The 60,948-nt window shown below is 40.5% G+C and overlaps 4 protein-coding genes across 8 annotated transcripts in view; 1 reads left to right on the forward strand and 3 right to left on the reverse strand.

Annotated features, from left to right (window-relative positions):
* il13ra2 (interleukin 13 receptor, alpha 2) overlaps positions 1-6,840 on the reverse strand; it is a 10,815-nt gene extending 3,975 nt beyond the window's left edge. For 2 of the 5 annotated variants that reach the window (XM_080041626.1, XM_080041624.1), the window contains exons 1-7: positions 6,358-6,743; positions 4,289-4,440; positions 2,489-2,645; positions 2,276-2,396; positions 1,920-2,104; positions 1,603-1,748; positions 1,208-1,355 (exon numbers count right to left, since the gene is read on the reverse strand). In XM_080041626.1, coding sequence (XP_079897752.1) covers positions 1,208-1,355; positions 1,603-1,748; positions 1,920-2,104; positions 2,276-2,396; positions 2,489-2,645; positions 4,289-4,440; positions 6,358-6,448 — 1,000 coding nt within the window. In that variant the 5' untranslated portion in view covers positions 6,449-6,743. Of the gene's footprint in view, positions 1-338; positions 412-1,207; positions 1,356-1,602; positions 1,749-1,919; positions 2,105-2,275; positions 2,397-2,488; positions 2,646-4,288; positions 4,441-6,357; positions 6,744-6,778 lie in introns of those variants that run through there. The other 3 variants (XM_080041625.1, XM_080041628.1, XM_080041627.1) reach the window with 3 other exon arrangements.
* A 4,166-nt stretch (positions 6,841-11,006) lies between these two features.
* Positions 11,007-35,660, reverse strand: lrch2 (leucine-rich repeats and calponin homology (CH) domain containing 2). Its single transcript, XM_080041159.1, has 21 exons — positions 35,405-35,660; positions 26,410-26,554; positions 26,054-26,180; positions 25,841-25,946; positions 25,326-25,462; positions 24,944-25,074; positions 24,645-24,732; positions 23,757-23,853; positions 23,530-23,627; positions 23,303-23,370; positions 22,416-22,520; positions 22,179-22,247; positions 21,332-21,394; positions 20,921-20,969; positions 20,670-20,810; positions 20,128-20,178; positions 19,979-20,042; positions 18,374-18,486; positions 15,003-15,140; positions 14,733-14,810; positions 11,007-13,414 (listed from the first exon to the last, which is right to left on the reverse strand). Exons 1-21 carry the CDS (start codon positions 35,643-35,645, stop codon positions 13,295-13,297), a joined length of 2,229 nt encoding a protein of 742 aa, XP_079897285.1. The 5' UTR covers positions 35,646-35,660; the 3' UTR covers positions 11,007-13,294.
* Positions 35,661-37,285: 1,625 nt separating this feature from the next.
* On the forward strand, positions 37,286-47,418 carry LOC307260821 (U2 snRNP-associated SURP motif-containing protein). The gene is made up of 24 exons (XM_080041161.1): positions 37,286-37,390; positions 38,336-38,420; positions 38,622-38,733; positions 39,261-39,373; positions 39,504-39,571; positions 39,692-39,801; positions 39,894-39,958; positions 40,050-40,215; positions 40,456-40,655; positions 41,325-41,368; positions 42,783-42,887; positions 42,976-43,042; positions 43,470-43,642; positions 43,742-43,904; positions 44,019-44,098; positions 44,200-44,287; positions 44,376-44,507; positions 44,646-44,826; positions 45,075-45,146; positions 45,222-45,285; positions 45,371-45,521; positions 45,825-45,935; positions 46,781-46,959; positions 47,055-47,418. The coding sequence occupies exons 2-24, from the start codon at positions 38,343-38,345 to the stop codon at positions 47,167-47,169; spliced, it is 2,637 nt and encodes an 878-aa protein (XP_079897287.1). The 5' UTR covers positions 37,286-37,390; positions 38,336-38,342; the 3' UTR covers positions 47,170-47,418.
* A 109-nt stretch (positions 47,419-47,527) lies between these two features.
* On the reverse strand, positions 47,528-59,068 carry wdr44 (WD repeat domain 44). The gene is made up of 20 exons (XM_080041160.1): positions 58,603-59,068; positions 57,629-57,662; positions 56,651-56,734; positions 55,754-56,363; positions 55,186-55,334; positions 54,980-55,072; positions 54,707-54,843; positions 54,409-54,492; positions 54,191-54,297; positions 53,442-53,593; positions 53,215-53,353; positions 52,696-52,760; positions 52,422-52,538; positions 52,205-52,327; positions 51,902-52,093; positions 49,786-49,887; positions 49,554-49,669; positions 49,222-49,349; positions 48,980-49,114; positions 47,528-48,537 (listed from the first exon to the last, which is right to left on the reverse strand). The coding sequence occupies exons 1-20, from the start codon at positions 58,674-58,676 to the stop codon at positions 48,449-48,451; spliced, it is 2,730 nt and encodes a 909-aa protein (XP_079897286.1). The 5' UTR covers positions 58,677-59,068; the 3' UTR covers positions 47,528-48,448.
* Positions 59,069-60,948: the final 1,880 nt, after the last annotated feature.

Here is a 60,948-nt window from a genome sequence, read left to right on the forward strand (position 1 = left end):
AATCATGATGTTTTTAAACTGTCTTATAGCCTTGTCAGTCATTTTATTATTCTAACACATCAGACTGCAGTGACCTCAAATAAATATTTAAATATATAAAACATTAGAACAAGGTTTCCACAAAATGTTATTGTCAATATGTGTATGTGCTCTTTGTATTATTAATAAAAAACAAACAAATCCTCTTTAGCTTTGAAAAGGATTTTTATATATTATAAACTAAACTCATAGCAAAGTTGAAATCAGAACAGAAGAATACAATTTGAAAAAAAAGCGGGGCCATATGTGTACAATTTATATATTTACAATGTCATTAAAAAAATCAAAATCAAACTTACTAATGACGTTATCAGGGTCTGCCACCTGGGAATCCACAAAGTTATTGTTTCTCATGAAGACTTGTAGATGTGGCTTTAAGCACAAAACAATGCTTTACAGTTTAGGGGGTATTTCTGTTACCTCTCTGACACACCCTGACTAAAACCCTTGAAATTACGGGATGAAATGCTGATCTCTCATAAATGCAATCATAAGTCATTCTCATCATTACTCAAGTCAAGGTTTTTTTCCAACGTCAATGGCTGTGACTCAACCCTACATTTATCAAAGAGGTGGGGTCAACGTGGATAAATCTCAACTGACTTAGACAATGACTGGGAGAGCATCTGTGATTGATTGATTGTGCATTTACATAAATCATTTTCCACAAAAAGCCTGCTTGGGAACCGATTTTGTGCAATAAATTCTGTTTTTTTTCTAAAGGTGCACTATGCAGTTTCAGAAGATGAGGTTTTGTTTACCTTTGCAGAGCCTACAGCTAGTTTACAAAACATATTTACTTTACATGTAAGTATAAGCATTGAATAATTCTATCATCATGAATCAAAACAGATGTATTTTGCACCTTCTGGAACCAACGTAAGACTTGAATATGTTTGTAAAACAAACTGTGGGCTCTGCTGCTGTAAAGAACAACAGTGAAACAGTAACTTTTCAGGTCGCTTTCTAACCTCAAACAGTGTTTCAGGGATCCAATCTTTCCTTAAAGGAAAGCTTGTTTATAGAGTTATGATAATATGCCTAAAAAAATTCAAATATCTGACACACCCAAAGTTACATAGTGCACCTTTAATAGAAGCTCTTACATAGTGGCAAGTCAATTCTGGTGTGTTGAATGCAATATTAGGGTCAATTGAAACATCATTACCTGGGTGGCATGTCGAACGACTCCATTCACTCCAATAGCTTTTGTTTGCACAATACTTGTGCATTTTGGAGCGAACCCTAAAGCAGTGTCTCTCTTTGTCATGGCTGGAGGGCAGAGTTACACTTGTCTGTTCAGTTCTGATTGGCGCCTGTCAACAAAAGTGGAGGCCAAATCAACGAACAAACACATTTTGCAATAATAGCCACTCTAAATTTCTAAATGCCTGTTAAATGTTTAGGAGTAAAGCTTATGAAAGAGCTCGTTAATTAAATTCATTTGTAGTTGTATAGCTTATTATTTGTCTATTCCCTGTGTGTTTGTTTGATTCTAACACCAACAGAGCCTTAGAGTTTGTAAACAGAAAAAAGACTTTAGACATTTTAGGTAATCCTTACCGATGCAGTTTTACCATCTTGACTGTGTTCCACCTCCCATTGCAGACAGTGTCCAGGAACCTTGCCAACAGGTTGCTCCCAGTGTATTTGCAGTTGTGTGTCTGGACCTGTTTGCACGTGCAGCTTCTCCGTCATCGCAGGTTTCACTGCGTAAAGTAAAACAAGGAAAAAAATAATAATCAGATTGTGACAGGATAATGAGGCATAGTTTGTTGAGATAACAGTGGAGCGTGTAAAACAATGTACATGGTGAGTGAATTTATAGTAACTGAGCTGGCATGTGCCGGCTGAAAGAAAAACATGTCATGTACACATACCTTGGTTTTGGATTTGCAGGGAGATGAATGTTGGTTGTAAGGGCTCTTCCAGACAGGAGCCGTTCACACAGAAGTTGATATCCGTGAAATCAGGGAGAGGGATCCCGGAGAAGTTGCAGCCGCTCCTGACTCCACTCAAAATCAGGTATTTGGGGCATTCCTCTGCCTGGGCTAGTCCCTTGTGCCTGGAAAAGAGACCACACAATGCATTGATGAGATGGCTGCTATCTATTCAACAAGACAGTTTTTGTTGAACGTCTGTGAGCTTTTGAAGATGCTCACTGTATGTAAAAAATAGAAATGTGAAATGATAACATGATGTTTCAAGTATTTGATGGGCAAACAGCTTGACTCACCAAAAATAAAGAGTTTGCTGTGAGTCGGCAGGCGTCTCTGGGCTTCTTCCCCAGTTGCACTCCATGTAATTCATGTTATGGTACACACAGTCAAAATTCTGGACTGCTGTGTCCGCAACACCTAGGAGATGGAAAGGTGACAAATCAATATCAATTCATACAGAATATCTCATTCAGATGTTTCACCATCTATAAAAACCCTTTAGGACTGACCTGTGCTCGGAGGTCTCTGGACCAGTTCGGCGTAGCTGGTGCTTTTGACCATAGTGCCGTTGGTGCAGGGTCCGCTCAGCAAGGTGTACACTCTCACTTTAACATCTTTCATCAGGTCAAACTGGGCACTGTACGTCTTCCATACCGTCCTGACCGCCTGCCAAGCCGCAAACACAACCCTGTGATTCACATTACACCTTACACTTCCGGTACTATCAACAGAGCTACTGTACCAAAACTTAAATATATCCACTGGCAATGTTTTTTTTTTTGTGGAAAGACTGACACTGTGGTTGTATTCAGAACTATCTATTGTTGTCAGTCAGTTCAGTTTGAAGCAAAATGTGACACCCCAGCTTTTGAGGTGAAAAGATCATGTTCTGAAACTATACAGTTTCAGAGGAGAAGGATTTGTTCACATTTGCAGAGCCTGCAGTTAGTTTACAAACCACATGTTCTCTCCATGTAATTCTTAGTATTGAATAATTCTATCATCATAAATCAAAACTAAATTATTTGGAGGGAACCTGGAAACTAACGTAAGACTGTAAACCTGTGGGCCCTGCTGCTGTAAACAACAACAGTGAGACAGTAACTTTTCAGGAAGCTATCTTACTTCAAACTGTTCCAGGGATCACATTTTCCGGTGAGGTAAGTGTATATCTTAGAAAATGTTCTACTTCTCTGATACACTCAAAGTTATATAGTGCACATTTAAGCACTCGGTTATCGTGAGAAACTGACACCGCCAAAAAATCCTGGCAACAATAAATACATTCTTTCTTTTAACACATGAGAATGAAACAGTGCTGGGCTGCTCCAAAAAAATATAAATTTTCAATGAGTCAAGGTCAAGCTTTGTTAGCTGATGTGTTACTTGAAACATCTATTATTGACGTTGGTCGGACTCTATGAGAGAGCGATTATCTTTGTTGTAGCAATTACACAGTCATATCCGTCACCGGGCTCATTATTCTGTGAGAAAACAGCATCCCCTTTGAAACATTACCATGTCTGTTTTATTGTTTATATCCTGGTTAGTCATCCTCACTAAGGCAGAAATAAGAGAGACTGGGTTTGTATAGTTTTACTTAACTCTTGGTATTAAAAAACATATCATGGTGCAATTACAGACTTTTAGCCTACTTCATTCTGATGTGTGGGCGGGGCAGGTATCTTGCTTTTTCACACGCACACACAAAACATGTTTGACAACATAAATAAATAAGGATATTGCCTTGGCTTGACATGGTAAGAATGCTTGGCATGTCATGATCCTGCTTGGGCCTCAAGCCCTTGTGTTGTTTTTTCCCCTTTACCCTTGTCTGTGTTCTGGTGTAATTGCAGGGTTGTATCAGGTGTGCTGGAGTCAGTTACCAGCATTAACAGCTGCCATCAATCAACAATCAACTGCTCTTCATATACCCGGCCCTACCTTCCAGACACTGCCAGATTGTAAACTCTGTTACCCAGTCAGTAACTCGCCAGCCACCTAGACCTTTTGTAGTTCCGCCTGCATTTAGCTCTCCCTCCCTGGACCCCTCTGCCTGCCTGCTCTTGCCTGCCTGCCTCTGCTCGTCTCCCCGGATTCTCCCCTTGGCACTTCCTCCTGGACCCCCGCCTGTCAGCCACTCCAGAGCCCGGCCCAAAACCCCAGATTCCTTCTAAATAAACCCTCTTAAACTGGTACTGTCTCTGCGCCTGTGTCCTCCCTGTCCAGCCGTTACATGGCATACGCTTTGACCATAAGCTTTGACAGGTAAAGTTCCCCCATGGAATTTAAAGATTGGAATCACTTACAGTCCAACTGCCCTTGTAGGTGTTGAAGTACTCCAGCTGATAGAGTTTGGGGCACTCGGTCATATTAATCAAGCTGGCTGGTGGGCTCCATGTAATGTCCAGACGCCCGAGGTGACCAGGGTCTGTTATCACAAGGTCCTGCGGAGGATCCACTGCAAGTGAAAATGAATGTATTTACAGTAAATGTGCATAGCCTATAGGAAAATCTTTTTTCTTTGTATAATTATTTGATGTTCAGTCTTTGCCTCAGCAGGTGATAAGTCAACAGATAGGCTACAGTAAAGCATCATCTTAACAAAATAAAATAATTGTAAAATTGCTGATATTAAAATTTGAGATTACTGTGTCAAAAATCCACCACAAGGCGTCGATATTCTGACAATTTAAGCCTTGTTTAATTAAGTGTTTGCACGGTATCACGGTGGCAGGATCATTCAAAGTGGATACATAGCTGCCAAGTCTCACTCTTTGGCCGTGAGACACACGCAAATCAACCCGTTCACACTCTCACACGCCACACCTCAAATTTCTCACGCGGAGATATTAATCCCCAAAATAACATTTGTTTTGCGGGACTTTTATTTTCAAATTCTTATTTTGAAAAGCTAACAGACATGAGTGCCGTGACTTCCTCTTTCTGAACGCGCATTAACGTTATGCTTTGATGTGCACTGTACATTCGAAGCGTGGGATTCGAAGCGGGAGGCGAGCCCCCTGGCTATACCTTCTCTTCTGAGGTGTGTGTTGATAGTCTGCCAAGTTACCGCTGAAAAGAATTGTGTCCCCGCCGGCCGGTGAGCGCGCGTGCATCAAACATATTAACCCTTCAATTTCACTCAAGTAAATTCAGAAGATCTTTGGATCGTTTTGTATATTGTTTTTTGGTAATTTAGTTTGAAAATTAGGTTTGCAAAGTAACAAATGGCTCATCCGCCAATAAAAATGCTTTTATTCTTCTGTGTAATGAACTGTAGCCTATGTATTGCACATTTATAGCACTTTTCATAACACAAATCAAGGTAGCCTAAGAGGAGGGACCAAGTAACACAGATGTTTTATTTTAGCCTAGTAGTTTGCATTGGTGTTGAACTGTTCCCTATTTTTTTTTCTTTGAATAAAGCCTAATGCTGCTAGTAAAATACCATACTCAATAGTAGACATGATATAGAATAATTACCTTTATTAGTTTAACCAAATGTTTTAACAATAGGCTACAGGAGATATTTGAAAGCACTACACATGAATTGAATGCTATTCAATAACATTTGTGTCAGCGAAACCGTGAATGTTCTCTTTTACTTTACATACAAATGAATGCAGAAAAGGCACACATTGCTTCATAAAAAATCACCAGAATTCAGGAAATTAAGTGTTTAATGCTCAAAATGTTCTGCTGGGGGGACCCCAAGACCCCCACTTATAATGTATCCACACCCAATGTTTAATTAAAACCTGTCCTACGACTTTGCAATTCATGAATAGCCTAAGTTTATTTTAATAAGATTTTTTATGTTTTATCACATTTTCCAATTGTCTTTATTTCTGATTTATAATGAACAATATATAAACTTGCAGGACACTAGCAAAAATTATTGGGTGGGAGAGAGGACACGGTTTTGGGTCCCTCGGCCAAAAAATCTCACTCCAAACTTTTGGTGAAACTTGGCAGCCCTGAGTCTGACCAAACCACCGTGCAAAAAGTGAAGGGGTCTGAGACCCCTTCACTTTTTGCATGCGGGGTTGTGTTGTCATTTTGAATGGATAAAACTGTCATTTCTGTCCACCAATCTACACTCACTAATAACACGTTAGTGCACAAGTAAAACATGAAGCCTATTCTGACCAGATTCGGACCCTACGCGGCATGCACTATAAATTGTAGTCACGTTGTCAAATGTATCCATTCCAAAGTGTTCGATTATTTTCCTTCAATTGTTCCAGGCTTCCCCGTTGCATTTTTAATGGGGTTTGAAGGTTTTAATGTTATTGAATATATCAAGAATAGAAAAGTGAAGTGTATCATGCATGCGACTAAAAAGTAAAAAACAGAGGTAAACAAGTTGTCCGACCTGTAAATCCATCGCATGGCACGCTCTCCCTCCAGGCTATCAAGAGCAGCATCAGTGTCGCCTGAGGAGTCATCCAGGATTTACTTGCCATTCTGAGATAAAACGCTTTTTGACCGAAAAAAAAACCTAATCAAAATGAAAGAAGTTGTAAATAATAGTTCCACAAAAATAATCAAATGTTATGGTTGATGTTTCTGAGCAGCACCGAGTAAGCTCCTGTTAAATTGTAGGCAACATACAATTCTAATCTGATTTAACAGTAAAACATTATATTTATAAAAAAAGGGAAAAAAACTTAAATATCCACAAAATAGGTACGGAACTACCTTTTATATTGTGCAATATAAAGCATGATATTATAATAAAATGTTGCTCAACCAAACAGTGCTGTCAGACTAAGAGACGGGTGTCGCCTACTTACTTGAATGTGAGGGAGAGCTATTCGTTGGTAGCAGGTTCAGACAGAGTTTATGAGACAGACAGTGTGGGTGGACTGGAATCAGGGATGATCTTTATGATCTCTGCATAAAGCGTGTAGCCTATAGCTGTGGTGTGAGAGGGGGGCGACGAGCACACAGTTAGAAACAATTAGTTTGGCTGTGATGACACACCGATCATTTCATGTCGGCTCTTGTCACTAGGAGTTTGGGAAAATTTCAGCGAAATCTGCTTTGGACCTGGCCACATCACTATCTAGCTTCCACACTGCCTGTTGGCCCATCGTTGCCATATCCAAACAAACAAAAAATCTTTCAGAAATAACAACAAATTGTGTCATTCAGAAATCAGCCACTAGGAAAATTCTCATCAAATCGTGCAAATAACCCTGTATGGAACTGGACACTGCACGTTTCTGACTCAGTGTTCAGTGATGCAGCTGATTTAACACTACAGACCACAAGAGGTCAGTGAAGCAGGAAAAGTCCAATTTCTGTTGTGGTGCTTGTCATGATTAGTTTCCTCATACCACTAATACATACTTGATTTGAGTGTAAACCATGGGGCATCTGCAGGGTTTTTCCATACCTGTCAGTGTACAGTTAATCCCCATGCCCTGATCTCCGCTGCCCTCTGACGCATCATGACAGCCAGTAACCAAAAACAAAAACATAATCCCTCACTGACTTTTAATCCAAAAACGTTCCATTGTGGTGTTTCCAAAGAATATAATTCATGAGCCAAAGTTGGTTAGACGAGATGTGGCTGACTGCACGTCTGCCACCACAATCAACCAGCTGTGAAAACATGAGTTGTTAACAGCTTATTAACTTTGTGTGTAATGCACTTGGTTTTAAAGATATGTCTCATATGGCATCTTTATGTTTTGGTCTTTATATCCTGTATGTAATTGTTCTTGAGACAAATCATTAAAAAAAAAGTTAGTTTTAGTTAGTTTTAAACGTCAACAGACACCCGCCTTCAAGAGAGGTAACGTTTGTCTATTGAGCGATTCCAGACCCTCTGTACAAATGAAATGAAGTATGATGGTCTGGTAGGACCAGGCTACATCAGTGGTGTTGTGTGTGGAAGAACTTTGGTGAGTTGAACATGCATGTGCAGGATTCACAGTAGTGTAAGCCGGGCAAAATGACAAGACTAGACTAGAACCGCCTACTGGGTGAGGAGCAGATGTCTTTATTCCCTTTCATCCCACTTCCCACAGTGGGCCTACTAACCTCAAGTCAGCATCATGCGTGAGAGTCAGTGAGGGATAACCATTGATGATGATATGCAGTCTTGTGTTGTTGTTGAGGCCATGTTTTGTTGTTTGTTAAGTAATAGAGTGATATGTTCCCTGGAAGTAGTAACTTCAAAGACTTTGTGAAAACATTCATAAATAGAACAAGGTAATTGACTGATGTCCACTATATCTCCTTTCTTACTGTACTCGCTCTCTAATTAAGAATAAAGTAAGTGCATTTCACAATTTGTATAACATTGCCCTTTACTCATAATAGTCTCTATTCACATAATGAGCTGGTTCACTCCCACAGTTAATCTCTATTATGAGCAGAAATGGTGATATGTATACAGTAGGTGGCACATGAAGGTGCCCTACTTGTACGAGACATATATGCATGTAAAGACAAGACAAACTGAGCTGCAAAGAATTTGACTTTATTTTATATTGACCATGTTTTTTCGTTTTATTTTTAAGAAATCCCTGGGATTTATACAGATGATATGTACAGAGTTTCAGCTTCAGCCATTCGGTATTCTTGCATGCATTTGACTTTTTCTTTTGAATACAAAAAGCTTATGTACACCAGTTTAAATTTTTCTTGGCAGTGTAGTATTGAGACATGACTCACTGTTTCACGGTTTTCTTTGGATGAGATGATGAAGTGTAAAATCATAGCAAGCAAACTTCTGATAGCAGTTGTGGTACAGATGAAGGTTAGTGCAATAATGCAGTGTATCACATCACATAAATATATCAGCACCTCGGCCGCGACTGTATAAAAAGATGTACCAATTTCACTTCTCCATGTTGCAGACATCTTGTGTTTATCGCAAGCAACGTTGTGTGCGTGTGTGTGTGTGAGTGTGTGTGAGCTGCACAGGGAGTGTCAGCTAAATGAAAAACTTTTGTTCATTGCTCTTCATCGGAAAAAGGCAAACTTGCTCCGAAGCCTCATAAATGACCTTCCCTAAAAACTTATTCATTAGTCAGATCTGTTCTGAAATAATAAAGAACTGGGTAGAAATGTAGGACTGAGGTAAAACACAATGTTCACGCATGATAGCAAGTACATTCATCTTTAAAAATCACAATCAGCTTTTCAATTTTGAAGTTTCACATACCAATTCCAAACAGAGCAAGAATTTTAAATGGACAGGTACACAGTTTTTCCAAGTTTGTCTTTCTCACACGCCCATAAGTATGTTGAGAGAATTATCACTCACTACAATCATTCCTCCATTGGTTTCCAGTGTAAGTAAACAATTCACAGATCTTTGTAAGACATACTTCCCCATGTTCATCCAAAGTTAATATACGGCTTCAGAAGTTTGTGTTCCAAAATCAAAAGTTTTGGTTTGTTTTTTGTTCAAACTCCCTTCTTCATGTTACTCACTGTTTTAGGGAATTATAACACTGAAACAACTGTAGTTGTTCATGTAAGCTTTGGCTGAACTTGCGTTGTTTGAAAGATTTTCATTACATTAACTAGTTATGAGAAGGAGGAATAATTACAGAAACCAAAAAGCCTGTGTCAATGCACCTATTGTTTTAAGATGCAATACTAGTGTGAACCTACCCTTTAAACAAACAACCTACATGCTTTTGGTAGATTTTTGTCATTGAGGCTCAATGCTATAATATCTCATCTTAGTTATCTATGCACATTGTTTACTGTGGCCACAGCTTTGCTGTTGTTGTGTTCAAACACTGACGGCTTTGATGAAAAGATACCTTCATCATTTGGCACCTACAACAAGTTCAGAAAAGGGCGATGTGATATGCAGGTATAAATAGAATAAGGCTTCAGTGTGGTGTGATACACTGCATATAAACAGAATACAGAAGTCAGGCTCACACTGACATCAAAGGAAGAGGGGAGAGCTTACAAACTTTAAATTCACAGACTGATAATGATAACTCGATCTCTTCAGCATGCATGTACCAGCATGTGTTGGTGAATAATGGAACGAATAAAACTTTATGAGCAATTACGATGAAAGCAAAAACAAAGCCGCCCAATATTCACCTAGGGAGATATGTTCAGGCTTGCAGTGCATGTTTTTATATAGATGTAACGGATACAAATACGTACAGGTCTGAGTTGCCACTGTCACAAGGACAAAGAGGTTTCAGGGTGTGTGATGGTTTAAATGGAACCCATTGGTTATTATTTCCAGCTGGTAATGTCACAACAACACACGAAAAAATGCTCCATAAAGAAAATCCATACAGTAGCATGCATGCAAATTTAAATTCAAAGCCAAAGTTGTATGTCCCATTTTTTTCTGTTCACCTTAACCATAGAGTAACTGTGAGTCATTTGTTAAACTAAAGATAAACTGAAAATGTGCAGTACCTTATGAGACAGCAGTGCATAGACACTTGAGAGAGATATGGCCAGACATTGTGAGCTAAAGTATATAGACAATCCTTTGCAGGCATTGGCCTACAGAAACTTTTCTTCTTCTTTCTTTGGTTAAAAAATTATCCGAATCTAAACCCTCTGATATTTGACACATCCAATCCGAGTAAGGTAACATAACAATTCCATTACTTTGTTGAAGAACATCATGCCTTCACTGTGTGACGCCTGTTGTTCGTATATAGGCAGCCATCTTATGTGAAGCTAACGTAGCACAGTGTGCTAACATTTTGAGTAGGCTATATTTATCCGACTTCACATCTGCTCGTTGTTCAAATATAAATCAAAATTTTACATGGTGATAGATGCCCACAGTGGTTAACTGTATTCAGTTTTAAGGTGCAGCTGTGTTCCGTTGCACACTTTAGTATTGTGATTTTCCTGCAGATGTTTGTCAACTGTAGATATGTGTGTTGTTTGTCTGATAAATATATGGTAAGCATAAAAGATGAGCAGTCTGCAGCAGCAGGAAAGAAGGTATTTCCAGAGGCAAACTGCTTTTGAGGGCATGTAGCCCAAAACCCGACCAGGAAGCAACACCCAGTAACATAATAGTACACTTATGTCATTCAAAGTAGGAGAACACAAAACAAAATTATAATTAGACTCTGTGGAGATCCGTGCACATTTCACAAGGCCAAATAACCCGGAGGCCCTCTTTTTTTTTCTTTTTTTATCGGTGTGGCATCTCTTCTTTGGAAAGCGATGGCACAGAGTCAGACAATGCAGCCCATTCAGGAGAAGCAGAGGTTCTCAGTAAAAATGTTCGACTTCCAACCGTGTGACGAACATGTTATTGTACAGTGTCTTGACAGTAGTAACAGATAATAAATCATTAAACTTGGCATAAAAATCCAAAGAATACTCCTGCTTTAAGGCACAACATGTCATGTTTTAAGATGTTTTTATATGATATAGCCTATGTGGACCTTCAAGGGATTGAAGTGGCATTTTTGTTCAGCTACACAAACAATACACAGATATTATGGCACCTTATGCATCATGATTTGCCATATTCACTAGCCATCAAAAAACTGCTCTTAGCCTCCTTACTTAATTGTTTCTTTTTGTAAACACGGGACTTATCAATGTGTCACTGATAGAGGTCAATACAGGTCAAGCAGACCTCGGCTTCTCTTTAAAGGTGCATTTTCAAATACAGCATACTCACATACTGTACGTGTCCATGTTAAAAAAAACTAAACAAGAACAAAAAACTAATCCTTCCGAATGGTAGGCTATGTTGTGTGATTTACTGTCTACAACTGAGTGTACTAAAAGACCAAGGTTCTTCAAGAAAAACTTTTTCTAAAAAGTCAAAGTTTGAACTGCCTTCTGATGTTTAAAGATAATAAATAGGCCTAGTGTGTTTTACTTAAATGCCTGCTTTAAATTGAGTTTTTTCACATGTTGGATTCCTAATAAATGCCTGAGGGAATCCTACTCTAGCCAACAACTGCTCTGAACTGCCACATAAATAGCAAATTACAGTTGGCAATGGGTGGGAAGAAAGCATAAAGCTTTGAAAAAGTTATAATACAGAACAATAAACCAAACGAATAAATATGCTACAAAACGGGAACGCCGTTCTTTTGGCCAGAGCCACGCTCATGTTCTCACAGTGGTCAAACGTCACTTACCATTGAGTTGGTTTGAGAAAGAACTTCGTTATGGAGCTGCGTAGGATTTCTACAGCAGTTAAAAGAACCACATCAGGGGTGATTTGAATGTCTACTGTAGCGTCACTTCCAAGAGCCCTCTAAAGGCAGTGGAGTGATTGCTTTTCGGTAACATTTTACAAAAAGGGTACACTATTGTTAACTGTTAGTAAATGCTTTTTAATGCTTAGTTTGCATTAACTAAGCATTAAGTAGACGATAATAACTGCTTAGTTTCTGCAGAATAAGCATTACTTAAGCATTAACTAACCGTCTTGCTTCCAACCATGAATAACTAAGCGCTAACAGTTAGTTAATGCTTAATGAGTATTAACTAGGTATTCAAAGACTGTTAATAGCATTAACTACGCATTAACTAACAATTAATCAATGAACGCTAAGTGTTACCACCTTTTCAAATACATAAACACTCATTAGGAAACAGGTTTGGCTGCCAAAAAAGCAGGTACAGTATCGCCCTGGTGCAAACCATTAATAAAAAAGAACAGTAGTAAATTCAAGAATAATTTGCATGGTAAAAATAAACAACACAAAAAGAAGAAGAAACTCAAGAGCGTATGAGGCCCCTAGAGGTCAGTCAGTGGTGTTGCGGCTGCGAGGCCAGCATGCAGCTTGGGGTCTTTTTATCTAGCAGTGAAAGAGTGAGTTACATGTCTGTCACCTCCTCACTGCCTATTTCTCCGACACCAGCATGGGGAAGTGTTTGTTAGTACTGGCACTTTGCGGGCTCAGTCATCATCACTGAGCATGTTGAGAGGGATGTACAGGTCTTCCTATAGACCCGTTCTGTCTTTTCTTGGCAAGTCCAACAATGCATCAGCTCACACAGTTAAACACACATGTCCACACACATACAGGATGATGACCCCCAGTTGCTAGGGAACAGGATACAAGTGTTGTTGTTGTTGAAGGACAGGAAGTGGGCGGCGTCCGACATCATATAAAGAGACAGAGGAAATTACTCTTTGCTGTCTCCTGTTTCAGTCGGGCATGGAGCAGACTCCCCAAAGACCCACTGTCCACTGGGTCCTCACCCCGCGATAGGGGGGGGGTTCTCTGGTCCCTGGTGATGAGATGTGGGGGTAAGGGGCCTGGGGACAGGGGTTTGGCTGGGTGGTTGCCAGGTTGGATGCAAAACAGTCAGGGCTTGTGTCAATCAGCCGCCAGTTGTGTGGGCTTCAACGCAGGCAGATCCAGCAGGGCCTGGACGGTATCACCCACCTTCACCAGACCACGCTCTTCCAGGATGTGGTGGGGCAGGCACAGGTTCTCCTGAAGTTCACAGACAGGCAGAACTTTATCAGTAACATCAAGACAGGTGTGGAATACGTGGCTTCTTATCTCCCTCTTCAAAGAATGGGTAACACCATCCACATTGTAAAGAAAACCGGATGCAGATTGTTTCCACTGATATATATTATTATCATAAATGATCTGACTTATTCAAAAGAAATGTGACAGCAAAACTATTGCTTGTTTTTCCAGGGAAACCCTGGGAGGTTCTTGAGTATCTTTGTGGTCGACTAATGCCGACATCACACCAAACGACTTCTCACGCGATTTTTTAGTTTTGATACTAAAATATATCAATAGTGATATAATATATACATATACAGTATATTCATGAATGTTTACATGTACTTTTAAATTTTTTATGTGCAAAAAATTATAGTATGTATTTGATATGAACATATAAGTTACACATTTTATTTGTAGAAAATGATATATTTGGATAAGTTAAAAATAAATACAGTATATTCATTTATATATATATATATATATATATATATATATATATATATATATATATATATATATATATATATACACATATATATATGTTGTTTTTTCCCCTTTACCCTTGTCTGTGTTCTGGTGTAATTGCAGGGTTGGAGTCAGGTGTGCTGGAGTCAGTTACCAGCATTCACAGCTGCCATCAATCAACAATCAACTGCTCTTCATATACCCGGCCCTACCTTCCAGACTCTCTGGTAGTTTAAACACATCTGCAGAAGTATTCAAAACAGTCAGTCTGTCTGCTGACAAACTAAAGGCTGTTACATACTCCGCGAGAAGAAAGAACAAAGTTCTCGGTGACAGAGTTGCGAGAAGTTCTTTCTGGTCTGACATTACATACTTCACGAGAACTCAACTGCCGAACTCCTCACCGCGGCGCATTGTTACCATGGTAATTGACTCAGTAGCGCCAGCTGATTTCACTTCGCTTTCCTCATTGACTTCAGACTGACCAATCACACAATAGTTCTCGGACAAGCTGCGAGAAGAAAGTTCGGCCCGGGTGATGTGTCGAGAACAAGCTGCGAGAACAGCTAAACAAGAGCTGAGAGGAGAAAATGACGTAATTTTCTTCTCGCAGGTCTGTCACCAAGAACTTTGTTCTTTCTTCTCGCGGAGTATGTAACAGCCTTAAAACTGCCATCATCCATGAAGATTCACCCCACATTCCATGTTTCCCAGTTAAAACCTGTCTCCACCAGCCCTCTGTGCCCTCCAGCAACACCCCCTCAGCAAGTTTATACAGTGCAGTAGGTAATGCATGAATGAGAGAATTGTTTGTTAATATTATTACCTGTGTGACACCCAGCTTCTTACAGGCATCCAAGAAGTTCTCCACATTCCTACGGCATTTAGCCATGCTAAGCTTCGGCTGGAAAGCAGTCATGTTGCAAATCAAAAGCAAAACGGACAACAACAGTTAATCTTACTACAAACTATTAACCACATAGCGCTACATTATGGAAACTAAGGTGATTCATCATAATGTTGGCATTTCCTCTATCGCAAATCTATGACTTTATGTCATTGGTCATTTGAAATCAAAGAGTTTCAGTTTGCTTACCACTGCGGGAGACGGCACATGGATGCTGGGGACGGACCGAGGACAAATGTGATTGGCCAAATGGCAAAGGACAACCCCGTCCATAAGGGCGGCTCCGACATCGTCCGGGAGCAACACCTTCAGTCTGGCCTCAATGTTCTTCAAAAACACATTAACAATGATCCAATTACATCCTCTAAACACACATATTTTGTTTTTAAAAGCTCTTTATATCTACTTAAATTATTCACCGCCTGTGAATTATTTAAATAAGTTTAAAAAAAGAGGAGGCCAAATTCCTCCCCAGGCACTTTTCTGTTTCGTATTAACTGAGACACAGCAGACTCTGTTTATGTTAGAGTAGATGTGAGCACAAATGCAAGAGCCTAAAAGGCAGAGAGTGTATATGGATGCAATCAGCTACCAAGCTGAGGAGAGTATCCAGGCCTGCACTGTGTTGTATATTTATATTCATAAACTTGTAAATGCTGGGAGACATTTTTTGTGAAATAACATAATCTCCTGTGTGCATGTCTGAAACGTCAAAAGTGCAAAACAGATGTTTGCTGTTTCTGAACATGGATGAATCAGAAGACTTTCCTATCCATAATCACGCAGACGTCCTACAAGAGGAAGCCCATTAAGGAAATAGTTGATAGTTGAATTGTCTGAAGGTAGCTGTCACAGCTCCAGTTTCCTCTCCAGGGCAGTTCTGTACAAAGTTCTTTAGAGTATGTGCTGAAAACGGATCTATCTCAATTACAAATGAGAAAACTCCCACCGGCTAGGGAGGGTCACTCCACTGTCTCCAAGATAAAGAAGGAAAGTTCACACTCGCATGAGGGAAACAGAAAGGTCAAATCATGAAGTATACTGAGGAATTGCCGTTCTTTGGTCTTATGTTGGTTTGGTGCTGAATGGAGAGCTCCAGTAGTTACCTAATGCAATATTCTGTTCTCATGCCACTGAAGTGTTGTCATTGTTTGAACAACTAGAGACAGACAAAGGTCCTCTTCACTTATCGTTTAACATTCTCTCTTCAACCTGGCTGTAGTCTCTGCCTCTCTGTAAGTTTATCTGATAAAACAGCACTGTACTTTTGCATGCAATTTCCTCGGCCACAGTGAATCAAGTTATTAGTATCCCTAATCCCAATATTTGTACCTCTAAATGGGAAAACCTCCAACATACCAATGGCATGAGCCCAAACAGGCTGCAATGTATGGGTGGTGGTGGTGGTATTGATTTTGGAATCTACTACGTTGTTGTTTTTGTGAGCACAATCAAATTCTTTCGTGCTGCCTCTACAAAGTGGATGAACAAAGGGTTGTTCTGCTGCCAGCATTGCCCGATCGTCTTTTCTTTCTGTTTAACTCTGTTCCATGCATGTTGTCTCTTCCATACAACCCTTATGCTAGCCCTTTATTTACCACCTGGAAAACTTTACTTCACCTTTTGTGAAAGAAAAGGGAATGTGTGCTCTATTCACTCAAAGCATTGCCTGTGCATGCCTTGTGTTCCTTTTTAATGCTGGTGTTGCTTCTCGGCTTTACGTCCATGTATGTGATGTAGTGCCACTGCACATCTGATAATAGAGTTTGCTTGCTTCAGGGGTACAATTTTCGTATTGAGGAATGGCACGCGGTGTGAAGCAAAGCACTGATCGTTGTCATTCATTCTGTGATATGATCTGCTAATGTGTTTCGCCTAACCGTAAACTCCATTGTATTTCAGAGGAAGACTTGAAGTTAGGTCATTCCTTGTCACCATCTTTAATCTTATCTTCAAGCTGATTTCCATTCCCCCCTATCTTCTCTGGTTCCCTTTGGTTTAAAGCCAAGTAGACCAGCTCTGCTCATTTCAGTTACTGAAGGTGTGTCTCACAATATCTAACTTGCTGCTGAGAGATTGATATTTCTGTCCCAACATCTTGCAAGCAGATACCCTTGGGAGCTTCATAACAAAACCACCGGTTTCGTCAGTTAGTTCAGGAAGCCAATGTGCGTTCCCTTTTGCTTTTAAGGTGTGTCACCCCAGCTGAGCTTAAATTTTACCTTTAATAGAGATCACAGTGAGCACGAGAAAGCTTAAATTGATGTGGTCGGTCTGTCCATTCTGCTCACGCTCCCTCATCCCCATATTGTTTTCTTTGTCATTTCCTTATATAGGAAAATGTGGCCTCCAATGACTAGATCCTTTGCAGTCAATTGAGCATCCTAATCTCCATTCAAGCCTGAACTATTGGATTCCATGTTCACATTTATAAGCCAATCATAACACAACTTTTATAGTGTGTACCTAGAAAATACAGTGGAAAATCCTTCAGTGTTCCTGGAAGAGAGATGTATTTTGGGCCAAAGATGCAGCAAGATGGAGCCGCATGTTTTTATGTGTGGGTCCCTACTTGTTTTTTTCTCTTTCACACGACTACGCATGTGCACAAAAGTGAAAAGATATATTCCACTGATCAACAGGTAGCAATAAAGTTCCAATATATGCCACAATGCACAGTCAAAGAAGAGATAAAAGAAGACTGCTGGCTAGACATGGTAGTAAACATCGCAAGATTTCAAATACTTTAAGACCTCCTCTGCACTTGAAATGGTGACTCATTTGTTATTGGGAACTCCTATTTTTGTTGCAGGGTGGGAATTATGTTCCATTTGTTAGTATTCTTGGAAACCATTTCATTTTCTAAAAAAGAACTTGAAAGATAGAAACTCCTGATTGGATAAAGCGCGTATATTGTGGACATAGACCACACACATATAGGTAGGTGAACCTATGAGGGAACGATATTATTGGATAACGTATTTGCGATGTGAATTGTGAATGTTTACACTAGAACAATTCTAAGAACAGTCTTGCACTTCTTAGTAACGCTTTAAGTAATCAACCATCGTCATTTGTGTCAACACACTGTCAAACAAGAGTAACTATTTGCATTCCAGTACATCTGTACGTTTTTTAATCTCGTTTTTATGTTTTATATACAGTCTAGGTCTTTCTGCATGCTGTGTGTGCTGCCGTGTCTGAAGTTCCCAATTGTTCACGTGCAATCGAACGCAGCAGGCGAGTTCTCTCACTCCAGAGTTCCAACGGCTGTAGCATACAGACTCTCTCTGTCTGCACTTTTCATAACTTCTGGGTCACAATGGTGGATCAGAAGATTCTGCAAGAACTGCTAATCTACTGATTTAATACAGTCAATAATGTTCGGTTTTGAAGGAAACTCTGGCCCAGAAGAGCCTGCAACTACATTTACGGCCACTAGAAACAGCAGATTACAGCTTTAAGGTATATACAAACTGGGACGAAATCTGGATCTGGCAGGCTTTTGCTGAAGAATGCTTTGTGCAAAAGGCGTGAACAACCTGTTTGAGGCTTCTGACCTGCCGCAAGAGTCCTATTTGTTCAATTTCCTCTCTCAAGTGCTCCATCTTCCTCCTCATGGTGAAGCTGGGATCCGTTGAGCTGTACTCCTGACGGCTCCCTCTGGTGAAGGCTGAAATAATAAAGATAACACACATTGAGATACAGAGATATTCCTAGAAAACAGCTACAACTGACTATCAGGTCAGCCAAATGCCATTGTATATGCTTCAGGCCAGTGGGATAACATTATAGAGTAAGCACATTCCACTGGCGCTTTACAAGAAAGTTTGCAGAGTGGGTCAAAAGGCTCCAGTGAGAAACGTTTTATTAGAATTGCAGCCAACTCAACTCCTTGCACCCCACTGGTCCCTTATGTCTGTCAAATATGTACTTATTAATATAAGACACGCTTGAAACAGGGTTTTCTTTCAGATGATTTCAGCTCTATAAGCTACTTCCCAATTTCACCGTTACTTAACCAGGCAATCATCTAATCTCCGTCTTCACCCAAACAGGTGTCCTAACTAATGCAATCAATCAGCTCAATTCTTCTATCAATTATTTTTTTATATATTGGTCAAAATGACATCTTCCTTACAGTTCCTGCCTTGTAATTTATCAAACTCCCTAACAGCTTGTAAAATTAGAGCTGAAATGTTGAGTCGACTTATCTCCTGCAATACTCACAAAGGTCTGTTGTTTGTAATGGTGATTGTGATATAAGAAATGATAATAAAGACAAAGTATCTAAATACTTCTTGCATCACAGGTGTTTTTCAAAGATTGGTATTAATAAAACACATTTGTATAGAGCCAATAGTCCTGTTGAGCCTTGTCCCTTCTAATGCACTGACAAAGCAGATCAACAGTTCCTCAGAAACCCTCAAGACTTCCAGAGAAAAGGACTAGGACTCCACCCTAAAACAAAATATTTTGGCTTCACGTGAAGGACAGAGCGTTCCCATAACAACTGATATGAGCCTACGGTTAATACGGTACACTGCCTCTGCTTATTCACAAGTTAAATTTTTTCCATATTTTGGTAACACTTTATAATAACTATCCGTTGTAACTCGTTAATAGATCATTAGTAAACTCTTAATTAAGGATTATTAATGATTTGTTAAGTGTTTGTTAGCAGTTTGTTAAGGATTTATAACAGTGGTAGATAGTTAATAGCTTAATAATTGAATCAGTTCATCTGGGAGGTAATCCGAGATACCGACGAGGCTGAAATAGGCTATAGACTATACACAGTGCATGGGCAACTGAGGGCAGCCCCATTTTTAAATATTTTTAAATAAACTCAATACACACTGTGCATGCCATGGACTTGAACGTGACGTGATCAGTTAATCTCGGATTACCTCCCAGATGAACTGATTCAATTATTAAGCTATTAACTATCTACCATTGTTATACATCCTTAACAAACTGCTAACAAACACTTAACAAATCATTAATAATCATTAATTAAGAGTTTACTAATGATCTATTAACGAGTTACAACGGATAGTTATTATAAAGTGTTACCCATATTTTTTCAGGTGAAAGCCATCCCCTGTGAAGGACAACTATAAAACGGCTGTAAAACTTAACAAGCATTTATTTTTAAGTATTACCTGATCTTGGTTTTAGTCCAAACACTGTCAGAGTGGTGCTGAAATCTGCGCTGCGCAAGCCGTCCTGTAGACACAACATCAAACCACAATCAGGAGCATTGTCATCGCACTGACAGATTGTTTTTGAAGCGATAAGACGTTTGCCTTACCTCACAGTCGTCAGCCCCACTGGAGTTTTTCCGAGCACTCTGACACTTGTACTGTCGGGAAAAAGAAGAGCAGATTCTTTATGTCATTCCACGCAATTTGTATCGCTTCGTTTTCTGACTTATGGTCGCTGGTTGGAAGGCTGTTGCACTGTGGATGCAAACTCTCGAAGCCTTGTGTTTATTTTTGATAAAATGAAACTTATTATTTTTTTAAATGACTTAAGATCATCACACAGTCTTTCAGATATCTCTGATCATAATTGCATCAAACTTAATTGAAAAAGATGAACGAGACCCCAGCTGCTGCAGTAACAGCACACTCTTTCATACCACTTTTTGAATCGCACAAAACATTTTTTATTTATCCCTCCAGTGATGGTATCTCATGTAGGTAGTTTTTTATAAGTTAAAGGAAGGTTTCCCTAGCAACTGCACTTCTACATTAATCATTGGAGTGTGAGAATGTATCCGCAAGCAACTAATGAGGTGGTGTTGAGGTGAATTTGAAACAAAAATGTGTGCGCACGCTGACAGGCTCGCACCTTCAAATAATCTTTTCTCAGGTACTTGTTCCTCCTGCGTTCTTCATTCTGATTGAGGACTGGTGGGACTTCGGGCCAATTTGGCTCAGAATCCGACTGATCTGTCTTTAGGCTGCTGTCAAAGGAGCACGAAGAGGTAGGCTATAAAAAGAAGACAGTTCTTATTAAAGCCCTTATAAATAAAATAACTTAAAAATAACAGGATAGACAGACAGAAAGACATAATGGTATGTTTGCTCTGAAGTTTGTACCTGCCCACTCAGCACTGATGCTCCACTACTTCCATCATCCAGAGAAGCACTAAAATAAAGACATGATTATCATTAGATGACTACACAATGACTGTGAGTGCAAAAAGATTACTTGAGTATAAGTCACCAAATGTGTTTGTATGAGTATGTGGTTCTTGCACAAGGCTCTATGACTTCATGTCTAGAATCCTAAATTCAATACCACACAACTGCCCTGTGATTATCCTAAACATGGTTCCAAAAAGCAAGGTAAACAATAAAATATAATTCCTCAAAAATGTACTTACATAGGAAACTATTTAATTAAACAGTGTAGAAAAATGACAGCATGAGTTCCAGCATTACCCCATGCCGTCAACACAGGCTCCAGGGTAAATACTGTATGGAAGGAGCATGTGTTGCACAACATACCTACGAGCGGTCTGAGGTGGCGGCCTCGTTTTGTTGCTGGAACCTCCAGAGTGACTCAGGAATCTGCAGACAGAAAATGACTCAACGTTACATGATATATGCGGGTTGTCCCAGGATCGGTCACTTATGACGACCACGACTCATGTTTCACGCCGCCTGTGAGCCGTTCACAGTTGCACGTTTCCAAAAAGATAAGGAAAACAAGTAAAACAATATTTGGGATGGGTCAAATTCAGCTGTAATTTCACAGAGTTGAGCAACAAATGGTGATTCATCTGCACAACGGATGTTGTCATTCTCGAGAGCTTCTGTTTAAAGGCTTGTCTTCAACAGCCCGGATTTATGCAACCCTTAAACAAGGTCACAGAACAAGAGTGAGCTAATTCCACTTGTAGGATGGAACAACAACTTGTAACATTTTCCTACATTCAAGCATGTAAACAACTTATATTGTCTCACAAATAAGTCTCAAAAACCGTAATGAAGCCTGCATGGGAATATACTGTATAAAGGTGCATTGATTTTTTTTTAAATATCAATCTGTAATTTAATTCAAAAAGTGAAACTTTTATATATTCTAGATTAATCACACGTAAAGTGAAATGACTCTAGAATATACATAATTTTCAGAAAATTGACATTTCTGTATTTTTCTGATTGGTTTTTATGTAGTATTCTAATATGTTGAGATACTGGGTGTTTTATTCCAAGAGCTGTAAGCCGTAATCATCAAAATTTAAACAAAAGAAAGGCCTGACATGTTTCACTTTGTGTAATGAATCTATAGGATGTATGAAAGGTTACTTTTTGAATGGACTTTTCCACGACTTTCAATATTATCTTTTACCTGTGTGCCCGGCCGGTCACTCTCCGTCGGTGAATAAGACTCTCTGCTCTGCAAATTAACGAGCGTCGTCTAGAAGCCAGATGGAGGGAGAGTGTAGGGAGAAGGTGGAGAATGGACAGAAGGTAGGTAAGTGACGAGGTGCTACGGTAGTGCTACTAGCTTTTCCCTTATATAAGGTATAGGATGGCTTTTGTTGTTACGTTACTGGCAGGAAAAAACAGGGGGGAAACCGCGCACCTGTTCTGCTGCTCCTGCTGTAAAAGCTGAACGGCAATCTTCCTCAGATCCAGCACTTCCTTCAGCTCATCATCCTCTTCCTCTACTAGCTGCTCCTTGTCAGAGCTGGGGAAAAAAGTTCAACGGTCAAAGGTACCATCAGCCGAAAACAGTACACAGTCTTCCATTTTGACTAGTGAACCCCTAGTTCAACAGCAGAATCCAGAAAGCCTCAAACACAGCTGTGAAACCAAACACCAAAGCATATTTGACAAAATAATGTATATATACAAAATGATGTAATCTAAACACATCCGGTTGACACAGTGGTGTTTTGTTGTTGTTGATACACTTAACTGAGGCTGCCCATGATGGTCTAATATACAGCATGTAGCTATCACTGTCAACACAAATCTGCAGATGTTTTGGACTGAGATGATAGACTGCCTGCTGTGTGTATTCATGATTGCGTCTATCATTGCAGGTTACAAATGGTGTTTACACATACGGTCTGGACCAGTCGGTGCAGAGGACTGTACACCATTTGTCTATTTGCAGCTGTTAATGAAAAGTTTCATCTGCTTGCAAAAGGGGTTCACCATTGAGATGAGTGATTGAGCAGTCAAGGTTTTTTAAACATTAGTAAGTGCTGTGGTCAGTCGGCACCTCATTGTGGAAAACATGTTTTCAGCCTATATATTCGGATGTGCAAGAGCTGATTTGTGATTTAAAAAAAATAAATAAATAAACCTTTTCCATTATTGTTTTGCAGCCCCCATGACTCGGTATAATCTGTCAACGAGCAACTCCTTACTTCCACGGAAATTATGTTTTGTAGTTCTTGCGTACACGTAAACGATTTGCCTGGTTTCAAATTGACTGACTGCTGGAGTGAGTAATGCACTCACCCTGACTCTTCTTTCCAGCTATCTTTATCTTTGCTTTGGTGAGACATGTTAAGAACCTTCTCAAGTTCCTGAAAAAAACACACACACACACACACACACACACACACACACACACACAATGTCAGGACCAAAATAACCAAACATTGATTGTATTACCTGTGGACCTCCCACCTATTGTTTTTCCAATGTTTGTAAGCCTCCTATTATTGAACAGACTAGCTTCATACCTTTATACAAGACACATGAGTGCTGTGCTGCCCATCAGCCTCTGACAGAGCAGGATCGTCATCCGGGTTGTGCTCTATAAAGTCATAGAGATCCTGATCTGATAGAGGGAGGAAGCATCCGCGTTCGTCACATGAACTTTCACATTTTTAGGCACTTCATTCAACAACCCCAGCGTCTCCGTTATTGCTGTCAAAGGGAATATGTGATGATACTTATTTTCTGTAACCTTTGCAAGAGTCCATTTTGGAGAGGAGCGACAGGGCATCGGCCCGGGCTGTCTCTGAAATCTGGGAGTGCAGGCTGACAGTGTCGTCGTCAGAAGGCTGCAGGAGAAGAAAAAAAACAATGAGTGAAGTCTAGTTCAAATGTCCACACAAGTTCCTATGTTCGCTTTTTAGTATCCCGATTTTTAATATTTAAATAGAAATGTTTGAACATAATTTTAATTTAAAATGTGACTAGTCCAAATGAATGATTGTGCTGCAAAATGTGCGTCCCCTATTTCACCCTATTCTTCATCTGTTGTATCTTGTCTTATATGTATTGTCATTTATCTAGCAATAGCCCTAGACGTATGACCAGAAATACCTGCATGAACTTAACTGTACATCTTTGTCTTATGTTGTTCTAGACACCCTCAGGGCCCAGTGAAACTTCAAGTCTTGTCAGATATTGTACTGCCTGATTACGATACTGACCTGGCCATCGCTTTGTTTAGTCTGCCCACAACCAGTTTTGGTTTATTTATATTTCTTTGTTCTACCTGCCTACATTTCCTGTCGGTCACAAAGGCCTGTCTCATCCTACTGGCTGTCTTATCCTCAACTGCTCTGTCTGGAGAGTCTGCATATGAGTGCCAATGTCTGAACCTGAAGAGTGTTTCCATTTGTTAGATTTAATATGCTAGAAAATGGAGCTAGTAACTGCAACTATTATTAGCATCAATTTTACATTGCTTAACAGTGTATCAGAAACGAAAAAACGACAAGGTGTACCGTGACATTTAGGTATCTCAAAATGGTGCATTCTGTTCAGTAGTGAAGCACGATTCATTTAACATGCTCATCATGCAATGGCAACACCAACAGTTCATCGTAAGCGTTTCAACACTGACCTCTGTCGTAGAGAGCCTCTTGTCACCATTGTCACTGCCAATTCCAGAGTCAGGCCCGTGGTTCTTACTGGGATAAATATCCTCCATACTGGAAATAAGCAGGGGACAAAATGCTCATTAAGGCTGTATTTTTATAAAAGGTAATGATCAAATCAGATTGCAACAATTGGATAGCATGTGTGCATAAAACACTAGGGAGTATGTGTAGATGCTTCAGAACAACAGCAATGATGCATAAGTAGGTGCATTGTGTGTAGTGCCATGATGGAGCAACATCAATGAATGTGCCGGTAGTGTACCTATCTGTCAGCGGCTGTGGAAGGCAACGCTTGCCGAGGGAGGGGAGGTCCAGTGTGTCCGGCTTCTTGTCCATCCTACACGCCTGGATGTTCAGGTACTTGAATATGTGCACTTTGCCCTTGAGGCATATCTGAAATACAAAAACGCACTCAAGGTGTCTCTAAAGTCGAAATTGCTGACTGCTTGAAAAAGAAATGTGAATTTGGCCACTAGATGGCGTTATTGTACCAGGTTCATTAGGATGACATGTCACTCAACTATCAAAGGAAACATTTTATATACTATCTATGAAGGAAACCCATAAAAAAAAATGCACCACATGTTGACACTTGACATACTGATACATTTACACAAAGTGAATTATTAAATGAGTGCATTTACCTGTGCGGGTGGAGACTGCATAGGATTGTTGTCTAGGATGATGTGCTGCAGCTGCCTGAGTTTCCTGTAGGCCAACGGAATCTCTGTGATCTTATTGCAGGAAAAGTCAAGTCGGATTAGGGGCAAGTCAGCCAGCTCTGCAAAGCAAAAAAAGAGAAGAGTTTCATAAACATATTTTGTTAAAATTAAAATTGCTCTTCCCTATTCCAACTGTGGAAAACGCATCATCTTAGCTTTGTTATTCTACTTGACTTTAATCCAAACGAAGGTGGCATGTTTTTTCTTCTTCTTTGTATTATGTGTAAAGCTTAAGCCGTCTTAAATGTTTATTTTAGTGATGTTCTGCTTCGGTTGCAATGGTAACATCTGATAAGAAAAACAAACAAACACTGGCAATGTGTATTTCTTGGCTTTGGTAAAGGGCCTGGTATGGTTGCCAAAAAATATGATTCCAAGTAACTAACAAACATGGAAGAAGAAAAAAAACCAGAAAGCCTCATGCGTGTCGGACTGACCCTCAGGCAGCATGTGAAGACAGTTCTTCCTGATGTTGAGTTCTCTTAAGGCGTGGAGCCTCCCCACCTGAGCTGGCAGCACCTGGATCTCATTACAGCTCACGTCCTGCAAGGGGGAGACAAAGTGTAGCAAATGGGATTACCCTGGCAGTACAAGGTGCACACTTCTACATTGGTACATACACACTGACATAAATATACGCGCTTGCTCACCAGTTCCATCAGCTCTTTGGCCTTGCCGATCTCCTCGGGGACTGACACCAGCTTGTTGTTGCTCACGAGCAGAACTTTGAGGGGAAGGCTGAACAAGTATTTTGGCAAGACTGACAGGAGATTTCGGCTGCAGAGAAAGATAAAACATTGACCTACATTAAAAAAAACTGTTTACAGAAGCATGGAAGAACGGTGAGTGTCTGGTGACTGGGAATATAGTTTCAGCAAAAGAGGAAATGCCTCTCTTTCATGTAGACATGTTTACTCCGTGAAGGGGAACAACAAGCACTTCTTGGGAGATATACAACTGAAAAGACATACAGATTCACTTTAGTGGAAGATGTGCAATGACCCACCTGATGTCAAGATAAGTCAGAATCTGCAGATTGATAATGGCTTCTGGGATGCACTTGATACAGTTGTGGTAGAGGTTGAGCGACTCGAGGGGGGCGAACAGACACACTTCTGTGGGGATTTCTGTGAGGCGATTCTTGGACAAATCTGAAAAAGGCAGGGAGAAACAGGAGCTAATGAAATATGTACACTTTGAGCATACAGGTGACAACACACCCCATAATGTTTGCTTTAGGCGTGAGGCAATGGGCTTGAAAGACCAATCAATACTTCTCCGTGACAGAGAAATGGGCAGCGCGCCTCGTCATCGAACACTGGTCTAAGATTACACCAGTGTTTGGCCTCTAATGTTTGAGCGCTACTGGCTGTTACATCTCAATGTTTACAATATCTATTTCACTGAGAGTGGCAAAATAATGCAGTTATATCTGTATTAATTACATATTTTCTTTTTGTTGGAGGATCAGTTGCAAGCAACAGAAAAGGAAAAGAAGGGAAGATTTGAGTGGGATGTTTTGTATTTAGTGGGTTCATCTTCATTGTTTTTGTGGTATATAGCCCACGATAGCTGAGCTTATCTAAAAAAAGCACATGTATTTTTAAACAAATTGAAATGTATTTTATTGAAATACATTTAATGTCCAATGTAATGTGATGTGCCAAGTCATTATGCACTATATGAAAGAATAGACACATTCTTTTTTAGATATTGTAGCAAAAACTCATAATAGCTTATAGTGTAGCCTGCATAGAGTTGCCTATGCAGGCTTTGTTATGTACTGTATGTGTCTCCTAGGCTTTTAGAAACTCTTGTGATAGTTCTGATGTGAGTGGAAAGGGGACTATTGTGTTTTTAGCATTATTTATATGGAAAGACACATTTCGACAGCAGGAAACCAAGGACAGCTAAGACTATGATGTGTTGATACCTTCAAGATTAGTGTCTAAGCACAGACACAGTGTTGTTATCAATCTTCTTAAGGCATTTTGATGTGCAGGCTGAGTATGATGAATTTATGAATATATTAAGAGTTGTTGGTTCAGAGCTCTTAGTCCAGAGTTCTTGAGGGCAATGGGAGGGGGGTTCACAGTCCAGTGTCCGTGGGAGCAGAGGAGAGGTATTTCAAATGAAGACATCCGCAAATGTTTAGATGTATCTGTTCCAAATTTCATGGCAACCTACAGTATTTCAAAACCTATCAAAACATTTCACTTAAAACCACAGATGTCAACCTTATGACAGGGCAAGAGGAAAAGCCAGGGGAGGCACAGAGATTCACAGACTGGAAACCTTTAATGTCTGTACTAAATTGAATGGGAATCAATACAGTCGTTGTAAAGATGTAGCAGTAGGCTATTCTGGACCAAAGTGGTGGCTCGACCGACAAACTGACATTGCCACTCCTAAAGCAACATGACTAAAAGCTAAAAGCATTACCATATATCTTCCATAGATGCTGAGAGGAAGTCAATGTAAATCCTGTGTATTGTTTTTTTTTGTGCTATTCGTAAGTTAAAAAAACTTGGCATATGTGCTGTTAAATATCCTGTATATTTAAAGTTGTCCTCCATACAGTATAGGCCTATTATAACACTGTATCTTTTACATTATAGCTCCACCAGAATGGTAAAATTGGTAAGTGATGCTGAATCAATAAAGTAACAAGCTGTAATTAAAAGTGTGGGACATAGTTGGTACAGACCTGATGATTTATCATGTGCCTTGCTTAACTAATGAAATACACATTGCTGTAAAATCCTAGCCCTGCATAAATCAGCTAAGAGTTGGTGCTCCTATTCTGCAACAAGAATATGAAATGTAATCCCTGCTCTGGTCAATAAATATAAGCACAGCCTGCATCCACCTCTAATGATAAAATATTTACTCTTGCCCAAGAACGTGAAGGTAGGAAAGGATACTCAGATACTGAGTTACTGATGGTTACGCTCAACATTACTCATCTGTCTGCCTCCTTTAAGCCCTTTCCCATTCACATACATCACAGAATACATATTCCTATACATAATCAACCAGACTCATGCTGATTTCACAGGTCTACAGTTCATACACAAAGCCAGAGTCAAGCTACATTACTCCTCACAGCCCACTCAGCCCAAAACATGACAATTCACACACTCTTTGTATTAAATAAAACCTGACAAAAACTGCCTCCATCCAAAACAGGAAACGCAAGGATACATGGGTTCCTATGAGAACAATACGTATGAAGACCATCTCACATTGTGTAGACCTTCACCTTCAGACACATTTGGATTAAGCTGCAGCAAATTGGTGTGTGTGTGTGTGTGTGTGTGTGTGTTTGTGTGTGTGGCTCTGTGTGTGCCTGTGTGTATTGTCTGAACGATCCTATCTTCTGAGTTATCTCTGGGTGACACGATAATTAGAGACCTATAGGAGCTGCACAGCCACAGATAACAACACTGTTCAATTAGCTGTCCCGCCTAACTTAAGTGCTACATGCTGCTGGGAAACTGCTCCTACATCCCCTTAATGCATGCAATTACAAATAAAAAGCTACCGCCCTTTATAGAACAATTAAGCTATATGTGCTTTGCTGGGTTTGTGTTTGCTGTGGGTGGGTCGGCACAAAGAATATACAAAATTTCATATCAGTGGCTTTTATTTAAATATACTTTTTTAAACATATGTTGATATTGCAACCTTTTATCCATGCTCACTAAGGTTGCAGCGTATCACACCGAGAGCAAGGCGGTGTGTGAGTTGTGTGTGTGTGAGTGAGTGAGTGAGTGTGTGTGTGTGTGTGTGTGTGTGTGTGTGTGTGTGTGTGTGTGTGTGTGTCTTTAAATAGGCTCTCATTTCTGACAAATGACCTACAATAGACCAGACAGGCCGCCTCATTCAGCAGCCAATAAGCAGAAGTGAGAAGCAGATCATGAGGCAGCCAGCCAGCCAGCATCACAAAGGGGAAAAGCAGCCCAGAGGTTAAGGTGAAACAGAAATTACCACATGGGGACGGACCAAAGGCGAGGTCACAGGGTATACTTGTTTTCCATTAAGAGTAAATATCTCCCTTTCCCGAGGGGGCCTGGACCTCGATGCTGTTAGTTACCCAGCGGAATAGATACGGCTTCCCCATCTCCCTCCCTCCCTCTAGGCCACACAACTGGGGATTCTTCTGTAGCGGTGGAATCATGTGGGTCGATGGGAGATGGGGGGTGGTGGGGGGTTGTGGGTAGTAGAGGCAGTCTTTTTGAGCCCATCATCCACCATCCATGTCCATCCCCTTCTCCCTCCTCCAACAACCCCAGGCCGCGCACCATCTGCAGCCCACAGCAAAGCCTTTTATCCACCTGTTAGTGGCCCACAGCTCCCGCAAGACGAGCCCCCGCCAGGCAGACCAGCCCCACACACCACGCCTCCAATATAGCCCGGACCCTCACCGTGCCAAATCAGTATTTTATACAATAATGTTGCCAGGGCAGATGATGTCTGGTTATATAGCTTCCCATGACACAGTGAACTAGTATACGCTTAAAAAGATATCCTGGAACAAATAACAGAACACAGCCTCTCTTTCTGCTGCAATTTGCTGCAGGGGCCAACAGGGAATGTATTTGTATTAAGATTGCAATTTAAAAAAATGTGAGCGATTACAAAAAAAAAGAATGTGCAGAAAATGAAAAGAGAAACACACACCAGCGTACTAAAATCCTAGAGGTCTTTACTGTAGTACTTCAGCAAACCTCACTACAAGGTTCAATTGAATGGGAACAGGCCAAGAACATGACAAAAACATGATTCATGGGGGTTAATTATGTGCAGCCCCGCAGCAGACGTGACCACAGTGGCTGGCTTTGCGTGGGGTCTGGAGATCCACTGGGTTATGAGAGTCAGGCAGGCTGGCTTTGGGCATTGTGTATGTAATGGGTGTGGATTCAGGTGTTTGATGGTCAGTCAGCTAGCTAGGCGCCAGCTGCTATCAGTCCGTGCCTGGGGATACTGTACGCTAATGGCACTCCACATCAGTTTTTGAGGAGTCATTTCAAACAACGTTAAGATGTGAAGATGGGGGGGGGGCAATTGAGTGTACACCAGTGGTTTACAGAATTGCCATAGGCCTTTCGGCCCATCCTGGTGATTGGCCTTGGGGATTGGCTAGTCTCTGGATCAGCTGTATTTGCTCAAGGGCTTTCAAGGGGCATTTCATTTTCACCCTTTTACTTACAGTCAGGCCCCAACATCCAGGCATTACACTCCCACAGAATCCACAGCTCTTATTCCACATATGTTCCCTGAAAATATCTTCATCAGTCAACGCTAAGCACACACATATGGGCTTTTACTGACAGATTCATTGATATACAATTGTACCTAAACATACACATTACTATAAACCCTTTAGATATAAAATATTAATGTTTACATACTGTACAGTAATGCTGGATTTCATTCTCATGCACACACGTGCATTCCATAATTTTTGTGGCCCGGTCTTGTGTTTTCATCTTCTACAGTCTCTTCAAAAGTAATTATTAAATCTACAAATGAGCATGGAAGTAAAGTTGTCCTCCAAATAAGTATTTACTAATGTATTTTTCTTTCCCACACATTTTTTGTATTCTCCTGAATCTCAAATTCACTTTTGTTTCTTTATTTTCTTCGGTATTGCAATTGCTGATCGTAGTGAATAAAGAAATCCTCTGACCTATATTCTGAATTGTAAATGAAGAAGCAGAAGCTGTGGTGGAGCACACTGACTGCTGACACCATAACTACCAGCCGATTAACAAAGTCACACAGGGGATATGTTGCAGCTAACTTCTGGTCCAAACAAAGCGTGCTTTGAAAGACAATTACATTAAAATTAGCAAAGCCCACACACAAGGGTTTCACGTTTCACTTGCAGGCTATTTATGTAGATTCTAACTTTTTGGTAAGGTAGGCTATTTAAACAACTGTTAATTCTCACATGCAAACACCAGATGCCTGGGCTTTCTCACTTCTATGACGTGCAGTTTATCTTTGTTTCATATCGCAACTTTAACACTTTCTTTTCTTATTTTTAGAAATGACATTACAGTGTAAAGAGCAAGTGTCCTTATTTTCATGTGTCATGTCAATGTTTGACTTTATATAGACAAAAACATTGCTTGGTTAATGAAAACAGTAGCTCATTTTTATATAATTGAGTAATGAAAATAAACAGTTGGGTCTTACATCATGAGATGTAAGACACTGAAATTTGTTTTTTTATGGAAATCCCAAGTTTAGCTTTACCTTCCAAAAGTGGCGTCATTGATGTCCTAACTCGGTTTACTTGTGGACAGGTATGCTTATGTCTCGTCTCAACATGCAAAAAGGGAAAAACTAAAAGGAGCCCAGAGGGAGGAAGCAAGAGTTGGGAATGAGGATATTCTCTCATGTCAAAATAATTTTTTTAAGGGAAGTTCTTTTCTGCAGTCTAGCGCCCTGCTATTCAGCCCAGAGCAGCTATGACCCGAGCAAAAAATAGGACAGGTTTTCATAAGAATATTTGATGCGATCTCTATCACAAAGTAAGAAGCTAAGTGGTGCTGTGCTGTGTTTTTAATTGCAGAGGCTCTTGAAGCTTTTTCAATGGGTTGGTCAGCATTGTTCTCATCCTTTAATGAGCGACCACACTTATTTTTCACATCATTTTTTAAACATGATGATTATACATTGGAGAATGCCAGCTTGAGACTTGCGTCCTTGTGGTCCTTCATCAGCCATCTTGAAAGACTGAACTTCTCTGGAATGTAACAGCTAAGAGAAGCATTGTTACAGTGAGAGATTTACCTGATCAATCAAATAAAACAGACTTGTCCTTTTGCCTCGTGTTTCAACCATCCCTCCACAGTACACCACATACAGTAGACAGGACAGATTTAATCTTGCAGTTCCCGGTTTGTTTTAAGCTTCAGTTTTGGCGACAAAAATCACACTTCTATAATTTTCCTTAACCTTGCACCCATTTAGCTTGGAGAATTTTACGAGCTGTGAAACATCACACCAAAGCCCTCATCGAAGATACAAGGAGGCACAAGAAGGTGATAGATTTGCAAATGTTGGGGGCACATTGCAACATAAAGTCATAAAACAAGGGAATATCTATATATAAAACACAATCTACTACACAACCAATATTCTTAAGTACACTTTAAAAACATCACTATTTGTCCAAAATTGAGTTTTATAATATATTTGTTTATTCAAATTGAGCTGATCTAACCACACAGTAGCTGATCCTCCTGCTGCCTGAACTTTGTTGTATGTCTGATAACAGTACACTGATGTAAACACACTGGATGGTGCTGCAGGGGGAAGCACCTTTATCGTGTGTGTGTGTGTGTGTGTGTGTGTGTGTGTGTGTGTATACCCTTGGGGGCAGGGTAATAGCTGGCGGGGCGGGACACTAACATCTGCCCAGGTTGATGCACTGCTCCCCAAGGTCAGGCCTTCCCCATGGGAAAACAAAGTGACTATAGACAAACTGCCAATAGTACACTACAAACAGACACCCTAGTGTGAGCGGACATTTCTCCATCTCTCTATGTCTACAAAGACTGGGTCCTTCTGCTGCTCATTAGTCAGATAGAGGCCACTCGGTTCAGACCCTTTTCTATAAATATAAAAACATTTATTTTCTAAAACCAGCAAGGGGTTGGATTGAAATTATAATAACATCCAATTAATACGGGGATACCATGCTGCTGATTTAATTAAGGGTCCAGATCTAAACATACAGATTGATACTGTATGCAAAATAAAGTGCAAAGACACATACTATTAAAATAATATTCAGAGGGATCATTCGGTCCTTCTATATTATTTACAAAAAAGAAGAAAAAGTCTTCATCACAGAAATACATTTGCATTACTTAATCTGAATGAGCTTTGTTTTAAATGATTTTTGATGGGCTTCTGATGAGATTGTCTGAGTAAAATGTAAATGCTGAAAGCAATTGTTTCTTTTTCATAGAATAGATTGTGGTTGATTTGAAGGACGGCAAGGTGTTGATCTCTCTCCGCAAGTTTGAAAGTGAGAGCTCCCCCGCGGCGTCACACCTTTTATTCAAGGCATCCTAATGAAGATGTGGCAAAACATTTATTTTTTTAAAGTGAAAAGACTGCAGCATTCACATCCATGGGTAGTCACGGACGGTTGTTAGCATGATATCAGAAGTGTGAAAGAAATGTATTCTCTCTTTGCTCGTATGATTATGTTACATAACGTAATGTTACGTGCACTGTGACAAATCCATTTTGATATATTTGGACGTTGCAGAGGCAAGCTGATCATTATAATGGTTCATTGTAAGATGTGTGTCAGCCCAGCAGTCCAGAAATAGTGCATACTCACTTCCTGTTGTGTATGTCTTCCCCTTCAAAGGCTGCATGTGCCTTATTATTCAGGGTTTTTCAGACTGCTCATGCACAAGCCATTTAACATGACATCATTACATCACATCTGGGATACACTTATTGAAATACTGGTTCACTTACACAGAAAATGTGCATTCATGTCCAAAATCTTTATTAATGATAAACAAACCTGTTCCCTGTACATGCTTTGTTGAAGTCTGAAAAGGTTAATTGGCGTCTGTAGTGATCATGTATTATATATTGTGTAGCCTATTATGATCCGCCGCATATATCTTAAAATGTATGCATGTGTTTAAATATGTCAGCTTTCTAACAATTTGGGATTTTGCCATATAGGCATGAGAAGGTAGCAGATACACTGAAATCCCTTGGGGTAAGGGCTCTCAAAGAAAGCAGCGGCTGTGCATGACAGAGTATAGCACCATATGGCACGTGGACATCTGAGAGGTGGAAACTATCACTGGGAAATCAAGCGTCATCTACATGTCTAAGACTATGACTGATGAAGCATCAGTGCTATTTTAAATCATTCACAGTATATAAGAAGATATATTTGTATACTGTCTCACAACAAACCACCAATATTCTCCTACACAGAAGGTTTCTGGTCACAAAATCTTTTCTGCTATATGGTCTTTCATGGTGGGGTCCTTCATGTGAATAAACCATGTCTAATCCAAATGAGTATGTAGCCTATCGCGTGACCCTGATTACACACACACACCCTGCAGAAAACGTGAGTCTAGTACTGACCTACTCACTGACTGGACTATATTCTAATTAGCTCAGAAAACCAAACAAAAGTAAGAAAGATGAAAGAACATATTGCTATATCAACACAATGAAACCAAAAGAGAAAACAGTGTCTTCCTCCTCATCTCTGTCACATCATCATGGGCTATAATATGGTCATGTGCACCGAGGCAGACAGGGGGGTGAGGCTGCAAGTACACTGCATCTTTTGTTTGCTTGTGCCGAAAAAGAAAGAAAAAAAAGAAAAAAGAAAAGATGTAAGCCTACGTGTATCACATGCTCACCGCAAATGATATTCAGCCAGCGTGAATTTACAACTGGCCTCCCTAGGTTCATTCGTATTTTGCTCCAGCGGCCCGGTGCCAAATCAACTGCAGCTCGGTGCCGTGCAAACCACTGCAAAAAACCCTGACTTTGTGGGTGCGCCTATATGCCGTTTCATTCATGTGTCTCTCTCTCTCAGAGGGGGGGCTATAATGCTGAAAGCTGTGCGTGTGTGCGGCCACCAAAACAACCACACAACAGCCGCCGAGCCTCCTTGTGCGGTAAAGTGGTTTGATAAATGAGCCCGAAGTGAACAGCAATTCCAACCAAGGTGTAGGCTATCATATAAAGGCCAACTCAGTCAGTCAGTGAACGGTACAGCCTATCCCTTTAAATGTTGTCACCTCCACGTTAATGCGCCTCTACACCAGAAAATCCGACAGAAATCAGTGCACAATGCAGGGCGTGCTGCACGATCCACAGACGCATTTATAAATCACTGGGCACATTATTATTATTATTTTATTTTTTAAATAAAGCCCACTCATCATGACTGGTTCTCCCTATAGTCCGGACATGCGCAAGCGACCCACCTGCTTGTGTTGTATCGGTCAGATCGTAGCTCAGCCCCGGGTACTCCCTCAGCCTCCTACCGCTCAGGTTCAGGAGCCCCGAGCACACGGCATCCTCCAGAGCCCGGTCCAGGCTGCGGGCCGTGTGGTGCTGCTGCTGCTGCTGGAACTGGCTGATGCCCGGGCTCCAGTGAGGTCCGCTGGAGTAGTGATGGCTTTGTAGAGCCGTGACAGCTCCCACACCTCCCTGACTAGACGCCATTTTCGTAAAAAAGAAATTACACACTTACAATAATAACAGCGCACAGCGGCAGTTTCTCACTCCGCCCATGCGCATACGCGGTACGTTCCCGGGACGGACGCTAGGGGATGGGCTTCCGACTGAGGTGGTGGTGCTACTACTACTGCTGCTGATGCTGCTGCTGGTGGTGATGGTGGTGATGATGATGGTGAGGAGGGTACGGAGGCCATTTTAGACTTCCTCCACCTGTTCATACCGAACTCCCAGCAGGGGCCCCAGTGCAGCAGACAGGGGGGAAGGGGCCCTTCATGCAATATCCAACATTTAGAATTCCTTATAGGATTGGCCCTCATTGCCTGAAAGGCAGTGGATGATTAATGACAACTATGATTAATCACTATAATAAAAAACCTATCTCTCACACACACACACACACACACACACACACACACACACACACACACACACACACACACACACACACACACACACACACACACACACACACACACACACACACACACACACACACACACACAAACAATACAACATAACAAAGCTTAGGAGATGCTTCCATTAAATCCATTATAGCTGACTGGTATATTGGCCTATTTTATCGTTGATAGATATCAGTTTGTTAGAATTGTTAATACTAACTACCACCTTTACCTTGATTGGGTTAAAAATAGGTAGCCTAAATGTTTTTGTAAGCTAAAAAAAAAGTCACCCCTAAACTATTCTCATTTGCTGTAGGCCTATGTTCTCATAGCCTACATAATTATATGCATATCAAGCTCGGATTTTGTGGAATTTTGGATATGTTTATTGATAGGCCTTCTATTATTAGGCTACATCTTATAGCTGCACACTTTATATTTGGACTCTTTTGTATTGCAGCAGCCGCACAACATTGTCCCTCGGGATGAATAAAGATCTATCTTATCTTATTGAATGGGAAAAATGTTAACCTATAGCTATTTTTCCAATTTTCTGGGTCAAATTATCTCACCGCTGCAAAGCATATGTTGAAAAGATAATAAAAGATCATAGTCTAAAAGAAGTGAAAGCTATGTGAATAGCAACAATGTATTTCAACAATTGTAGCCTATAGGCCTACCACATGGCACAGATATCGTTTGTTAATTAGCCTATGAGACACTTAGTCTAGAATATCTGATAGGCTATGCTGTGGTTAATATTGTGTTATAGGCCTATTGGGGGTATTTTCAAGCAGATTTTTTCTGTCCCCAGTTATTATGCATAGCCTATTGGCTATATAGCCTACTGTAGCCTAGGTAACATTAAGAGTCGCTTCATTCCACATGTAGGCTAATGTTAGCAAAGTATGACACAGGGTGTAAGGACCTGAAAGAAGTTTTAAAGTTGAGAAAAAGGTAGGGTGAGGGTATTCAGATTTATTTTTCTTCTTTTTTGGTAGGCTATTAGGTTACCGATGGGTCACCTACCAAATTGGAATATAAAGTGGGGGGCTGGGGCACTCCATACGCTGTAAAACTCTTGTCAAATTTGACTTAACTTAATAAAGTTACATTTACATGATAATGAGAGAAAATATTCTTCATGAATATGTAAGAGCTGCATGCATAGACAAACCTGTTTGTTATCGTGCGCAGGCGTCTGCTGACTGGCTCTTCGCTGCACAGCTCCAGTAGGACGTTGCCTCTTGATAGCGTGTTGTGATAGGCTATAAATCAATAGACGTCGCAACCACAAAAACATGGCGAAGCAGTAGCATGACATAAATTGTAAGTTGCATTTTTAGCTAAGGTACTAGGCGTATATGCATGCAGTGTGGAAAAGCAGTCTCCTGTGTACAGACAGTCGGTACTTGGTGACGTTACAGGAGAAAATATTTTGAGACTGTTATGTTAGCTAGCTGGGAGGAGTGTCTTCACTGTGCGACATCCACAGTTAGCATTTTTCAGCTATGTTTGTTTGCATCTCTGTGGATTCTGGGACTATAGAAGGAGGAATATACACTGTATTCAGCATTACTTTAATATAAAGGTGAACGCTGGGTTCGCTTACCATTTCTGACGCCGATACTGAAGCTAAGCTAAACATTAATGTTAGCTAACGTTAGCAAAGTGGAATGATAGTTTATACTTAGCCCAGGCCTTTTTTAAAGCACCCTGTGTTTGCTACAAATGGACTTAAACAACGTGTGCGTTACCTATGCAACACAGGACATTCAAGAGATCTGTCGAAATTGAATGAATTTCTGTAATTTAATGGAGGTTATATGTGCTCGGCTGTTGCCAACTTCCCATCCCCTTTGCTTTAGCAATGTATGTAACTGGGAATGAGAAATAATAGGTTTTGCTATGTTCAAATGTGCAAATGAAATGCTACTATTTAAGTAAAGTGTATCCGCCCGTGTGCTCTGCCATGTTCCTCAGAGGAAACGGGGAGGTGACTTACTATTTATTTATTCTCCACAGACCGTGGAAGTGATCTACAGTCAGTTTGTAAACACAATTTAAAGGATGACATAACGATACAAGTGGAAAGATTTAGGCCTAATTTGAATACCAAATGGATGAAAGGCACTAAGTGCTTACTTTAAACCACCAATAGAAAGGCTGTTTGAGGTAAACTAATGCAAGTGAGATTAGCCTATCACTGACACTCATTGTTTTATATTGAAAAAAAAAACGTAAAATATGATCTGTAATTTTTTCCCTCCACAGTGTGAGCATGGCAGATAGAAAGGGAAAACCTGTCACTCCAATCAAAACACTCACTAAGAGAGAACAAGTAGTGCTGAAGAAAAAGGTAACCAGGTTGGATGGATGTTATGATATTGGAATTAAGTCCTTTGGGGATTTATAAAATTGCTTTTGTGTCATGAAGATGCATGTTTTTACAATATACATTTTTGAGTGAAATAATAATGCATACACTTTTAGGCCTATTCACTGAACTAAGGGAAGCCATAACATACAACAACTGTACATGTTTCCTGTGTCTTTCTAGGAGGAAGAAAAAGCAGCAGAGGTTTTTGAGGAATTCTTGGCATCATTTGAAACCAGTGAGAAAAGCACAGCAAAGACTTTTGTCCGTGGGGGTATCGTGAATGCAACTAAAGGTCAGCACAATGACTTTCCATCTAGCGTTGAGGCCGGAGCAAAGATGAGTCATCATGAGTTATCCATTCCAATAATGTTGAACCCAATAATCTGGATGCCTTAAAGATCACTCAAAATAAGTGAATATCAGGATGACTCAGCGGCGAAATAGTCAACCAGCCTAATTTTTAAGGGACATGGGCCAAATCTTTTTGAATGGTTAAAATAAATTCTACCACTCTGGGGACCCAAAGTCAGCAGTCCATTATCACTTGATTTAGAAAAAAATAAAGCTTCTGATAATATGTAGTTCTAAAACGCAAAGACATACATTTAAGTTAGGTCTCAACTGCAAACACAGCAGCAGGATAGAGGCTCAACTAATTCATATCAGTTGTTCTTGAAAACCAAGGACAATGCGTCTACGTAGCTGTTCAGATATCTGGCTCAACAAAAGAGCAGTGGCAAGAATAGCCTATTCCTGTTTAAATGACTATTGAAGATGGATGAATTGCTGTATAGTGCTTACTTACAATACTTTTTGCAGAGGAAGAAGCAGCAGAGGTGAAGAAAAGTAAGCTGTATCGACCTGCTAGTTCGAGGTTTGTCCCTGAGCCCCAGCATGTCTCACCAGTTTCACCCGCAGACAGCAGGAAGCCTGTAAGTTTTGGCTCGTAGTATGTATGCAAACCAACTATTTAAACTCGCTCACGACCTCTCACTTTGGTCAGTGCAATAGTCAAATCTATCAATTGTAATAAAAACCACCACAACCTGTTTTGATCAACAGACGTTTAAAAAAAGGACAGATGAAAAGAAGAAGAGTAATCTGGAACTCTTCAAAGAAGAACTCAAGCTGTAAGACTTTATGCAATGTTGTGTATGATACCATGTTTCAGTTCAGTGAGTTGATTTTTTTTCTGCGGCATACATAAGCTTGTTTTTTATGTTTGTAAAAAAATAAATAATGTAATTCAGAATACAAGAAGAGCGTGAAGAAAGATATAAGAAGAAGAAAAATGACCCAGGCGGCCATAGCGGAGGAGCAGGGTATGGAGATCTGGACATACCCTTATCTGGACGTTCAAGTAAGGGTCCCTCTTTAGAACATTGTTCATCAGTTGAAAATTGTTAACCTTTAACTCATTAACCCCAACACTTGTTTGTTTTTTTCCTGCAGCATTATATGATGATCTAACAGTGCCAACCACCACTAACCTCTACATTAGCTGCATTAGCCCAAAGGTAAAGGAGCACATTGACTTCTGTCTTTGGCACAGCTTAGGTGTACACCTCTCAGTGTTAATTTTTTCATCTTTGTTTTGATTTTTTTCAGATGAACGAGGAGATTCTCTGCAAAGAATTTGGTAAGTACGGTCCCCTGGCCAGTGTGAAGATCATGTGGCCACGATCAGACGAGGAGCGCCTCCGGACATCCAACAGAGCCTTTGTGGCATTCATGACACGGAAAGATGCAGAAAGGGCCTTGTCTTCACTTGATGGTACAGTTGACTCTTAAGAAAAAACATTTGATTAAAGGTTAGAGTCAGCGATTCTGGAGAACGTTTTCAAAATATATTTTTGACTTGATTTTGACAAAGTGATTTTGACAACAACAAGCGTTCTCCAGAATTGCTGACTCATCTTTACCTGGCTGCAAGAGCAGGTTGCTCTAATAACCAATCGTTGTCTGATTGTGATCCACACTGACTGTATTTGTGGGATCATGTTTTGTGTTGTAGGCAAAACGATTATGGGGTTTGAAATGAAGCTGGGATGGGGTAAACCAGCTCGCATTCCACCTCAGCCTCTGTATATACCGGTGGGGGTGAGGGCCACACCACCACCCCAGTCCGGTCTGCCTTTCAATGCTCAGCCAAGGGATCGCTTCCGTAATGACTTCACCAGGCCGCTGGGCATGTCCAAAGGAGAGCTTGACAAGGTAAAAATACTTTCTATTCTCTGAGGGTGTCTGAATGACTATTATTTATGTGCAATTGGAAGTATTACTGGGGGGGAACTGCAGGCTCTAGCATTTAAGTGGAAGGATAGATGTTAACTGCATTGGGATGTTGGCGTCAGTGTACTATAACAGGAATTACAGTCTGTGCAGAAATGTGTGTGTTTTAAGAGAAGGTTTCTCTATGTCCCTCAATAAGAAGTAGCTCTCCATTCTTTTTAGAAAAATGCACACTGAATATTCATCATTTATGTGAAATGAAAGTACAATCTGAACGGCGACTTTCATAGAATAAATCCAAGTCGAAAAAAGAAACTGTGATATGTCATCAATCACTGTTAAAAGTTTGGAATCGTGTTAATATTGCGTGTTGCATGTTTGCCAATTCATTCAATCGATCACCATGTCAATTTGACTGTGTACAAAATATATATCTAGCTGTTAAATCTTTGAGATACATTTTGCTTAGCTAGTACGGATGTTGGAGCATTTGAGAAACTTTTCCCAAAGCTGTGTCACCCCCCCCTCCCCTCCACCCCCCCCCCCCCCCCATTGCACTGACTGTGAATGCTATCAAGGTTTTCTATGCTGTATGTATCCTGCAGTGTTTCATCTGTACAAGTGCTCACTTTTGAATATTTTCACAAACAGACTCTGTCCGAAGCCGTAGTCAAAGTGGTTATCCCAACCGAAAGGTACACACACTCTCCTTACTACGACTGACCAGCTGTTATAACACAAGTGTTGCAGGACAGAGGCTGTGATGCGCTGTTCTTGTGTCCGTAGTGCAGATTTCTTTCAGGCAGGAAGTTCCAGTCCTAAGAGCTGCTAATGCATTTGACATATAGGACACGGTAAACAAACCAAACCCTGTGGATTGTTGCCACATTGTATGTCATTGGTGGACATTTTGACATCTGCAACAAGAGAACTGAGGGCTCTTATTGTGAAAGTCAAACATCCCTGTGGCCTACAGTGAACGTGTATTAGCATTTCCCATAGAGACGCTTGTATTTTTCTACTTCTAGTATAGCTCAAGTACCTCCAGATAACCCATGTTGCTCTCATCAAACAATTAGAAGTAGAATAGCAGATTTTTGTTAGAGCCATTGATTTATATATACAAACCTCTTTGAGCCCTGTGCTTCCCATGGGTTGGCTGAGACACTGCAGACCAATACAGCTAGAAGGCGGATAGATTTATAATTAACCCAAAGTCAGATGATGCCCGAAGTAGACTCATGCTGGTGCCGTAAATCAAACATGCAAACAAAATCGTGAGCGAAGTCAGGTTAGAGTAGAGAGTATAATATGAATGTCAAACTGGAGCCGGCATGAAATCGGCAAAACTGAACAATGATGCTCCAGTTCAGAGAGGTTTCAGGCCCCACGCTCCAATACACAAAACAGTACCTCTATGTAGCTGCCTGCAGAAAATGTTGTCAACCTGATGCTGACTTACGATATGTTCTTATTGTCTGAAAATATACATTTTGAGACCGTTAGACCATGCCGCAAAATGTGTGGCCTCACATCACAAATACCAACCATGTGTGACCATTTGTAGTCTATTCAATCTTTTTATTACAACAGTCAAAATGTAAGATGTCCTTTTTTAAATTTGATGTGAGTTTGTCAGTTTGAATCGTTTCAACAATCAAGGTAACATGGCTAAGACTTAAACTTCAATTGGGGCTTTCGGTGCTTAAAACCTGTGTCCGTGTTCATGAATAGATAGGTAGTAATTTCTTCCACGCTCATAGACAGTGAATATAAAAAATATGCTGACACGGCGTCTGCCCCACATAGAAGAAGGCAATGACTAAGCAGTTTCTGCACAGTGGAATGTCCCTGAGGCTGTCGGTCGCCTTATTACGTCCAACAGTCCTAAAATATTGAATGTTGTGACTAGGAATGACATTATTAAAGAACGACTGCATAGTCAACTGCATTAACCTAGGATCAATCTGACAGTCATTCTGCAGTCTGCATGGGACACCGGTTTAGTATAAGAGATATTAGAAATCTCATGCTTAAACTCACAGAGAGGGAGAGAGAGACGAGTTGACACAAAAAGCCCTGTCTGAAATGTTCTCTTTTCCCCTGCAGGATTCTGTTATTCCATATTCACAGGATGATAGAATTTGTGGTGCGTGAAGGCCATGTGTTTGAAGCCATAATAATGACCAAGGAGAAAAACAATCCAGATTACAGGTAGGCATGGCTATACCTGCTCGTGTGTTGGTCATTTGAGTGACCTTGTAAGTTATGTGTTTAATGTGCTTATTCTTTATTGTCTCAGGTTCCTTTTTGACAACAAAAGTCAAGATCACGTGTACTATCGCTGGAAACTCTTCACCATCCTCCAGGTGTGTGTTAAGCACAAATCCTGGTTTCTTCTTCTGTTGGAAATAACTAAAATACTGAATGTACTATAGAAATCATTAAAGGTGCACTATGCAGTTTCAGGGGAGGAGGATTTGTTTTCATTTGAAGAACTTGTAGTTAGTTTACAAAAGTTTCTGTACCTGCGATTCTTACTATTGAATAAATCTATGATAGATAAAAACATATTTTGAGGCACTGGGAACCAAACATAAGAATGGAATAGGTTTGTAAACAAAACTTTGGGCCCAACTTTGATACACCTAAAGTTACATAGTGCACCTTTAACTCATTGAGTCCTTCCAATGTAAATACACCAATCATTTCCAGATTCATGCTTTTAAATGAAATATGGCGTACCTGTGTGAGGGAGTTATCATGTGCCTTTCCTTCATCCTTACCACTACACAGGGAGAGTCCCCGACAGAATGGAGGACCACCGATTTCCGTTTGTTCCGGGGAGGCTCCATGTGGCGACCCCCTGTCATAAACAACTACTCCCATAGTGGTGAGGAGGATGGGGCAGAAGTGGAGGAGGACGCTCCCCCTGAGGAAGAGGTGAAGAAAGGGCAGCTCAGAACTGAGTAAGTGTGTCTCCAGCAAAGCACAATGACATCTATGTTTGTAACTCAAAGTTGAATAAAACGTGGACTGATTGTGGTTCTTCTGTAAATATCATCCAGGCACAGACAGAGACTAGAGACTCTTCTTAAAGAGCTTACTCCCTGCAGAGAAGCTATTGCCAAAGCCATGCTGTTCTGTTTGGAGCGAGCAGATGCGGCAGAGGAAGTAGTCGGACACATCACTGAGTCATTTGGCTTGCTTGCCACACCCCTCCAGAAGAAGGCTAGTTTGCTTCCTTTAAAGTCTTTATATAGACTTAGTTATACAGAAGTACAGGCAGTGTCATTCATTTCAATCGAATCATATTCCTTTTTTTGTTGTCTTCATCACCCACAGATTGCTAGATTGTATCTCGTGTCGGACATCTTGCACAACTCGTGTGCCAAAGTAGCCGGGGCATCATATTATCGCAAATAGTAAGATGGTTTTATCACAATTCAGTGCTAAAACTGTTTATCCTGGTATCTCTCATCTCCACCTGAAAGTCTTAAAAGTGTTTCTGTTTCTGTCTTTTCAGTTTTGAAACAAAGCTAACGCACATATTCAGAGATCTTAACGCAGCTGTAAAAAACATCCAAGCCAGGCTGCAGGCTGAACTGTTTAAGGTAATCGTGAGTCTTATCCTTTGCCTCAGAAACAAGGACACAATAGAACCTCTCCCCAAAAAAACAGTTTCCTCTCCCATCTCCACAGCAAAAGGTCACAAGTTGTTTTAGAGCATGGGAAGACTGGGCCATATACCCTGCGCCTTATCTAATCCGCCTTCAAAACATCTTTCTGGGCTTGGCCATAGCAGTGGAGGAGACGCCAGAACCGGCAGACATGGTTTGAATATTTATCTGCTCATTACAGACTTTATTACCTTTTTTTTTCCTGATAGCATTTTAACAAATTGGACAGCTTGTTCACGTGGCCACAAAACAACTCTGAACGTATGTGCCTTTGTCCGTGTCTCCTTTACAGGAAGCTTCCCCTGATCTGGATGGTGCGCCGATGGACAGTGCACATCTAGCTGCATTGCACCGAGCTCCTGTGGACCTGGACGGCTGCCCCATGGGCTGGGACCCTCTGGATGGAGTCCCTGTTGATGACATAGACGGTGTTCCTTTAGGAGCCGCCATCGATGACATTGATGGAATGCCCTGTGAGTCCACCACATATCAAACATTTCAGGTTCCCATTCCTGTTATATGTCGACCCATATCAAGTGTCTGAGATCAATACACCGATCCCCACCCTCTAATTTGTTGTCTGTAGTTGAGCGTGCACTCTGGTCGCCGTAAGAACAGGGCACACAAATCCAGAATCACAAATCATAATTCATGTTGTGAGTTAAAGCATTTACTCTATAGCTTGTCCTTGTCCTGATCAGCTGTCTCTTTCATCCAATAGTTGATGATAGCAATGTTCCCGTCTCTGGAGTGCCTTTGTCCAAGTGGGAGAAGACTGGGACATTTTCTCAAGGTAACTAAAGGTCAAAATGCACTCAGTACTGTATCATATCAGTCTTCCCACTCACCTTTCTCCTTTCTCTCCAAGCCAAGACTGAGTCTAAGTGGGACATGGTGGTGGTGCGAGACGGTGAAGATGAAGTGAACATAAGGTGAGGCCTCGGCGGCATTCACAGCATACATAAACAGTCATACTGTATGGAGATTTAAGTGTCGTTCTCTCCCACCTGGGGACAGTTTGGACTCACAGGATGGAGATAAGGACTCGGAGAGCGACAGTAGTGGTGGCTCCTGCAGTTCGTCCAAATACAACAGTGCAGACTTCCAGAGCTCGCTCAAAAGTTTTCAGATGTCTGAGAGCAAAAGGAAAAGGTTGAGAGAGATCGAGGCAAGTGCATTTAGACTGTTATAAATTTTTTTTTAAAGGTTGTCTTCCTCTATTCTTTCTGCTGTCCCAGTTAATGCAACATCCACCTATAATCCTGTTTGAATCACAAATATACAGTTCTTAATTAAGGAAAATGCTGTTGGAACTATCGTTTTCCTGATCTTTTGTTTATAACTAGTTGTTAGATAACTAACAGCTAGAGCCATATCTGTACTAGTTAGTTGCATGTTTTAAGTCACATCTTCAACCATTTTAAAATATAGTTTCTCACAGTAAATTGATATGCAAAATTGTCTGACACAGGTAAAGGTTATGAAAATCCAAGATGAGTTGGAATCTGGCAAGAGGCAGAGAAAGTCTGGGATGAGCATACAGCAACAAGTGGAGCACTACAGAAACAAACTGCTACAGAAGGTGGGCGGCTCCTGAACAGTTTATTTTCTTTTATAAATGTAGCTTTTTATTTTACCCTTAGATATATAGAAGGTTTTCTGATGATCAGTGCCGTTAAATACACCCTTTATTAATTATGCAGTGAGGGGTTTTCAAGGGCAAAAATTCAACTGTCACTAACGTGTAATAGAAATAATTGCAAACAGAGTGGGGCAACATTTACAAAAGTGCTCTTTATTAATACATTAAAACTAGAATTTTTACTACAGTAGAAAAGTGATACTAATGAAAAGCACCAGATAAAAAAACACAAGCGATGTGCAACCTCAGAGCCACATGGCCAACACTTTCAGATCTGCACAATCTACAGGAAAGGAAAGTCTAGCTACAGTTTTTGATCGCAGCTGTTCTGTGTTTTTAAAGGGTTAAATGAGCAAAATTTACTCGATTACTGGAGCACAGTCTCAGATAGACACCTGTACTGTGCCATTGTAGTGATATCACTGAATTAATTGGGATGGTGCATTTTCGACAGGAATATTTTAGGACACAAAACATCTTTGAAAAAAAATATACATTTCTCAACCTGTAGGTGTCAACAGTGATATTTATACATATACAGATTGGAATTACAGTTGTTGTTTTTCCATTAGTGTAGCTGGAACAATTTAGTATGTGCCAAACCACTGTGACGTTCACTGAACAGCCCCCCCTTGTGGAGAACCTGCACTCTTTTAGGCGTGCACTGTGAAATTGTGGTTTTGGGAGTTGCATGCTTCGCACCATGTGGTGTTTGCATCTTAACAGGCAAAGACGTAGAAACCTATATCCGCCATCATTGTTATGATTTACCCTGTCTGCTATAGGAGTTTGAAAAAGACGAAGAAAAGACTGAGCGACTAACATCAAAGTCTAGAGACAAGTCAAAGGATGACAGAAGGGACAAAGAAAGGAGCAAAAGAAGTGAAGACGGGGACAGGAGACGAGGACGCGGGAGAGACCCTGACGACCAGGCACGAAAATCCAGGAGCATATCTCCTTTAAAGTGCGTAACACTCGATGTTTTCCTCATATACCAAATGCATCCTGATGGTTGAACTTGAAGCCAATCTGTAATCATATGTTCTGCCCAATAAACAGGACAAGGTCTCCCAAATGGTCCAAGCGTTCCCGATCACCATCTCCAGACCGGAAAGCAAGGAAGTCCAGGTCACCACATCGCTCCCACAAGAAGACAAAGAAAAGCAAACATTGACTCTAAACTCTGGACCTCGTCATCCATTAGCTTGCTGGTGTCCATGGGTTGCTCAACCCACTCCTGCAGTGCTCTTCAACACAGGCAGACATGTCCCATTTACTTGGTCCCAACTCTACACTATCCATGCAAGGTTCACCACTCTTTTGTATGATGAAGTTTGAACACTGTAATTATATATATTTTTGTTTTAGTGTTTGTTTTTAAAATAATCTGAAATGTTGCTGCAAAGTTCTGAAAGTAAATAAATCATTTGTGATGAATGTGTGTGTGTGTTTGAGAACATTGGTAGGGCCAGGTATCCAAATATTGTTTTACTTGTAGGCACTGAATGGACTTTTCAAGGTAAAAAAAAAAGGTTAACAAGAATTCTTCCAGTTAGTGTGGATTTTTTTATTGGTGAAATTAATAAGAGCATCATTTGGTTCCGTTTACAAAAGCAGTAAGTATGCAATGTTAAACACTAAATTTACAGTACTATTTTATGTAATGAAATGTGCTTTTATTGAACAAAACAATTTATCAAAAGTACTGAAGAGCCAGTATTGTTTCTAAAATACGATACCCAGCCCTAATCGTTAGTAAATGTATACAGATTTCCTGTACCATAGATCTGCTGTTATCCACTGAAAAGTGTGATATATTTTAGAGGAAAGCTTGTGTTGAATTTAGAAAAAAAAATCTAGATTTCATAGGCACAAATAATTTGTAAATAACATTTCAAACATTTTTGCTTCAAATTGTTACATTTACATATGACATTAAAAATTGTGACATTAGGACAGTGTGTTGCACTTCTTAGGAGTTAATTAATATTTCTTAAATGTGGGAGGGGACAAAAACGATTAAGGTGCCAGTACTGTTACAAATCGCCTTTTAGCTGTACTCAGTCTCAACCCATACAGCTGTACATTTACATTTATCTGAACAGATTTATTTTCTGCTCAGACCACACACTTGACATAACCAACGGTTCTTTTCTCTCAATGCCAAACAATTCACAGTTGCTTGGTATGAAAGATAAAAAATAGAAACTTGACATGGAATCACACCTTGTCTGTTTGGCAAAGTCCATTTCTTCCACCCATTCCCTCCCCATCTTCCATTTTAGGGTCCCAGTTCTCCTGAAAAGCTACAGATAGCCATTTGTCTCAGAGTGATAACCGTTAGGTAGTTGAGAGCATGTAAGATGGCCGGTGACGGGGCTGTCCATCATCTTTAGGACCGGCCTCTATGACAGACAGGCCTGAATGTGACGAGTTGACAGCTTCCCACGTGCTCAGTACTTTTTTACATTGATGAAAACCTTGATGGCTCCAGTGAAGTCAGCAGAAAGTAGAACCTCTGTGTGATCCGTCTTTAAGGCTCCTGCAGAGGACAATACCATTTTATAAATGCTGATATGATAAGCATTAATTGTCATGAAATGAGTCCGTTAAAGGTGGAGTCAGCGATTCTGGAGATTGCTTGATGTCAAATAACTTTTGGTCAAATCTGTGAATATCTCCTCATGATCCACTACCTGTCTGTACTGTGTGCGTTGTATTTTTTGTTGGAGAGTTAATACACAGCCTAAGCTCTTCAAACTGGTATTTAAACAAAGGGTATGCAGACAAAGTGGGCCCACCCTAGCTCGCAACATGCCAGTTTGCAGAGTTTAGGCTGTGTATTAACATTGGATTATTTTTCAGCACACAGACAAGTAGAGGACCGTGAGGAGATATTCACTGATTTGAATGAAAAGTGATTTTGACAACAAGCATTCTCCAGAATCTCTGACTCCACCTTTGATTTATTTAAGCTAACATACCTGAGGGTATTGTTTCAGAGTCTGTGGAGTCCAGACTCTTACACTCTGCTTCCGGTTTCTCTGCTCCAGCTTCTTGTGGAACAATAAGGCCAGGGTGGGGTGCAAAAATAGCTGAGGTGACCACTGCATTGTGCGCTGTAAGATAAGTAAGGCTTTAGTGTCAGCTCAATCAAAGGGGAACAAATAATAATAAGATGGGTTGTTATATTAAAGCTATGTCATTCAACACACAGCACAGTTACCTTTAATCCCTTCCCAGAAGTCATTGCGATCACGACGTACGGATGTGAATTTACTCAGGTCGTGGTAAGTGCTCCAAATGTACACATACTTATCCTCAGAGCCACTGACAATGAAGGAGTAATCGTGACTGTAGAAAGAAAAATCCCACAGTGAGTCAGATTCTTCTTTCAAGATGCAATGCAACATTTAAAAAAAAAAAGAAGAAAAAAAGTGGCTTTTACTGTAAAACATCAATTCAAAAGAGCCCATGTCTATGTTTTTACGCTGAGACTTACTAACTTGTTACTTATGCCAATTCAAAATACTACACAAAAAAAGGACCCGTCCTCACCTGAAACTGGCCTTGATCTGGCTGCTGCTGTTGACATAACCTTTGTATTTCATGGATAAAGACAAGTCCCTCAGGTCATAAAGGCGAATGCGGGAATCATTTGAGGTCACCAAAATCTGTCGGTGGGATGGGAGAGGTAGCATTTGTCATTAAAAAAGTCTGACTGACACGCCCGATTTATAGGGACATCCAACACACTGGAATGTATTTGTAGTGGAGATGTGGATGTTACCTTGTTCTCTCCAGGTAGAGGTTCAATCCCAGTGATTTTGCGTCCGACTTTGTTTCTTCCTCTGGTGGACCTCACGTGAATTTGAGTGTGGTATTTCAGACGCTAAGAACACACACAGAAAAATGTATGATTATGGTCATGACATAAGTGAACATATGCACAGTTCATAACACAGGTCTCTTAGTCAGTCATTCAGCTTTGGAGTAATTGCCAGATAAAATTTTGAGTATCCCGCTCATTTTTATCCTATCAGGAGACAGAGCGCTATAAAGAGGTGGGTCTCTGTGCCCGTGAACGATGACTCGCTGCTCTCCATCGCGGCACTACAGGTCCTTCTCATATAATTAGCATATTGTGATAAAGTTCAATATTTTCTGTAATGTACTGATAAACATTAGACTTTCATATATTTTAGATTCATTACACACAACTGAAGTAGTTCAAGCCTTTTATTGTTTTGATATTGATGATTTTGGCAAAAAAGTAAAGAAAAACCAAAAATCCCTATCTCAAAAAATTAGCATATTTCATCCGACCAATAAAAGAAAAGTGTTTTTAATACAAAAAAGTCAACCTTCAAATAATTATGTTCAGTTATGCACTCAATACTTGGTCTGGAATCCTTTCGCAGAAATGACTGCTTCAATGCGGCGTGGCATGGAGGCAATCAGCCTGTGGCACTGCTGAGGTGTTATGGAGGCCCAGGATGCTTCGATAGCGGCCTTAAGCTCATCCACAGTGTTGGGTCTGGTGTCTCTCAACTTCCTCTTCACAATATCCCACAGATTCTCTATGGGGTTCAGGTCAGGAGAGTTGGCAGGCCAATTGAGCACAGTAATACCATGGTCAGTAAACCATTTACCAGTGGTTTTGGCACTGTGAGCAGGTGCCAGGTCTTGTTGAAAAATGAAATCTTCATCTCCATAAAGCTTTTCAGCAGATGGAAGCATGAAGTGCTCCAAAATCTCCTGATAGCTAGCTGCATTGACCCTGCCTTTGATAAAACACAGTGGACCAACACCAGCAGCTGACATGGCACCCCAGACCATCACTGACTGTGGGTACTTGACACTGGACTTCAGGCATTTTGGCATTTCCTTCTCCCCAGTCTTCCTCCAGACTCTGGCACCTTGATTTCCGAATGACATGCAAAATTTGCTTTCATCCGAAAAAAGTACTTTGGACCACTGAGCAACAGTCCAGTGCTGCTTCTCTGTAGCCCATGTCAGGCGCTTCTGCCGCTGTTTCTGGTTCAAAAGTGGCTTGACCTGGGGAATGCGGCACCTGTAGCCCATTTCCTGCACACGCCTGTGCACGGTGGCTCTGGATGTTTCTACTCCAGACTCAGTCCACTGCTTCCGCAGGTCCCCCAAGGTCTGGAATCGGCCCTTCTCCACAATCCTCCTCAGGGTCCTGTCACCTCTTCTGGTTGTGCAGCGTTTTCTGCCACACTTTTTCCTTCCCACAGACTTCCCACTGAGGTGCCTTGATACAGCACTCTGGGAACAGCCTATTCGCTCAGAAATTTCTTTCTGTGTCTTACCCTCTTGCTTGAGGGTGTCAATGATGGCCTTCTGGACAGCAGTCAGGTCGGCAGTCTTACCCATGATTGCGGTTTTGAGTAATGAACCAGGCTGGGAGTTTTTAAAAGCCTCAGGAATCTTTTGCAGGTGTTTAGAGTTAATTAGTTGATTCAGATGATTAGGTTAAGAGCTCGTTTAGAGTACCTTTTCATGATATGCTAATTTTTTGAGATAGGAATTTGGGGTTTTCATGAGCTGTATGCCAAAATCATCAGTATTAAAACAACAAAAGACCTGAAATATTTCAGTTGGTGTGCAATGAATCTAAAATATATGAAAGTTCAATTATTATCATTACATTATGGAAAATAATCAACTTTATCACAATATGCTAATTATATGAGAAGGACCTGTATTTGACAAAGATGGCTGCAAGTTCATGTGGTGATGATGTAGGGATGAGGGAGATGCTAACTGCAGTCACTGACAGGAAGTTAGCTGAAAGGACCATTTCACTTACTTCTCCTTTAAACTGATACAAAGAACATAGCGAAACAATGGGTTAGCAGGGAAAAGGTAGCTTGAACAGGCACCTCTGTATCATAGAAGATGCACCGGCCGTCGTATGTGCCGATGACGGCGTACTTCCCATTCTGGCAGAAGTTAGCTGCAGTGATGAGACGTGTTTGGCCATCCACCTCGTTCCACAGCGCCACCTTCTTGTCTGGAATGTTCCAGAGCCGAAGCTTACCATCCAAAGAGCCACTTAAAAAGTATCTGTCGTCCTGGGGGAAAACAATAAGCAAGCAATTACTCTAAAATGCAGTCTGAGGACTGGAATGAATGGATGTGAGATTTGTGCTGAGAGAAGTAAAGCTAAAGGTGAGTCAACTTACTCTGGGATGGAAAGCAATGGCCGTGACAAAATCAATGTGCTGAAAGCAGCAGAGGCACTCTCTTCTGGATATGTGCCACAATCGGACCGTTTTATCCATGGAAGAGGACAGCAGGAAAAAGTTCTACAGTTACAAAGAAATGGGAAAAGAAATCAGTGTTGAAGGTGTCAAAAAATGTGTGGCGATACAGTATACAAGGTTAAAGAAAGGACATTACCTTTGACCAGGACAAGTCCAACAGATCAGCAGTATGTCCTTTATACTTGCAGAAGGGGACTTGACGGAAAGGAGCATTTCTATCTTCCGTTTCTGGGTCCTCGGGAAGACAACTTGCCTAAAATGAGAGAACAACCTGTTAAAACAAACGTGGAGTCTCAAGACAGTAAAATAAACATCATTGGCAATACTATCCAGGTCACATTGTCTGGTAACACCAGATGACTCCGCAATTCATTTGTTGTTCATCCTTTTTTTTTTTTCATTTCACTCACCCCAAGATCGTTGTCAGATTTAGAAGAGCATAAACTTTCCTGAGAAGGGGAAGGCGAAACCCGACCTGGAGAAGTAGAAACAAGAACAATCTTACTGGAGATCTGAACTCAATCTGTCACCAGACAACAAGTCTGGGATGCTGATTATAAGGAATCTCCGGTCTTCCTCTTCCATTCAACTCGCTGTGCCACCCGCCCGCCTGGTTACCATGGGTCCAGGGCCTTCAGCAGATCTGCCCCCCACCTCTGGAACACCCTCCCACCTGACATCCGTAACTCTGACACCCTTTCCACTTTTAAGTCCCGTCTCAAAACACATCTTTTCAAACTGACATATTCCATCTAATCATTGACTATTTCCCATTTCACCCCACTTGTGTAAATTGTTTGAATGTGTCTTGTTCTTGTGTTTTTTTATTATTGTTGATTTAGTTTTTAACTCTGCCTGTAAGGTGACCTTGGGTGCTATGAAAGGCGCCCTCAAGTAAAATTAATTATTATTATTATTATTAAGGTTACCTTCAGTGTTGTACTTCATTCTCATATTATTGAAGTAGTCAAAGGCAGTCTTCAAGACCCAGATGCGAACTACATTATCTTGGCCTGCAGTAGCCAGCAGCCTCCCACAGTGGGAGAACTTCATCGTCCAAACGGCCCCCTGAGAAAAAGACAAAAAGGTATTCACATTATTTCTAAAGCATTAATAACAAACACAAAATGTAATCAAACAATATGATCTTCTTTACCATGTGTTCTCCACTAAGGTCCTGTACAACCTTAACCTGATCAAAGTCAAAGGGACCCTTGAAGCTGTGTGCTGCTTTGAACTTGGCGGGCCTTGTGTAAGGCATGCCCTCATCGTCACTTGATGATGGATCATCCTGATCTGTATGGAACACTGAACACAACCAGAACAATACGTATGACTCAAGAGTATCAAGACTTTTGCAGCAGCCAGAGCATTAATATTTCATAGGCATGTGTGCTTCGAATTAACGTAATTAATTAACGTAAACTTGAAGCCACTCATTGTCTGACAGAGAAATTTCACAAATGTTTTTGATTACCGGTAGCAGTTAACATTTTCAGTACTATGTAGAGCTTGTTTCAGATCTGATAGCCACACTTTCAACAGTGGAACGTTCCTCAGGGAAGTACGTCAAATGTTATCAACTTACTGGCAAACAGTAAGTTGATAACTTGCATACCAGCACAGTAGGTAATACTTTGTGCCTTTCGTCAGCCATAAAGTGTTGTTCAGCTCAGGTTACAGTATAATAGTTATTGTTACCGACATGCTGTCAGAGGGGCACCAAAATAACCTAAGGGTCATCAAGAGCTCGAACAAATGCTACATCTAACCAACACACTCTAAAAAAAGCCCTATTTATGAAAATAAATTGTGGCAGTTTTGAGCCCTGCACAGGGTTACAGTGAGTGTTACCGGAAATCGAACCATCTGCACAAATGCGTCAAGAATAGCGTGTTCTTTTACCTTCGTCACGCACACTTTTCACTTTGTTAACTGCCTTCTCTCCGTACTCCTCAGCGAGATGCTTGGCTTTCTTCACAGACTTGCCGAGGAACTTTTTAAACTGTGTTCTGGTCAGAATATAAGGACAACAAGTTATATTTTATGTTTGATGTGGGGGTGGTAAGAAAGGGGAAAAAATCTATTTCAGCAGTAGGCTAGAAGGAGAAACTAATCCTTACGTTTTCTGTTTCAGTTTTCCTCCATCAGTGTCTGTCAGTGGAGCCTGAGACTTGTCATCATCATCTGACTGTGCTGCGTCACTCCTACGAGGAAAGAATATAACAACTTCCTCAAGAAAATGTACCATTTGTTCTTATGTGATTAGGCTTGAAATAGGATTTTCACAATGGGAAAATTGTTGCAAATGTTCATGTTCAAACACTGGCAATGCTGTCCATAGCAACAAGTCTAATGCTTTTGAATAGGACAGTTTAGAGAGAGATATGATACAATACAATCTAAACAATTGTTGCTTACGTAATGTACTCCTTGGTCCTCCTCATGATATGCAGAGTGAGGGGGTTAATGCCTGCAGGAAGTTTCTCTTCGGCCTGGATTAGAGGGATCTCTTCCCCAGTGTCTAGATTCTTGATCATGACACTGGCCAGGATTTCCTGTTTTTTTTTTAGATAACACACACACGTATACATTTGGTGCACAGAAAGTGGGTTGAAGGAATGGGTGCATAGGTTATGGCTTGGACTAGTGGTGAATAAAGGCTTATAAGAACAAACACAGAGGGACTCCTACTTCATCTGTCAGTTCTCTACCAGAGTTGGAACGTGGCCGCTGCGAGCCTGGAGTTTGTCCTCCATCAGGGGATGAGGCCTCATCCTCATTTTCCTATGAAAAAAATGGAGAAAAAAATGAAAGAGGTATAAAACAAAATTATACACCATATATTATTCATTTGTCAAAACCAAAAAAGAAGTCAGGTCCACACAGCCTTAACTGACCTGTGCTGTCACCATTTTCTCCCCGCTGATGGCGCTGGCTAGATCCAAGGAATGCTGCAGCTCTTTGGTTAGACTCCTCACTGTGCTGCTAGGAGACACCAGGCCCGACGGCTCCAGAGCATCGCCACTCATTGGTAAGTCCACAGACACTGGACAATCACACAAGAGAGCACACTTAAGTGAGAAAACTGATCAACTAGTTGTATCTGCTTTGCAAGTGTGTGCAGTGGGTGTTATGTCATTGTAGTCCATTAAAGACAGTAAAACCTCAATGAAAAAGGCAGAGAGCGGATACAATTGGCTTTTCTTCCATTCTTTTAAACATGTTTGTGGAAACAATTGTATACTGGTAGCACTGAGCACGGCAGTCCCTTTTGTGAACTAATAGGCTGCTACATCTACTAGTTCATCGTCAGAACAGCTAGTAAAATGATGGTCATCTATAACTAGGGAAGAAAAATACATTTCTCAAAAGGCTGTATTCCCTTTAAAATCGTTACTAATCTGTCTTAAAGGTTGAGTTCAACATTTCAACACACACTTAGGGATCTATTCTGTTTTCTCCTACCATCCAGTCCTAGTGGCCTCAGACACTCCTGAGACTTCTTAGAAGGTAAAGTCTGCCATGACGGTGGAGGCGGTCTCGGTGGGGGGCCTCCACTGGGAGGTGGGGGGCGTGAGGGAGGAGGCTTCTTGGTGCTGGCTACAATGTCTGGTTCCACAGTGCTTTGCCGTGGGGGTTTCATAGGCCCGGAGGAGTCCGAGTCAGCCGCCCCTGTGTCTGTGAATGGGACCTGGTCTAAGATATCTGTAGGTCTCAGCTCCTGCATCCCTTCAGGCTGACTCTGTCCTACGGTCCTGGTGATATCTGGGGGCTGAACGCATTCTTGTTGTGACCCAGCTGACAGCCCTGGGAAATCTGTGGGCTCGGGGGCAGGTATAGAGCATGCTTCGTTTAACGCTGCATTTTCCTGTTGTTCCTTCTCGAGCGTCTCCACAAGCTGAGGTTCAACAGCTGGGGCGGCTGGCTCCACAGAAACTTCCGGAGCACTAGTACTCTCTTCTGTCTTTGGCTCCGGTTCTGCCCCGACGTCAACATGTAGCTGGCCTAACAGCTGAGCCACCTCACCAACATCACCACTTCCCTTCTGACTCTCCTCGATGATGCTATCAATGATCTATGAGGAAGAAAATATAACTGTCAATCTAACAGTGCAGCAATTATGATGCACTCAACTACAACGGAAATATGTTGTTGTGTGTACACATGCATTCATTTTCTTAATAAAAAAACGTACAGCTGCAGTGATTCAGTGATATGCCATTTGAAAAAAATATATTTTAAACTATGTAAATATGTCTTGTTAATTTTATGATAGTTCTTTTTTAACTCTGCCATGAGTTTTTATTTTTAAGAGTTGTCTCATTTGGAACACAATAATAAAGAAGAGTACTGTAACTGTACCATTAAGGGATCATCTTGCTGAGGCTCAGCGGCGGCCACACCGCAGCTCACATCTTGTGCAGCCTTTACTAATTTATGTGAAAGCTGTTGAGAGAAACCATAAAAAAACTAATTCAAAATGTAACACAGCATGCTGCAATCCCCTTTTGCTGCAAAATCAATATTTTCAGTAAACCTTGTTGATTTAAGGTGTGTGGCTATTGCTGGTCAGTGAACAAGGTTCACTCCAGTGTCCATTCCAATATCACTTCAGTATTGTATTGCAGACAGTTAAAAGTATTTCCTATTTGCATTCACTTGTCCGTCTGTGTAATTTAAATTCACTTGTAACTGTCTGTGCCGGAGGGGTAAGCAGAGCAACAAGCCCAGATGATTCATTTACATTTCATTTAAATGTTTTCAAGCTGCCAGGAACGAGGCCACGGTAACACTGTAGGAGGCAGGCATAATCGCAAAGGCTTAAATATTAGCAGTCAATGATTTATCACTAAGGCGGTCGGTGTTAAAGTTTTCACACAGGCTAACAATGTCTTATAATGAAGTCACTTAAGGTAAAGTTCAAGGAGTAATAACAAACATTACGGGTCACCTTTGGAATAGTGTACTGTTTGTTTCGGTAGGGCTTAATTACAACAGCCAAACTGGTCAAATACCCAGATTATTCATGTTGTCTGGTGAACTTTGTCTTAACAAACAAAAGTGTAAAGTACTGAATAAACAGGCATCGATTAGCTAAATAACAACCACTAAATATCTGCTGTAATCTATCTGGCAGGAATAACTAGTAACAGACTACCTCATTAGATTCAATAAAGGATTTGAAAGGACACCAGTGTGATCAAATGCAGTTGGACTCCAACCCTATGTATTAGCCATCTCGACTTCATTTTCAAGACTCACTAACATATAGAATCACTCCAATGGTAACTCAGCAGATACTGCACTTGATTCAACAGTGGTCAGGTTAGATAAACATACCTGAGGCGAAGGAATGACAAATTTTGCAGGTGACCTAAAAACACAAAAAGAGACACAGTTTTGAGAAAGCTATGAAAGTCAACATCCTAAAACAAATTCAATCTGGAATCAAGAGTGTTAATGTTTTATCTGTCCCCCTCAGTCAGTTTAATCCATGCGTGTGATTTGTAGTTATTGTATCCCGAAATTAAATACACATTTTCAAACCTGATAGCTAAAATTTAATTTTCAAAAAATGCTTTAAGTTTGAAGACAAAAAAGGTGACCTTTGATTTGGGGATTCACTGTATGCTGTTGAGAAAATATCCCTTCATAAATACAAAAAAAATCAGCATCTAGATGCTGCCAAAATATCCAGAAATTAGTATCTAAAAAGCTCAAATGACTTACATTGTGTCAAATTGAGTGACTAATGTACAACATACATGACTCTAAATGGCATAGTAACACTTTAATTGCAGTGTAATTTACTAAAAGCTATAACTGCTGGCATTTCCTACCAATACTTTGACAACATGACAGCGAGTCCTGGACAATCTTGACTTCAGTCGAGTAACTTCAGTCTTCCACACTTACAGCCATTAGGTCTAATGTATTTATGGTGATAAAACAAAGAATGCTTATGAAGCGTTGGAAGTGTGAATTTGACCTCATTAAACATCATGTGACTTAGGGTTAGCCAGACTACCTGCACTGACACCAAGCAGCTGGTGAACTGAAGGAGACACATTTTTAAATGTTGTAAATACAACTTTGAATGGAAAGTAATGTTGCACCCGACTCGGGAACAGTCTCTGAAGCAGCCCAGTTATAGTAATCTATACTATATAAAAAAGAGGATTTTGCTAATTTAACGTTAGCTGTCATTACCAAGTTGGCTAGAAACTTATAACTCATGGAACATTAGATACAAAACAGGCACAACAAGTGTAGTTCAGTCGCTGTTATAGTATTTTCGAAATGTGTTTCCTTACACTTTTGGAGATGGAGTAAAATTAGGGTCCTCGGGAGCATCAAAGAAATCATCGTCACTTGTATCTGACGCCATGCTAACATGAAATTAGCTCGCCTGCTAGTCAAACTCAAGTCGCCAGGCAGCTGTTTAAAAGCCTAACCTGCGAATGAAATGTGTTCAACACATGCACTCGTCCCTTTTATCTCGATATATGTTATATTTCAAAAAGGCTTGGTCCAGGCGTCGTCAAACAGCCACTTTCCTGTCCAGCGTCACGTCATAACGTTACAGTAGCTACGCTTGCCAAATGCTAGGCTAACAAATGTAATCTGGTCGTTCGTACTACTGACCAACGCCTACTGCTACCTAGCTTTCTGTCCTCTTTCAAAGCTGTCTCCTTCACAGAGCAGTATCTCCCGTGAGACAGACACCAAAAAGCGCTTTCTTTTTAACAACAGCATACACTTGTTCTGCTGTCAAGTCAACGTAACCAATGAACCGCGTCATAAACAAACCAGAAACACAAAAAAACACATCTTAGCGAGTTGAGTCCAGTCAAAGGGCGGGGCGCGGACTCTCCTCTTCTTCTACTCCACTGTTATGACAGCTAGGGCTGAGTCCGACACATTACTGCCCTGTGCTGGACTTATTGTAGAACAAGCAAGCAAGAGAAAGGAAAAGGGGAAACCCAGGGGTGGGCTATCAGGTGGGATGATACTGAGCAAATTTTACACCAGCAATAGTATTTCTCAACGGCTATTTAAAAAAATAATAATTAGGCCTACCCAAGTATGAGAAACTATATGGAATCTTTGCAGTGCAGTGTAGACCCTGAAATACAGATAGATAGATAGATAGATAGATAGATAGATAGATAGATAGATAGATAGATAGATAGATAGATAGATAGATAGATAGATAGATAGATAGATAGATAGATAGATAGATAGATAGATAGATAGATAGATAGATAGATAGATAGATAGATAGATAGATAGATAGATAGGCTACATATTAGAGGCAAGTCAAATAATAGAAATAGAATATTTCACTAAATACGGTAGGCCTAGTGTTACACATTAATAACAAAAAACAGAACTTACTAAAACACAAGTTATACAATGAAGTATTGGAAAACTAGTTATACACAAACAACTTCAATAAACAAATCTTATTTTAACTTAGGCAATTTATTAATATTGTATTGTACAAGTAAAATGTGTATTGTGCATTGCCACTCATGAGCAGTATAGGCTACTTTCCCGGCAAAGAGGGGAGTCATTAGTAATGGTTTATGATCTATCTATCCATGATCTATTAATTATTTATGTAATCATTATCATACCTTTGTTGGTCCCCCGGTACCCTCTTGCTCTATATACCTCAGAATCCTGCAGAATTACTGCCGTTCCTTAAAGGAATACTTCACCCATACGGAACCAGTGTTCTATCATTATAGAATCACTATTATCATATAATGAATTAGGTTTTTCGTCCCTCAGTCTTCCCTAAATCTTCCCTTGGCCCAGCTGTCCTGTTAATCCTAACCCTTACTGTGATGTCACAAGAAGGAAAATGTAGGGTTAGACAGTGAGACCATAAAACACTCTTTCTGCCTTTTCTCAGGCTAGGATGATCTGATTTCAATTTTTTTTTGCACATTTATACTAAATAGGATCTCCAAATTCAATACACCTTCATATTCCAACCGGTGAAGTAGGTCTTTAAGTAAAATGTTCTTCCTTGACTTTTTTTTTGGACCTTGCACTGCTCATGTTCCAATATTTATTTCACAGTTCAAACACACACTCCTTACGTGGGAGGCTCCAACTCTTCCTGTCACATAAAACCTTCTAATATTTTACATTCAGCCTGTCCTCTCACAAAAAACTCTTGAATGCTTACTACGAGACTTTATTCTGCTTCATTCTGCTCTTTCTACCCTTGTTAAGGCAATTCACAGTGATAATCAAAACAATTTTGAAAAAAGTAATGAAATAATACAGAAGTAACTGATTGTGGAATGTGTGTGAAAATCATTGAAAATCAAAGTTAAATCATTAACTTTGGCTATATTAGAAACTCTAATTAAAAATACCTTAAATCAGTTTGATGCTTCTGTAAGTGCAACTCTTGAGGTGAGAATCAGTTGCTAAAACATGCACATAAATTAGCAGCTGCAGGTCACATTCACTCACACATGACATAACAGGTGCTTAAAACTGCAGAACCGCCAACAGTCAATCAAAATAACCATTGAAGTCTGTACCAAAGCACTGTTTGCCTACAAAGCAATGCATCAGATGATAAATAATGAGCTTGCAGTTGAACTTGTGATTATTGAAAGAGCCTTGGCACATCCTTA

Source organism: Ammodytes marinus (assembly GCF_949987685.1).
Source record: "Ammodytes marinus genome assembly, chromosome: 14".
Taxonomy (NCBI): domain Eukaryota; kingdom Metazoa; phylum Chordata; class Actinopteri; order Uranoscopiformes; family Ammodytidae; genus Ammodytes; species Ammodytes marinus.

What these genes read in the sequence shown, in the direction of transcription:
- lrch2 (XM_080041159.1), bottom strand. Translation starts at nt 35,645, where the DNA reads ATGGCGTCTAGTCAGGGAGGTGTGGGAGCTGTCACGGCTCTACAAAGC. An exon ending in TCTTCACATGCTGCCTGAGG is followed by an intron (nt 25,463 to 25,840) that starts GTCAGTCCGACA and finishes TTTGCTTTGCAG; the next exon opens with AGCTGGCTGACTTGCCCCTA. An exon ending in AGCTGGAAAGAAGAGTCAGG is followed by an intron (nt 22,521 to 23,302) that starts GTGAGTGCATTA and finishes TTTTTTCCCCAG; the next exon opens with CTCTGACAAGGAGCAGCTAG.
- LOC307260821 (XM_080041161.1), top strand. Translation starts at nt 38,343, where the DNA reads ATGGCAGATAGAAAGGGAAAACCTGTCACTCCAATCAAAACACTCACT. An exon ending in AAGTAGTGCTGAAGAAAAAG is followed by an intron (nt 38,421 to 38,621) that starts GTAACCAGGTTG and finishes GTGTCTTTCTAG; the next exon opens with GAGGAAGAAAAAGCAGCAGA. An exon ending in GACTGGGACATTTTCTCAAG is followed by an intron (nt 45,147 to 45,221) that starts GTAACTAAAGGT and finishes TTTCTCTCCAAG; the next exon opens with CCAAGACTGAGTCTAAGTGG.
- wdr44 (XM_080041160.1), bottom strand. Translation starts at nt 58,676, where the DNA reads ATGGCGTCAGATACAAGTGACGATGATTTCTTTGATGCTCCCGAGGAC. An exon ending in ACCTTAGTGGAGAACACATG is followed by an intron (nt 53,354 to 53,441) that starts GTAAAGAAGATC and finishes TCTTTTTCTCAG; the next exon opens with GGGGCCGTTTGGACGATGAA. An exon ending in CTCTGAAACAATACCCTCAG is followed by an intron (nt 48,538 to 48,979) that starts GTATGTTAGCTT and finishes TGTCCTCTGCAG; the next exon opens with GAGCCTTAAAGACGGATCAC.